Source organism: Gadus macrocephalus, chromosome 19, assembly GCF_031168955.1.
Source record: "Gadus macrocephalus chromosome 19, ASM3116895v1".
Classification (NCBI taxonomy): Eukaryota; Metazoa; Chordata; class Actinopteri; order Gadiformes; family Gadidae; genus Gadus; species Gadus macrocephalus.
The window spans coordinates 14,252,375-14,317,231 of NC_082400.1; the positions used below are offsets into that span (position 1 = coordinate 14,252,375).

The window sequence follows — 64,857 nt, forward strand, 5'->3', positions numbered from 1 at the left end:
TTGTTCCACAAAAGAACACTTACCTAAGCTAAGACATATACAAACACAGGTACATAAGTCATCTGACAATGTGAATAGCACACCAGGTGTGACACAAAGGCTAGTCATTTGCACTAAAACACATTTAACTGTAATTCTCCGTGCAGAATCAGTGCAAATACCTGAACTCATCTCGACCGTTGGACTGCTTTAATTGCGACACATTCTTCTGCATAGGCAGAGGTTTGGTTGTTTTTTCCCCCGACGACAAAAGGCCTGTGATGTCTGAGCCAATCGCTGTGGTTTGCTCGTTAATCACCGAAGAAACCGCAGAAACAGGCAAAAGAGACGAGCCTCACCACCCAACGCGGTAGCGCGGGAAGAAGAGAACGAGATAGATAGAAAAAAGAAATAAGAGGGAGGGTAAGGGTGAGGGAGAGCCCCAATTTCGAAAATGCAATTCTCAGCAGGCCAGTCGACCAGAAGAGGAGACAGATTCACAAACACAAAGACAGCTGACGAACACACACCACAATGAAGGGGAAGAAAGAAAAAACAACTCATTAAAGACCAAGTAATTTTATGCGACAGCCTGTTATTATTCTTAAAAACATAATAATTAATCAGGAGGAGTAATCGGTGACGGTTATAATACATGTTTATTTTTTTTGCAGTAAGGTTTTTACAGTTTTACAAGAAACATTAGCCGGCCTAACGCTTTAGCAATACGCTTGTTCTAACGAGACAGTGGAAAAATCCACGGTGACCTCGCACAGCAGGGTCGCAGAGCTGTGAAATTCCAGACCCTCTAAACGTCTATTAATAGGCACGCCTCACGAAAGCTTTGATAAAGAAAGAGCCTGCTCGTTACCACAACACAAAACAGCCCGTCGCCAACCGTGCTGGTGGCAAACCACTCCAGTCTTTGGCCAGGGCCTTGGGTTTCTAAAATCTAGCATCTTTCTAGTGGGCCAGGTTCAAGCAAGATAACCCTAACATGTTATTTATTTTGTTTTGTAACATTTACATTTAGGGCATTTAGGGTATAATCCAAAGCGATTTACAATATATCTCTGTCGGTACAGTACGGATGTTCATAGAACCAAGTGTTAAACACTAACTGTTGTTAGGTTAACTCATTCCCGGTATACAACAAAGATAGCTAGGATAAGATGCTACACAAGTTGTAGCTTTATATGTATTATTGTGTTTTTTCCTTCTTGCTTCATAATATGACATGTGCTTGAATTTCCAGGTGCAAGTGCCACAAAGATCTGCAATAATCGATTGAAGAAGATGGATACGGATATATGACTTTTTGAATACAAGAACGCGTAAAGTACAGGTAACCATGAAGGATAAAAACACCAAGTCACTGCAATCGATCTATTAATGATTAAAAAATGTTACTGGATTTCTGCACTGGAATATTATTAATACACTTCAACAATGTATTTGTATTTTCTCGGACGCCCATTTAGAATTTTTACTTGATTTTATGTCAAACCAATGTTTTGGACTATATTGGCTGTTTTTTATAAAGGACTACATTCTTGTAATAATGTATATATGTGGTTGAATTGTACACTCATAAATAGGCAGACTGTATTAGCTAAATGTATACAACGGTAATCATCACATGTTGCAGTTGAATCCGCTGCCCAGGTAATTCAATAGGGTATAGTACACTCCTCCTTACAGAGAAATCATAAAGGGTTTGTTTTATTCAGTTCTATACAAGTAAAGCATATGTGAAATGGCACGATAAAGTGCATGTGAATAAGTCAGTAAATAAAGTGAATAAAATGCGTTATACAATAGCGGCTTTGTTTGGGATCCTCATACTAACTTGCCTGTAACGAAAACCAAACACTAGTTAACATAAACTAAACAGGAACCCATCGGGTAGGAGGACCAAAGCCACCAGGAAGAGGGAACACTGGCTCCCTTCCCTGATAGGCTATTCTAGACAGAGGATTAGTTCCCCTGGAGCAGGACCAAGCCCAAAAGGTTGGGTCCCAGATGGGGAGATCCAGAATATATATCATGGTAGTGGTGTGTGTGTGTGTGTGGGGGGGGGAGATAGAGAATCTGAGGTCAACATTATCACACTCATAAATCCCATTATAATCCTGTTTGTGTGTCTTGGAAAGTTTCCCTCGGCTTACAAGAGCCGCAGCTGTCCAGAGACAAGTTCCCAGTGCCAGCGTACTCATTCTCTACACCAGGGGTCCCTCTCTTATGGACTTAGTTAATCTTTTTGAGGCACCCAGCCCACTGAAAATGTGGTGTTTTGGGACTCATCCATAACCCAATTATCAAAAGAAGCCATACCATGAAGCATTAGTAACTAAAGCTATTGAAGTAACTATACATTTTTACAGATCAATTAAAATGACCATGAACATTGTATTTATTACCAAAAATACTGGTTGATGGATCATTTGGTAGATTACCTTCAGTGTCCTCGCGAGCCGCTCGAGGAGACGAGACACTCGCTGGTGTTGCTAGGGCGCCATCTTCAGTTTGGACCTGGAACTGCTAGTCGAGTCATCTCACTATTGGGTGTTCTATTCTAAAGACAATTATACAGGAGTTAATTCCGACCAAGTTATTAGGTGAGTGCTGCATTCAGCGCTCAACTATTGTTCTTCACAAGTTTTATTCTTTCTTTCTTTCTTATTCTATACAACCTATGGGACCTATCCAGTGGCGTAAATATCGACGGTGCAACCGGTGCACTGCACCGGGGCCCAGACGCCGTCATGTCATCTGAGACATGCTTTTATCCAAAGTGTCGAGACCCTGACCTCTGAACTTAGCATGGGCCGATACCAACACAGTACTCCACCATACGAGCTAGAAAGGACAACTGTCTGTTGAACTCACTCATTCAGTCCACCTTTTCAATTCTGTTGGCCCCTTCATCTTTAACGACAGCATCGACCTCCCTTTAAAAAAAAAAAAGAAGAAAAAAAAAAGAAGTGAACTGGGAGTTAAAGTGGTTTAAATCTACATGGAATAGGCCCTGGTCTGACTTCAGTTGCAGTTCTCCTGGAAGTAGAAGTAGAAGTAACTTTGATCCACTACTTAACCATAGTGTTATATTGCCTCACTGAAGGGTCCTATGAAAAGAATCGACTTTGGACCATCACTGCTTGTGCCAGACTCTCTGAAGTATAGTATATAGTTAGACTAGCATAATACCTGTACAATACTTACAATACATGGAGTTTGTTACAATTAAAAAATATAATCACATACTTTTCTGATAATTTCTGAGGGGCAGGTCAGGTTGGACATCTTGCTCAGGGATCCCTAAAATGTCCACAATACAAATAATTAACTCAAAGAATGATGAGTCAAATCAGCTCCAATTATTATTGCCAATTATGAAAAGTTTCCCTCAGCTTACCCCACAGAGCCACTGCTGTCCAGAGATGAGTTCACAGTGAAATGCGTACTCATTCTCTACATCAGGGGTCCCTCTCTTATGGACTTGTTCGTTAATCTTCAACATCTCAAAGGTTTTTGAGGCACCCAGGCCAGCCCACGGAAAATGTGGAGTTTGGGACTCGGCCATAACCCAATTATCAAAAGAAGCCATACCATTATGCATTAGTACTTAAAGATATTGAAGTAACTATACATTTTGTCAGATAAATTAAAATGACCACGGACATTGTGTTTATTACCAAAAATAATAAAAGTTTGGTTGATGAATCATTTGGTTAAACCACTAAGTATCCATCGGGGGGCGTGCGAGGAGACTAGGAGACACTCGCTGGTGTTGCTAGGTCACAACCTTCAGTTTGGACATGGAACTGCTAGTCAAGTCATCTCATTCTTTAATGGGTCCATGATCTCACTATTATGTGCTATATATTCTAAACAGAATTATACAGGAGCTAATTCCGACCAAGTTATTTGACATTTGGCATTCTAGAAGTTCTAAAAGCAATGGCAATCCAAACCATACAGTTGTTAACAATTCATTTAATATGCCGGCTTATAAATTCTGAATTTTCTAGGTAAACCTACTTTTAATTCAATGGAACTAACCGCCACTCTGACTGATGGTGAACTTGTTGGTCTGGTTGTTCGTCTTCTCTACCCTGAGGCAGATGACTCAGCTGTTTTATGAGGTTATAGTCTGAGAGGTAAGCCGTATATAACTACCAATGTTAATCAATATCAAATAACAACCATAATAGCCCATATAACCTGAGCACACAGGGAGAGGGTTGTTCTTAATCCTGATCAGTTAGTCAAAAAACACGTCTAAATCACAAGCATTTCTTTTTTTCCCGAGCTCTCCGTCTCTGCCTCTTAAAGGTTGACTTATTTTAAAGCCGCAAAGAAGAGAACACACAGCGAATATGATGTAGCCGACACAGTACCTGAATGCGCCAACATTCCAGGTGTGGAAGGAGGAAGGAGTTAGGGGAGGAGCGGAGAGAAGGTCCTGTTCAGGAAACGAAACTTAAGGTTCAAAGAAACTAAAGCCACCCGACGTGGAAGCAGTTCTCTCTTTCAGGAGAAAAATATCAATATTTGGAAGAATAGTTTGACAGACATAAACCACAACAAGGTGAGTAAAACAGCACAACTTTGAGATTAGTTAAAACCTCTCTTCCCGTTATGGAATTAGAAATATATAATTGCTCAAGACATAAACCTTGTCGTCTGTGTCTAGGAATGGCCTCTGCCAACACTTCCTGTTTGGAGAACTTCTCATGTTCCATCTGTCTGGATGTGTTCAACAGCCCCGTTACCACCGCATGTGGACACAACTTCTGCAGAACCTGTATTACTAACTTCTGGGATCTACACGTTCAGTACAAATGTCCGGTTTGCAATGAGCTTTTTCACACAAGACCTGATTTACGGGTCAATATCCTTTTATCAGAGACGGTTGAACAGTTAAGAAGCTCTGTTCGAGTAAAAGAGCAGCCATGTGTTCGACCAGGAGAAGTTCCCTGTGACATCTGTACCGGGACCCAGCTGAAGGCCGTGAGGTCCTGCCTTGTGTGTCTTATCTCTTATTGCCAAACCCACCTGGAGCCACATCAGAGAGTCGCAGGCCTGAAGAAACATCGGCTGGTCGAGCCTATGGACCGCCTGGAAGACAGGATGTGCAAGAAACACAATCAACTACTGGAGCTCTTCTGCAGGACTGAACAGGTGTCCGTCTGTCAGTTCTGCACAGAGACAGACCACAAGTCCCATCCTATTGTTCCTCTAAAGGAGGAATATGAAGTGAAGACAGCACAGCTGGGGAAGATAGAGGCTAAAGTTCCACGGATGATCCAGGAGAGAAAACTAAAGATTGAGGAGATCGAAGAGGTAGACAGACAGATAGCTGATGTTGGGCAGGTCCTCACTGTTCTGATAAGCTTTGTTGAAAAGTGGCGGGATGATTTCAACAAAACAGGAGAGAATCGGAAATCTACAAAGAAACAGGACCTCGTCCATGAGCTGGAGAGGGAAATAGAAGATCTGACCAATAGAAGCTCAGAGGTGAAGCAGCTCTCACAAACTAAAGACCACCTCAACTTCCTTCAGGCCTTCAGATCCCTGAAGGATCCTCCACCCACCAGGGACTGGACGACGGTGGAGGTCTGTCCTCCGTCATCCATAGGGACCTTTTGGAGATCCCTGGATCAGCTGAAGGTGACACTGAACATGGACACTGAACATGTGACTCGGGATCCTTATACAGCTCATCCCGAGATCATCCCGTCTGAGGATGGGAAACAAGAACATCATGGAATAGGTATGAAACTCTGAAACAACTCTAAGAGATTTACACATAATCTATGATTGATTGATTGATTGATTTATTGATGATGTTTATTTTGTGTAATGTCACACAAGTGGCCCATCCCACAGAGGATTACAAGACATATACCGATATAACTGCACGAAGACTGTAGTACATACACAATACACTATACAAGACAATGCAATACTTCCGGCACCGGATGTACACACTAAATATAAATCTACACATTCCTTCTAGCCCATGCCTTTTCAATAAAGTCAGCAATCACAAATGTTGTATATGTGAATAGCCAAGCTAACATATCTGTGTCACGCATATAATGAATTTCTTTTAGATGGACTTTATTGAATAACCTAAGTCGCAAATCATGATAAAACAGACAATACAAAATAAAATGAATTTCATTTTCAATTCCATTAAGCTCACAAAAGTTACACAGTCTATTCTCCTCGCTGGTGCCCACCCACTGGCCTTATTCAATGTGTAGAGGGAGTATTCCTGACCGAATCTGAGCACATAGAGACCCCTTTCTCTTCTCAGTTGTAAAGAATGTCGTTTTCTATACCAAACATGTTTAATTTAGAAAACCAACTCTCCTTTTTAAAGGACACTAGTTCTTTAGACATTGTAAAATCCATTTAAACGTTGTCAGTAAAAACTAAAAACATTCTCACAACCACGTCCCACACATAGATCATGCACCTCACTTGCCCCTGCTCCAATTGTATGCATGTCACAATCAAACACCTTTTTGGACAATCTATTGTCATCCATCCTCAAGAGTCTGTTACACAACCTCATCACACAGACACTCCGGCGCTCCCTACAAGAGTCCCAACCCATGTGTCCAGTAGTCAGTGCCGCTGCTAGCTATTTTGGGGCCCTAAGCATAACTCCTTTATGCCCCCCCCCCCGAAAAAAAGAATTGGTTTCTGCCAGTTTAACATTTTATTAAAACGCAAAAGTTAAATCTACTTTGTAAACACAGTTCACAGAACAGCCAAAACATACATACAGTACACACAAGTATTGGAATGTCCAAAATCTTTTAAATTAAATAGTTATCCATAAATACAAACTTAAAACCAGAAGTATACAGAATTATTTTTATTTTTTTGGGGCCCCCCTCAGGACTTGAGGCCCTACGCGCAGCGCGTAGTGCGCGTTATGGGAGCGGCGGCACTGCCAGTAGTAGCTGGTATCGCAGCGAATTTAGGAACACCCATAAAATATCTGATGGCCCTCTTTTGGATTTTTTCACTCCCGGGATAGTTTTTATAACCCCAGACCCCCGCCACATGGTCAAACACAGGACACACACAAATCTGGGAAAGTTTAGTGTATGTTGAAAAACCCCTCAGCATCTTCGTTTTGCCTACAACTCCACCAAGAGCTCTATTGGCTGACTCAGAGAGAAGTGTACTACCCTTTGTGAAATGCATATATTCATCCAGATATAATCCTAGGTATTTGTAACATTTTGTGTAGTTCAGCTTTTTCTCTCCAACTGAAATTGAAATTTGCTAGTAGCTGAACAAGAATTTCTAAAATGCATTATTTCTGTTTTAATTTATAGTAATTCTCCATTTTATGCACCAAGCTTCTGCACATGAGCCTTCTTTGCAGATCTTGTTCTGAGTCAGCCATCAAAATAATTTCATCGACATATAAACGTATACTAATGTTTGCCTCTCCAAACTGTACCCCACATCCAAATGATTTAATTGTTCTGGCTAGATAATTTTTATATACAGCGAAGAGAGTATAGGCGATGAAGCATCTCCCTGCTTGACACCTGAGGAAGTGAAAAAACAGTTTGTAAGGAATGCATAAACCCTATCACATGACTCAGTTGCATGACCGGTTTTGATGAGCATGTAATCAAGAAAGTTTTCTCATCCATGTTGACTCATCCTAAAGTTATTTAATAGGTGCTGTTTATCTGCTCTATTCCCCTTACATTTTAAAAATAGTTGCTCAGAAGTTTGCATGTCATACCAAAGATCTTGTAACTCTTTATTCCAGTAAGGTTTACTTATTTTGTGAGCTTTCTTTGATTTGGAGAAGAATATTTATCCTGTGTGTATTTTCCCATTTCGTTACAAAGTACATAAGTACATTAATAAAATAAACTGCACTAGAGGTAGACACATTAGATGCAATAGGCCTACAAATAGCATGTGTACTTGGCTGAGCACTGGGTGATGGTGTTGAAAACATTTGAATAGGTAAACTACCCGACTGATCCGCAATGAAGCTTGTGTTTCTCGCTTTTCGTGTGGGAATTTAGGGCTGTTTGACCCATTGTCGTTGATGTTGTAGAAAGTGTGTTGGTTCACCTTGGTTCGGTCCTTGTGTTTTGAATGGCCCCGTTAGTAGTTTGACCAAACCTTTTATTCAAACAGGTTGTAAAACGTTGAATGTTTCCTTTTATTTAGGTGTTATGTTTGTGATGGGATTCACAAACATAAATTCATAAATCCTGTTTCAATTGACAGCTTTGGGCAGTGGCGTAACTATCGTTTTTTTGGGGCCAATTAGGGCCCCCAAAAAAATAAATAAAAAAATCGCTCCAACCATGCATAGAACGTCGCCGGTCATTTTCGAAAATAAGCCCCTTCAGGGCGAAGCAAGACGCCTTCGCTGCGCGTCGGTGTAGGCCTACTGTTCGCCCTGTCGGAGCTTATTTTCCCGATAATGACCGGCGTTCTATACATTATCCCTTACATACATATTTAGCTGAGTCGGCCTAGTAACAAATGTGTACAAAGTTACATATGTGTTAAAATAAATGTCGGGTTGAAATCGGGCTAGGGCTCATAATTAATGTGTCGGGTCGGGCCGGGCTCGGACAGAACGTGCACGGGCTTGATTTTCTGAGCCCGATCTAAGCTCTTCCGTGCGCATGCGCATCCAATGTTTCGACGCGACGACAAGGGCTTTGATTGGTCCCCTAACAAAGTCATTTCCGGAATCACTTTTCTTTACTTCGAAGGCACGGGGGGTCTCAGTCAGTCAGATTACGGAATATTGACACCTGTACTGTACGCGCGCACCGATCGACGCACCCCTCCCCCCCCCCCCCCCAAAAAAAAACTCTTCGGATCTGCACGAACCACACAGGTCCCCAAAATGTATGATAAAAAAGCGACTCGCGCCAAAAAGCGCGCCGTTTGCATGTCTGAGACAAAATCAATTATTCTTCCCAAAGGGCTCCATTTGAGTAGATTACAAATTAAAAAATTAAGTTGTACTTATATTCTCGCCCACCTCAACCTAACCACCACATCCTCCGTCCATCTGTCCGTCTGTCTGAATATTAAAGGCCCGGCGTTGCCGATGGCGACCACGGACATCGAGTACCCCGAGATCCACAATGCCCCGGGGGAGGACCGTTACCATAACAACTCCCAGATGAACAACATTGTGCACTCGCCCAAGAGGGAGAAGGGCGGGAAGAGGAAGACGCTGACCAAGGCGCACATCGGCACGCCCAGGAACTTGCAGTAAGCATCCATACATAGTAACGGGGACGCTGGCTGCCTGCTCAAGCCGCTCCGTCTGACCTGTTTTTGTTAGATGTTTGTAGATATACTATTTTAACCACTTAATTATGGCGACACATTAGTGCCATAATTCACTAATGTGATAAAAGATGCATTCGGGCGTATTATATTATTCCACACGCGTAGATATTAACTGCGAGCGCGCAAATGATCTCTGCGCGCGCGCAAATTACCTCAGCGCGCGCGCAAAACAGCCTCTCGCGCGTAGCAGCCTCTCGCGAAAGATGTTTTTACGCTCGCTCGAATTTAATTTTGGCACTATGGGGGAGGGAACCAAGGCAGGGCGGGCTTTCCTATGATTGGCCGTTTCTGAAGCGCGATATTTGATTGACAGCCCTCCTCAGCCTTCCTCTCATTCAATTCTGAATTGGCTGAAACGATAGTTACGTATTGTAACTCTAGATTCTATGAGTATAGGCACAGCCTTTTAAGGCTATTGCTATTGGGTTATCCCTAGGCGTGAGCCGTAGCACTGAAAAATGTGTAATCCCCGACCACCAACAGCGTGGGCCTCAATTACGTCCGCGTGCGGCGTGCCTCAACGACGTCCGCATTTCACAGATATAGTCGGGCGCCGGCGGACGTTCTGCTCCCAATAAACAGCTTTTCTTCTGCTATTTAAAGGACAATGAGGCCGACACTTAAAAGGCTGCGCCTATACTCATAGAATCTGGAGTTACAATACGTAACTATCGTTTCAGCCGTATACTGAACAATTCAGAATTGAATGAGAGGAGGGCTGTCAATCAAATATCGCGCTTCAGAAACGGCCAATCATAGGAAAGCCCGCCCTGCCTTGGTTCCCTCCCCCATAGTGCCAAAATTAAATTCGAGCGAGCGTAAAAACATATTTCGCAAGAGGCTGTTACGCGTGAGAGGCTGTTTTGCGCGCGCTGAGGTAATTTGCGCGCTCGAGAGGCTGTTTTGCGCGCGCAGAGGTAATTTGCGCGCGCGCAGAGATCATTTGCGCACTCGCAGTTAATATCTACGCGCGTGGAATAATATAATACGCCCGAATGCATCTTTTAGCACATTAGTGAATTATGGTTCACTAATGTATTGTAAAAAGTCATTTCATTTCTAGATACTACATTTTTGAGGTATTCCAAACAGGCACCAAAACTCTTCACAGCACAGAAACAGCATTGCTAAGGGTTTTTTATGATATCCTATTAGCTACTGATGCTGGTGATTATGTCATCCTTATTATGCTAGATCTCTCAGCTGCATTTGAACTTTAAATCCACCTCATCACCTCTATCATGTGGTGTTCCCCAGGGCTCTATTCTTGCACCCATCCTATTTGCCCTATACATGGTTCCGCTAGGCTCCATTTTCAGAAAATATGGCATCTCATTCCATTGCTATGCTGATGACACACAAATTTACATATCTCTGAAAGGACAAGATTCCACCACTATTAAATGTCTCTTAAACTTTCTGGAGGATGTCAAAGCTTGGATGTCCTTACATTTTTTGAGCTTCAATGACAGCAAAATTGGTGTTACAGGTACTACCTGTAACACCAATGGTATCGACTTAAGCACCCTCAACCCATATGTCAAGTCCCATGTAAGAAGCTTGGGTGTAATACAGGATACTAATCTTACTTTTGACAAACAGGTTAAGTCTGTTGTAAAATCAAGTTTCTTTCAGTTGAGAAATATTTCTAAAGTAAAGCCATTTCTGACCGTCCCTGACTTTGAAAAAGTAATCCATGCATTTGTAACTACCAGGCTGGACTACTGTAATTCCCTATATGTTGGTCTCAACAAAGCCACCCTCTCTCGCTTACAGTTGGTACAAAATGCTGCAGCTCGCCTAGCAACGGGCACCCGTACGGGTGAACGTATTTCCCCCATCTTAGACACCCTCGACTGGATCCCTGTCCACGAAGAATACATTTTAAGATCTTGCTACTCACATTTAAATGCCTAAATGGAAAAGCCCCCATGTACCTATCTGACTTACTAGTCAAATACACTCCTATAATAAGTCTCAGATCCTCTGACCTGCACTTACTGGCTGTTCCCAAAATTAAACACAAATGTAGAGGAGATAGGGCACTTGCTGCTGTTGCCCCTAAACTATGGAACAGCTTGCCACTGCATATTAAGTTTTCCCCCTCTGTAGCTATTTTTAAATCAAATCTTAAAACTAATCTCTACTCAACTGCCTTTAATTCAGTATAACCTTTCTTTTACCTCATCTTTATCAAAAAAAATTGTCTTTTGATCCTGATTGTACATTGATTTATTGCATTGTGGCAATGTCTAGTCAACATTATCATCGTTATTACTGTCATTATTATTAACACTATTGTTACTGTTATTATCGTCGTCTCCAATGTATGATTGTTACTGTTTTATTGTTGTTTGTTTTATCTTTGTTTTTTGTTTTTTTAGCACTTTGGTCAACTGTTGTTTTTAAATGTGCTTTACAAATAAATGTACATTACATTTTACATTACATTACATACTTGATACTTTCCCCATAAAATACAGATTGCAAGGTAGTCGATAAAAAAATGAATATTTCCGATAAAATGGATAGAAAAACTTACGATTCCGATAAAATAGGCCGGCTTCCGATTCGACACCATCACACTATTTGTTGCTCAGCACATATTTCACTTCAATGGCCCCGGTGGTCGGTTTTTGTAACTCGTGGCAACTAACATGGCATTTGATCAAAGTGTCTCCCTTTGATGCCCTCTTTCCCTTTCTCTGTATTGTCTTACAAACTTGCTCATGCTCTCTCTCTCCCCCTCACTCCTCTCTCTCAGTCTGTATTGTCTTGCACCCTCTCTCTCTACATGTATTGATTTACACTCTCCCTCTCCCTCCCTTTTAGGCACATTGGACATGTTGGCTGGGATCCCAACCTGGGCTTTGAAGTAAGTCAACTGTTACACGTTCTCCCGAACATTTGCATCCAAGATGACTCACAAGATGGGCAGCGACGCTATGCTGCGAAGCTAAGCTCACAGCCATGTTTAAACAAGAACATATTCTGGGGTGAATCCCTGAATCTGAATAATCCACAAACTTGGATAAGTGAAATGTGGCGTCAGGTTGAAAGATTACGAGGACTAATAAAATGCATGGTTTAATAAAGTCATGGTTTTAAGTACTGGTCTGTAAACCCTTAAAGTGTTATTCCTGCGAAAATTTAACCCAGGGTCTTTTTCGGCATAAAGCTCCATAAAATAAGCCCTCCAGACACTGCGAAAGCTTCCAAAATCTGCATTTTTTATTAATATTGCTCAAAATAGCACCAAGGCTCTGCAGTAGCATGACTAGGGACTCTACACATAAGACAAATCATCCACAACTTAGTAAGCGTACCGTTCATACAGCACTGTATTGTGCTGTATGAAATCAGACTGGCAGGGGATGTGATTGCAATACATCCAGGCATCTGGGTTATTCATACCAGCTGTATTAATGGGAATAGTAATGAAAAATATGTTTTCATGTCTGGGTGCCGTTGGAGTAGATTAGTGCATATGTCAACTTGATTTATTAATCATTAGAAAATCAGATGTTTTTTTAAATTTAGAATCATGGACATTTTTCAAAAGTTATTTGAAGGTATTAGTATATAAACAAATGTAAAAATAATTGGTTTGCTTAGTTTTTTTGCTTAGCCCTCTTGATGTTCCTAGTTTGAGTGAAGTTAGTTGAATGTTTATGAACGCACAAGAAGTCATATAGACAGGGGTGCATATAACTGGTAAGTACGCATGCGCGGCCATAACCGGAGATGCGTAACATCACTTGTGTCACTACAGCGCTTTTGCGTAACTTACGGGAGATCGAAAAAAACAAACCGAAACAACAAAATACATTGAGCAGCTTCTTGTGCGTTCGCCACCTGCAAAGAAAAGGCAAATGGAGCCGGAGCAGAAGAAAAATATTTTTTTCGAAATAGTGGCACCAAGATGTGCCGTGGCTCGAAACGAATGATAAGCGCAATGAAATGTGCGCTCATGTGCGCTGTGCACCGCACACACATTGGAGAACTGCGCAAAATCAGCTGATCGCAACGTTACTTTTGTCAGATAATCAAACACTCCGTGGTCGAGCTGCTGCAGTTTGATAAAAAAAAAGTGACGCAAAAAACCTCTGTGAAACTGGGTTAGTTTCATAAGATCCGATGTTACGTGTGGAGCTATGTCCGGGGTGCGTACCAAACACCATCTCATGGTACTCAACTGAGTAACTCTATAAAGAAGTTAGGTGCACCCCTGCATATAGATGACTTGGTAAGATAGTGGTTATGGAATTTAAAAAGCACTCGGATTGGCTTGGCATATAGCTGAGACAGTGAATCAGCAGAGAGGAGAGTAATGTTAGAAATCACAATTTGGCCTAAGTATGTGACTTGTGCAACTATGCTATGAGGCCAACGGTTTGGACTTATACTGCCCTCTATAGGTCAAACGCATGTATTGCTTGCAAGGTCTGTCGTTGGCCGTTTTGGGGTCAGCAGGTCACCTCAACCAAAATTTCTTAACTGACACCCAGAACCTCAAACAACGAATGATATCCCCCTCCCCCCCCCCCCCCCCAGCTGAACAACATAGACCCCGAGCTCAAGCACCTGTTCAACATGTGCGGCATCTCGGAGGCCCAGCTGAAGGACAAGGAGACGTCCAAGGTCATGGACGAGTTCATCGAGAAGAAGGGAGGCGTGGAGGCGGTGAAGAACGAGCTCAGGAGACAAGGTGAGCGGGCCGCTTGGTGAGGAAGGATCTACCGAAAGGGTCTCCCCTCTGGTCCATGTGAGGCTGGAAGACTTCGCTTTGTGTAACAGCATTGATTGTTGACCAGATTGTATTGGTTATTTTCCAAAAAAAAAAAATATGTTAACGTTAATGTTATTCGTCATTTGAAAGGGATCTATTATGCCACCAGGTCTGATTGTGGTTAGACATTTTTGACATCACAAGTAGGCGTGTCCACCTAGATGTGTGCTGGATAGATCGGTCCAACAGCCTATCCAGTGGACTGCAGTAAACGTCGCTCATCTATCCATCGTGCATCTAGGTCAGGGATGGGCAACTTTCATGATAAAGAGGGCCACATTTTTCATCATAACCATCGGAGGGCCACATGACTGCACACTTCAACTAAACGTGAGCTGAGAGAAGCTACACAATTTTGAATTTGGTAGATATGATTTCCTGTATTCTGGTGCATTTTGGGGATGGCCACTACCTAAAAAATCATCCAGAATCATAACCTATGTGCGGCATGTTAATTGAACCAACATACATTCATTTCATGTTTTCCATGCTCAAACAGCCACATGAATGGTCAGTATTTTTATCAGTGCAAAGGGCTCACATACATCATCATTCAATGAAGTCAAAAAACTGAAAAACAGTGGCCCAACATTAAGTGCAACAACTCAATGAACTCAAACCCAACAAGCAGTTGTAGTAGTTGTAGTGGCGACTTAAGTGGATATCTTTAATGACTGATATCGCTTCTAAGCAAACTAGACGCATGGGTTTGCCTTCGAATTCTATGAATTCTTCTCATCTTTCTTGACCGAGTTTTCTGTAACTCGATCAATTATTATTATTATTATTATTTATTTTTTTAATTATGTGCGGGCGGCCCGCGGGCCGCCAGTTGCCCATCCCTGATCTAGGTGGACACGCCTCCTTGTGATGTCACTAAAACACAGGGAAAGGCAGATTTCCAAGCGTCTTTTAAGGGCTGATCACACCCACACCTGGTGGCATAATATCACCCATTTTTAAGGTTCAAATGTTGAAACTGGCGGGTGTTGGGTCCAGTGGCCTTTCCTTAGTGTTTTTCTGTTTAGATCATGGGTTTGGATCAATTCGATGTAATGTTCCTTTTGACCCTACTGCACTCATAGTGTGTATTGATCAGGCTGTATTCATTCATAATGTAGGGATGTAAGGGGTTTTGTATGGCCGGTCTATCAGACGTGGTTTGACCGGTGTGGTTGTGCCCTCAGGTCCTCCCCGCTGGAACGGTAGGTGTCAATGCATGGGACTCTTTTGCCGCTTTTCCACTGCAGGTTTACGCGACATGTTAATTGTAAAGAATAATACCTCGAGGCTACTGTTTGTTTGTTTTTATCCCCGCGTCACCCGGAAGTGACGATTCTGTCGACCAATCAACGGAGGGGGGGTGTAGCTAGAATTTCACGGGACCCTTTCAGGCGTCTGGTCTCGTTTTGGGTACCGCAACGGAGGAGTCCCGAGAATGGGGCCGGAACGGGTACGGCAAAGTCCGGGTCACGCCCACTTTTGGCGGTCGAAACGCGACCCGACCCGCACCTTTGCGATCCGATCCGTTCCGCACCCTGCAGTGGAAATGCGCCATTTGTGTCTTTTAGTCTCTTGCTGTCATTTCACAGGCCGCCCTGACCTTGAACATGACCTCACAACTTACGTAGTCGTATCTTGTGGGTGTGTGGTTATTTTTTGCCCTCCGATTTATTTTTCAAGAAACGTGTGAAGCTCGTTTTTGTCCGCTTCATTTCTCCTAACTTTTCGAATACAGATCTGCTCCCCCTTTGCCCAGCTGTGTTTGGCTGTTTTTAAAGCTCTGTTAGATTCTGTTCTGGTTGAAGACTTGAAGTGGTGACTTGCATGGTGTGGAACCAGCAACCCGACTAGACGCAGAGGCTTGAGCGTGTTCGCATCTCCTCCGACCACCCAGATCTCACAAGCCACCGTCTAACTCTGTCATTTCAGACGAGAGCCTCCTGACTTCTGAATGGTCTTCCACAAGCGCAAAACTAGCTTCCGACACACTATACCCTTTTTTTCCGAATTACTTATCGTTTTTTTTTGTCTTCATTTTCCAGCCCCCCCACCCCATCCCTCGAGGGGCGACCCCCCTCAACCCCCGCCCTCCCACCCCGGCTCGGCCCCTCCCCCTCCACCCCCTCCCCCCCCTCCACCCCGCGTCCGCAGCGCCCCCCCCTCCCGCTGCCCCATCCCGGGGGCCAAGCTCAGCTCCGCCTCTCCCGCCCCCCTAGCGCGGCATGGGCGGGCCCCCTCCCCCCCACCCGTGTCTCCCTCATTCCCTCCGTCGGCGGTGGAGGCGGAGTTCCGGAGCTCAGGCGGTGAAGAAAGAGCTTAGGAGACAAGGTGAACGGGCGGCTTGGTGCTGAGGGATCTACCGAAAGGATCTCCACTCTGGGCCATGTGAGGCTTGAAGAGATTGCTTTGTGTAAACGCAATGAATCTTGACTACATGTATTTGTTAGTTTATAAGAAATTTATTTTATGTTAACCTTATGTTATATTCGTCATTTAAAGGGGTGATATTTGAACCTTAAAGGGGTGATATTATGAGTGAGTGTGATTAGCCATTACAAGCCTTTTCCTGTGTTTTATCACAAGTAGGCGTGTCCACCTAGATGTGTGCTGGATAGATCAGTCTAACAGCCTATCCAGTGGACTGCAGCAAATGTTGCTTATCTATCCATCATACACTTAGGTGTACCTGGATGGACCTTAAGGAGATCCCTGCATCCGCTGGAGAAGACACTGAAAATGGAGATGAGTTAAGGGAGGAGGAGAGAACATCCTGTTCAGGAAACGAAACTTAGGGTTCATAGAAATTAAAGCCTAATAAGATTACACTACATATGTGTTTTCTCTAACACGTTTAAGGCTATACCATTGTTGCAGTTATGTAAAACATGTTTAGAAGATACATTTTCATAAAGACATGTTTTTTCAAATTTCTATCAGTTATTATCTTCTCACTAGTGAATTACAAAACAATCCAATGTTCTTAAATTAGTGATTTTAATAAAAGGAAAAAATTTAACTGTGGGCCTACATTATCATTGCAATAGATAATTTCAGGGGAATAGATATGTACATTACAGGCCAATAGTATTCAGTAGGCATACTGTCCCAGTGGAAGACAAAAAAAATATTTGTTGCCTAAAACCGTTATTTTGATAATTTCGAGATTGATGGAACGTTTTATATCACTGAAGAATTGCAAAAGTTAGTACTTGATGAACCGGTAAATAACTTGATCTCCATCAGACCCTTTATGTGTTACAAACTGACACAAAGCTCAAAGTGACTACATGGTAAGATTCTTACCAAGTAGGCCTACCATGACTTTGTCTTTTCAGCCCTCCTCTCTCCTTCCCGTCTCTTCTCCTCCTCACTCTTACCTTTTGTTATGGGGAAGTAAAGCGAGTGGACCCAAATGCTCGACACAACAGTAAATTGACATGTCCGGGCAATTAACATTGCCCGGACATGCCCTCTTTTTGAGACACAAAAAAATGTGTCCGGGTGGAATTTCAAAATCGTCCGGGATTTTATTACAAAGCCTCATACATGTTAACATTGAATTTGCATTGCGTTTCTCTGGGTCGTTCACAAACTAGTTAGGCTACACCCTCCCCTACTCAGCTCTGTTCGCTTTCCATTGGTGGTAGTTATAGGGGAGAGGTTAAGTAGAGCATTCAGATTGGACGGTTTGACTTTAGAGTTACCGTCATGTTTTGTATAGATATATATTTTTTTTACCATTATTGTTTTGTAGGGACAAACATTAAAAAATGTATCCTACAGGGGATTGATGAAGTTTTATCTATTGAACAGAAAGAAACACTCGGTCATACTTTACACACTTTACCACAGCATTGGCCTACTGAATGCAACAGATATATTCGAAGCATTGGACTGAACGCCACATAAATATAAATGTAGGTCTTTGCACGTTTACAACGTTAAAAATTTCAGGGAAAAATATGCCTCTACTGGTGTTGCTTAGGCCGATAGACTTTTGAGGCAGTGTTGTTTCTGAATATAAGTGTTAAGGGCCAATGATGCTTACTATCATACATTAGTCACCATGTCTCTGGACACATTTCTATGCAGTCACATGTTAATATACAACCCCCCGACAATATATGGACTCTGTTCAAAACTTTGAGAGCCCTGTACATAGATACATGCATATGGCTACATACATACATTGTATGCATGTATGCATGTATGTATTGCATGCATGCATGTATTGCATGCATGCATGCATGCATGTATGTATTACATGCACACATGTCATGCAGACATGCAGACATACATGATACGTGCATGCATAGATTTCGTTGGAAATTTTATCAGATAAACATTGTATTTATTAACAAAAATACATAACAAGTTTGGTTGATGAATCATTTGGTTAGATTACCTTCAGTATCCTCGCGGACCGCTGGAGGAGACGAGACACTCGCTGGTGTTGCTCGGGCGCCATCTTCAGTTTGGACATGGAACTGCTAGTCGAGTCATTTCATTATTGTGTGCTATATTCTAAACAACATTATACAGGAGTGAATTCTGACAAAGTTCAGACTGGACAAGAAGCATTCCATGAGTTCTAAAAGCAATGGCGATCCCCACATACAGTTATGAACAATTCAGTAAACTGCCGTCTTATGTTATAAATTGTTAATATTCTAGGTAAACCTTGTTGTCTCTGACCGATGGAGAACTCGTTGCATGTGACGTTTTCCCGGGCTCTCTGTGTCTTTTAAAGGTTGACATATTTGAATGACGCAATGAAGAGAACACACAGCCAATATGATGCAGCCGACACATGAAGGCGCCAAAATTCAGGGTGTGGAAGGAGGCAGTAGTTACAGTAGTTAGGGTAGGAGAGGAGTTAACGTCCTGTTCAGAAAACGAAACTTAAGGTTCATAATTAGAAACTAAAGCCACCCGACGTGGAAGCAGTTCTCTTTTTCAGGAGAAAGAATTATCAATATTTGGAAGAATAGTCTGCAGGCATAAACCACAACAAGGCGAGTAAAACAGAACAACTTTGAGAGAAGTTAAAACCTTTCTTGCCGTTGTGAAATTAGAAATATATAATTGCTCAAGACATAAACTTTGTCGTCTGTGTCTAGGAATGGCCTCTGCTACTTCCTGGTCTGAAGAGAACTTTTCATGTTCCATCTGTCTGGATGTATTCGACAGCCCAGTTACCACTGCATGTGGACACAACTTCTGCAGAACCTGTATTACTAAGGTCTGGGATGAACAAGTCCAGTTCAAATGTCCTCTTTGCAATGAGCTTTTCCGCACAAGACCTGATTTACGGATCAATACCTTCTTATCAGAGTTGTCTACTCAGTTTAGAACGTCTGAACGAGTAAACAAGCAGCATTGTGTTAAACCAGGCGAAGTTCCCTGTGACTTCTGTACTGGGACCCAGCTGAAGGCCGTGAAGTCCTGCCTGATGTGTCTTATCTCTTACTGTCAAACCCACCTGGAGCCACATCATAGAGTCGCAGGCCTGAAGAAACATCGGCTTGTCGAGCCTATGGACCGTCTGGAAGAAAGGATGTGTAAGAAACACAATCAACTACTGGAGCTCTTCTGCCAGACTGAACAGGTGTCTGTATGCCAGTTCTGCACAGAGGATGACCACAAGTCCCATCCTGTTGTTCCTCTAAAGGAGGAATATGAAGTGAAGACGGCCCAGCTTGGGAAGATAGAGGCTGAAGTTCCACGGATGATCCAGGGGAGAAAACTAAAGATTAAGGAGATCAAAGAGGCAGACAGACAGATCAATGCTCTGATAAGCCGTGTTGAAAAGTGGCGGGATGATTTCAACAAAACGATTAAAGAGAGACGGAAATCCACAAAGAAACAAACTGAAGACCTCGTCAAAGAGCTGGAGCAGGAGATAGAAGATCTGACTAATAGAAGCTCAGAAGTGAAGCAGCTCTCACACACCAAAGACCACCTTCACTTCCTCCAGGCCTTCAGATCCCTGAAGGATCCTCCACCCACCAGGGACTGGACGACGGTGGAGGTCCGTTCTCAGTCATACATACGTACCATAAGGAGTTCCCTGGATCAGCTGGAGGAGACACTGAACATGGAGATGAAGAAGCTGCCTCATGATGCTGAACTGAAGAGGGTCCAGCAGTATGCAGTAGATTTGACTCTGGATCCTGATACAGCTCATCCCGAGCTCATCCTGGATGGGAAAGGAGTACATGATGGAGGTTTAAAGAAGACACTCCGACACAGCTTAAAGAGATTTGTAAATTGTTTATGTGTTGTCACAAGGCAGCGCTTCTCCTCAGGGAGATTTTACTTTGAGGTCCAGGTTAAAGACAAGACTGCATGGTGTTTAGGAGTGGTCAGAGCTTCGCTCAGCAGAAGTGGTTGGATCATATTGACCCCTGAGACGGGTTGTTGGACTCTCTTCTACGACAAGGATGGGTTGGCATTTAGAGACAACCCTAATGTCCGTCTCCCTCTGAGAGCTGAGCTCCAGAAGGTGGGGGTGTTTGTTGATTATGATGAGGGTCTGGTCTCCTTCTATGATGTGAAAGCCAGGGTTCTTATATATTCTGCTACTGGTTGCACCTTCAGTGAGCCTCTCTATCCATACCTCCGTCCCTGTTCAGGTTATGGAGGTACAAACTCTGCCCCCCTGATAATCTCACCTGTCAATAAAACAGTCTTTTGATAATAAAATATTAAAACGATCAAAACGCCAGAATTCCTGAATTTAGAATCTATGCAAGATCTGACATATCTGCATTAGAAGATCTTGAAGAATAGCACCCATTATAAGGATAAGAATACACTAAAGTAGATATGTGTCTGTTTTTGCTTTCACGTTTAAAGCTATACGATTGTTGCAGTTATGTAGAACATGTTTAGAGGATACATTTTTATAAATAACCTCAGTTTTTTAAATTTCTATTGGTTTTAACTTCTGACTAGTGAATAACACAACAATCCATTGTTCTTACCTTTGTGATTTTAATAAAAACGAAAAGTCAAAAAATGTAATGTATGCGCCTACATTGTCATTGTAATGGATAATTTCTGTGGAATAGATACATTGCAGTCCAATAGTGTTTTTTCCATTTGTTTGTTTCCTAAAACCCTTATTTTGACCATTTCGAGATTGATGGAACGTTTTAGATCACTGAAGAAAAAGTTAGTATTTGATGAACCGGTAAATAACTCGATCCCCATCATAAAACCTTTCATGTACACACTTACACAAAGCTCAAAGTGACTACATGTTAAGATTCTTACCAAGTACCGTGACTTTGTCTCTTCAGCCCTCCTCTCCTCTCTCCTTCCTCTCTCTTCTTCTCCTCTTCCTCTTATCTTTTGTTATGGGGTAGTAGAGCGAGTGAACTCAGGACCCAAATGCTCGACCCAGACAGTAAATTGAAGGGTCTTTACTGAGGATCAACAAATAGGTAAAGGAGGGACTTGAAGGCCGGAGGGTAGTTGGACAGGGGAGGGTTCGGCAACAGAAGGGTAGTACATGCATACAAACACAGACTTGTGTGTGTGTGTATATATATATATATATATATATATATACATATACTTACGTCATCTGACGTCCATCTTTCATGTCTGCGACAATTCACTGTGGTTATATGCTTGCATTAAATAAAGCAGCAAATAAATGCATGCCATCTGGGAGATGCTTTTATCCAAAGCGTTGAGACCCTGAACTCTGACCTTAGCATGGGCCGATGCAAACACTGTGCTCCACCGAACAAGTTAGACGGGAGGACCACTGTGTGTTGAACTCACTCAATCCACCTCTTGAAATTCCGTTGACCCCTTCATCTTCAACGATAGTTTCGACATCCCTTTAGAAAAAAAATAAAGAAAAAAAGTGAACTGGTAGTTAAAGTGGTTTTAATCTACTTGAATTAAGCCCTGGTCAGACTTCAATAGCAGTTATCCTGGAAGTAGAAGCAACTTTGATCCACTACTTAACCAGTGTTATATTGCCTCACTGAAAGGTTGTACGAAAGAAATTGAATTTCTCTGCTTGTGCCAGGCTCAGTATCGCATAAACGTTTTTATCTGGATAGACTACCGTCACACCTGTTAAATACTTACAATACATGGAGTTTGTCACAATTAAAAAATAAAGCACATACTTTTCTGATAATATTTTCGGGGCAAGTCAGGTTGGACATCTTGCTCAGTTATCCATACAATTCCCACAATACAACTCATTAACTCAAACAATGAGCCTTAACAGCTCCAATAACTGATTCCAAATGATCAATTATTATTGCCAATTATGAAAGGTGAGCTGGGTTTAGACTGCCGTGAGATGGTTTGTTTGCTCAGTACTAGACCTGCTCAGTACTGTTTCTATAGTTCCTGAAGTTCGTATCTAAACCAACACAAATGCGGTTCAAACCGGTTTCGTTACAACGCCATGAAAGGTGTACCATTTCAAATGTACAGTTGCTAAAACAAAATGCAACTACAAGTTGACTACAACAGAATGACTACAAGTTCATTTTTTTGTATTTTTTAATTTTTTGAAAATATATTGGTGCCAACAGCGCAGAAAATGGAAGAATGGAAAATCAATCAATCACTTGGGACTCATTACAGAGCTAGTCATTGGGCCGAAAACAAAGAAACAAAAAAAAAAAAAGAAGAAAATAATGACAGTGAGAAACTGTGCGTTCATCGCTGAACACCGTAGCCATGATGATATAAAATGTTGAATTATGACACAGTATGGTTACATTAAGTTTTATCAAGACAGTTCATAACAAACCCTGATAAAGTCTCGACAGCGGAATCATAGAAAAATAAAGGAGCTGTAATAGTTCCTTTAAAAAAGTTTTAGGGATTTGAAGCAGTCGTTTTTTTTGTCGTATGCTGTCCACTTTTCATGATACACTTGAAACCCCAGAAAGTATGCATATAATCTAGGTATCTTTATGATGTTTGCATACTTACTATGGTTTAAGTACAAGCGTTCAACAAGATCGCTGATACTTTTGTTTCTAGTCATAAACCGTCAAAAATATTGTATCTCTTAAATTAAAATGTATTTATTTCTTTTAGTTTTTCACAATGTACTGAACCTCTAGATTAAAACCAAAAAATACTTTAAACTGAAGGAAGTTTAGAAAAGAAAAGTATCTGTAGTGTGTGACAAAAGAAAAAGTACAATCCCATAAAATTCACAGACAGCCACCGGTTATGTTGCGGCACACCTTGTGTATACGTGTTAATGCATAGTTGGATGTGTATTGGTTAAATGCTTGATGAGGTGTGGTTTACCTTGATAGTAAAGTGTAGGTACGATCCGCTGCGATATGGACATGAAACTATCCCATAGTCATGCAGAGTCTTCCTCTTTCCATTTGTGCAAAAATATAACAAGACTCAGAACTCTGGAGCAAAATTTACAATTGATAAACGGATAAAGCTAAATATTTAGGAGAAGAAGAGACATTTTTTTTCCTTCTTCCTGTGTTTTAAGAAAATAAGAGCGCTAAACTAGGATAATTTTTCGAATAAGTAAAAATAAACTACAGAGCAATTGGATATGAAAATAGTCTTGTTGAATATCATTTCCCCCCCCCCCCTGATTAACAACAATTGATTCTTTACTAACCCCACCATTAAATCGCTTATCTAAACCAGAAAAATAAACTCTAGCTCGAGAGACCCTATGATGTCATGATTGCACGCGTCAATCGGGGGAATGGAGGGAGGATTTTGCAAAAGCATGATAGAGTAAGAGTGGGGGCAGAGGACAATACCCGTCAGTATCCATCACCAGGAAGAGGAAAGGCAACAAAATAAATCAGGAAAGAGAGTAAGAAAAGATGAGAATAGAAAAAGAAGAAAAAAGGTTGTTACATTAGGATACCAGATAGACATATTTACAGATTAAACAGCATATTGCACGGATTAATAATAAAAAAAAAAAAAGCTTAAAGGCAACAAAAATATACAGCAAATCATTGGAACATTTACATTTATAATCCGAATGTGAAAGATTTTTCTTTTCCTGTTATTAGTGTTGTAATAATCATCTGGGAAGGGGTGGGGGGGGATAAGGAGCACTAATCTTCCCATTCGTCATCGTCCTCAAAGTCCTCATCTTCGTCATCATCATCGTCCTCATCTAGATCACACGGATCAAAACAGCAAGATGGTGAAACCTTCTTCACATGCTGGTTACCGTCGCAGCATGTACTGTATTTTATCGAGACTCAACGTGAAAGGCATTAGGACTTAGTGCAAGGAATTATATATTGTGTATGTAAGAAAAAGTGTTAGAAAGGGCAATCTGTTAACTGAAAAGAAATATATATATATTTTTAATAATATTAAAATGGAGGGTAAATATACATCTATTCGTCTTGTGTCGTTGTCTTGTTTCTTGTTTACATATACATACATACATATATGAAGCTCTTGGCTTGAGTGGGAGTGAGTGAGTAAGTGAGAGAGGGTGAGTGAGAGGGTGAGAGGCTGAGTGAGTGAGTGAGTGAGTGAGTGAGTGAGTGAGTGAGTGAGTGAGTGAGTGAGTGAGTGAGTGAGTGAGTGAGTGAGTGAGTGAGTGAGTGAGTGAGTGAGTGAGAGGGTGAGAGAGAGGGTGGGTGAGTGAGTGAGTAAGACAGAGAGAGAGAGTGAGTGAGTGAGCGTACCTGAGGAGTGGATGGCCTTGCTCCTCTTCTGCATCACCTCCATCAGGGCCCCTACGATGCCCGCAGAGGGGGTGGCGGCGTTGGGGGCTGGCCCTTCGCCCTCCACCTTCTGCACCGACACAACACAAGCACAGAGGTGAACGAGTGAACCAGAGCGCTGAACGAGTGAACCAGAGCGCTGAACGAGTGAACCAGAGCGCTGAACGAGTGAACCACGGAGGTGAGCGAGGGAACCATGTCACGTGGCTTGGGAGTAACAGGAAGCGACAGACACGGGACAGGAAGTTGTTGCTTTGATATCGAACAGTTAACATCTCGATACCGAAATTAGGGTTAAAATAAAGAGAACGCTAAATCAAATAACTAGAAAGATGAGCCGGAACACCGGACCAACGGGTCGCAACGGTTTTGAAGTGGTGCCGTCGAGTGACGCCAGTGACTTATAGATTCACCGTACTGAATATCCAGGACGGCTATTCACACGGAGGCAGAAGTCAGCCTTTAGTTAGAGTCTCACATGAGGGGGAATCAAATGTCGTATTTACCGAATGCACAGTACAGGACAGTGAAGTTCTTGAAAAGGCCAAGACATGTGCCAATTACGTAAAATAAGAACTAGAAAAAAAAAATAGTAGGGGTTGCAGCTATACTACAGCTGACCCTAGAAACACCTTAACACATAAACACCATGCCTCTGAGAAATGTACTTATTGCTAGTCGCTTTAAAGTGGATAAAAGCGTCTGCTAAGTGCCCTAAATGTAAACGCGAGGGTTAATGCTGAGTGTAAATTCTGAGTGAAGATGCTAAGCGTAAACACGCAGAGTGTAACCACGCAGAGTGTAACCACGCAGAGTGTAACCACGCAGAGTGTAACCACGCAGAGTGTAACCACGCAGAGTGTAACCACGCAGAGTGTAACCACGCAGAGTGTAGACGCAGAGTGTAGACGCAGAGTGTAGACGCAGAGTGTAGACGCAGAGTGTAGACGCAGAGTGTAGACGCAGAGTGTAAACGCTGAGTGTAAACGCTGAGTGTAAACGCTTACGGCCTTGAGCTGGATGCCCTGGCGGATCTGTTCCAGCAGCGAGTCGCGCCCCGTGTTGGACGACACCGGCCGCTCCTTCTGGCTGTCCACCTTCTTGAGCTGCCGGCCCTCTCGGATCTGGTTGAGCAGGGCCGACTTACCCCCGCCCTCGCCGTCCCCGCTGTCCACGCTCTCCGACATGGGGGGAGGAGCCGGGGGAGGGGGGCCGGGCGGAGGCGGCGGCGGGGGAGGAGGGGCCGGGGCTCCGCCCCCACCGCCGGCGGCGGAGGAGATGGGAGGGGGAGGGGGGGGAGCCGGCGGCATGCAGGCGTGGGAGGGCGGCGGGGGAGGCGGGAGGGACACGCGGCTGGGGGGGGGAGGTGGGGGAGGGGGGGGCCCGCCCGTGCCGCGGGAGGGGGGCGGGGGAGGCGGAGCCGAGGTGGGCGCCCGGGACGGGGGAGGGGGTGGGGGGGCGCCGCGTCCGCGGGCCGGGGGGGGAGGGGGAGGGGCCGAGCCGTGGTGGGGGGGGGGCGGGGGTGGAGGGGGGCCGCCTCTCGAGGGAGGGGGAGGGGGGGCTGGAGAATAAACACAAAACACAAAACGATAAGTCATTCGGAAAAAAAATGATAAAAGCGTGATAATGTCGGAAGCTAGTTTTGCGCTTGCGGAAGACCATTCAGAAGTCAGGAGGCTCTCGTCTGAAATGACAAGAGTTAGACGGTGGCTTGTGAGATCTGGGGGGTCGGAGGAGATGCGAACACGCTCAAGCCTCTGCGTTTAGTCGGGTTGCTGGTTCCACGCCATGCAAGTCACCACTTCCAAGTCTTCAACCAGAACAGAATCTAACAGAACTTTAAAAAACAGCCAAACACAGCTGGGCAAAGGGGGAGCAGATCTGTATTCGAAAAGTTAGGAGAAATGAAGCGGACAAAAACGAGCTTCACACGTTCCTTGAAAAATAAATCGGGAGGGCAAAAAATAACCACACACCCACAAGATACGACTACGTAAGTTGTGAGGTCATGTTCAAGGTCAGGGCGGCCTGTGAAATGACAGCAAGAGACTAAAGGACACAAAGAGTCCCATGCATTGACACCTACCGTTCCAGCGTGGAGGACCTGCGGGCACAACCACACCGGTCAAACCACGTCTGATAGACCGGCCATACAAAACCCCTTACATCCCTACATTATGAATGATTACAGCCTGATCAATACACACTAACGCCCACTCCCATTTCTACCCCTTACCCCTTCCCCTTACTCCTCCCCCTTGTTTTGAAGGGGTAAGGGGAAGGGGTAAGGGGTATAAATGGGATTGGGCCTATGAGTGCAGTAGGGTCATAAGGAACATTACATCGAATTGATCCAAACCCATGGAAGGTACCTGCATGATCTAAACAGAAAAACACTAAGGAAAGGCCACTCTACCCAACAACCGCCAGTTTCAACATTTGAACCTAAAAATGGGTGATATTATGCCACCAGGGGTGGGTGTGATCAGCCCTCAAAAGACGCTTGAAAATCTGCCTTTCCCTGTGTTTTAGTGACATCACAAGGAGGCGTGTCCACCTAGATGCACGATGGATAGATGACCAACGTTTGCTGCAGTCCACGGGGTAGGCTGTTGGACCGATCTATCCAGCACACATCTAGGTGGACACGCCTACTTGTGATGTCACAAAAACACAGGGAAAGGCAAAAATGTCTAACCGCAATCGCACCTGGTCGAATAATAGATCCCTTTAAATTACATAACATAACGTTAACATAAAAAACATTTGTTATAAAATAGCCAACACAATCTGGTCAAGATTCAATGCTGTTACACAAAGCGAAGTCTTCCAGCCTCACATGGACCAGAGGGGAGACTCTTTCGGTAGATCCTTCCTCAACAAGCGGCCCGCTCACCTTGTCTCCTGAGCTCGTTCTTCACCGCCTCCACGCCGCCCTTCTTCTCGATGAACTCGTAGATGACCTTGGACGTCTCTTTGTCCTTCAGCTGGGCCTCCGAGATACCGCACATGTCAAACAGGTGCTTGAGCTCGGGGTCCAGATTGTTCAGCTGGGGAGGGGAATCATGCGTTTCATGAGGTTCTGGGTGTTTGTCAGTTAAGAAAGTTTGGTTGAAGTTACCCAGTGACCCAAAAACAGCCAGCAACAGACCTTGCATGCAATACTAGCGTTTGACCTAAAGGGGGCAGTGTAAGTCCATACCGCGCTGGCCTCGTGGCATAATTGCCCATGTCGTATTTTGCCAAATTGTGATAGCTAACACAACTCTACTCTCTGCTGATTCAGTGTGTTTCATTGGCTATATCCTAAGCCAAACAGAGCGCTTTTTACATTCCATAATAACCATCTTCCCAAGTCAACTATTTTACTTTTCTGATGCTAAATAGAAGTTGAACCTTAGAATATGACTATTTTGCCATGAGGCCAATGATATGTACATTATATTGCACACTTTTATAAATGTGTGCGTTTAGGTCTAGAATATAAACTTGGATCCCTACCAGAACTACTATGTAGCTGACTGCTGACATCAATTTTCATCTAAAGCTAGTAGTTGGATTTCCTTTAATATACACTTCCTAAGGTTTGAAATAATATGTCACTAAATAATCTTCTTATAGCTTTTTCATGTGGTGTAGAAGGGCCACGACAGGCAAAATGGCCCACTGCTCAGGTGGCTGTAGCCCCTGCCTACACCTTCTTTAATAGGTCCATGGCCTACACCCATCTGCACGGGGAGGTAAACAACAGTGTACTGCCCCCTAGCGGTACTTAAGCAGAACTGCCCTGCATTATGTCGCAGTTGCTATAGGTTCATAAGTTTACTACTTAGGACTACATGAACACCTAAACAATTGCACTCTAACTACAGATATCAAGAAGGGCTAGCAAAAAAAGCTAAGCAAACCAATATTTTTTGACCTGAAGTTATTAAACGTGCAGTTCTAATACCTCCAAATAAATTTGAAAAAAGGTTAAATATTTTTTTGGGATTCCTAACGATTAATAAGCAAAATTCAGCATATGCACTCATCTAAACGGCACCCAAACAAACACGTATTTACACTACAATTCCCATTAATACAACTAGAATGAATAACCCAGATGCCTGGATAGAATGCATTCACATCCCCCCAGCCACCCACACCCCAGAACATGCGTTCACACATATCCACCCACCCAGGCCGTGTTGATAATCCTCCCTCTGATAACACTAGCCTGACTTCATACAGCACAATACAGTGTGTGCATGCTTCCACCGTCACCCGTCCCTCTGTGGAGCGCAGCATGGCGGCTTTCACAGGCCTCCGTGTGTGCGACTCCTCTCAAGGCCGTGACACAGGGCGAGGCACGACTTACACAGGGATCGGGCTCAGTCATTCATGTGTTCGACAATGAGTTTGTTTGCGTTTTTATATCCATTTGATTTAATTTGTTCCCCCGTGCATTAAGAGACCCACCGGCTCAGCCGTTCAGCCATTTATGCTTTCATATGATATTTAATTCTCGAATCTTTCCGTAGCATCCATCTACCCATTTGATAATTCATCCATCCATTCATTTATTTGTTCATCCATCTACCCATTCATCCATCCATACAGCCAGCGATTGAGTCAACGGACCCCCAATTCATGCATAAAACCACCCATTCTTTCGTCCTATTATTTGCCATTTCATCCATCCATCCACCCTTCAGCCTCATCTCAAAAAGGTGACCAAGAGCCGTGACAAAAATATCCCTTAGGGGATTTCAGACCAGTATTTAAAACCATGACTTTATTAAAAAAAATAATATTAATCCTCAATCTGCCAACCTGACGCCACATTTCTCTAATCCGTCGTAATTACTTTCGCCCTTTTTTACGGGGCGTAGAGTCTGGATTATTCAGATTCACAGTTTCACCCCAGAATATGTTCTTGCTTAAACACGGCTGTGAGTTTAGCTTCACAGTGTCGCGTCGCTGCCCGTTTTGTGAGTCGATTTGTATGCAAATGTGCAAGAGTTGACTTACATCAAAGCCTGTGTTGGGATCCCAGCCCACGTGTCCAATGTGCCTAAAAGGGAGGGAGAGGGAGAGTGTAAGTCAATACAGGTAGAGAGAAGTTGTAAGACAATACAGAGAGAGAGAGAGAGAGGAGAGGGAGAGAGGAAGAGCAAGAGCGAGAGAGAGCAAGAATGAGAGCAAGTGAGGGAGAGAGAGAGAGGGTGTAAGACAATACAGAGAGAGAAGAGACAGAGAGGAGAGGGAGGGAGGGGAAGAGAGAGCGAGAGAGTGAGGGAGGGGGAGAGAGAGAGGGGAGAGAGAGCATGAGCAAGTTTGTAAGACAATACATACAGAGGGAGGGAGGGCATCAAAGGGAGACACTTTGATCAAATGCCACATTAATATTGAACGAGTTAGAAAAACAGACCTTCGGGTCCATAGAAGTGAAATATGTGCTGAGCAACAAACAGTGTGATGGTGTTCGATCCAGGGAAACATGGTTAATTGAGCCGCTTCTTTGCAAAGAAAAATCTCGACTCCAGTCTACACTGACAAAACGGTGATGGACAGCTGTCTTCATAGGAGCCTACACCGACATCTTGGACTGTGTTCATCTAAATCCAGTCGATATTAACGCCATTGACCCCGTTCCACCATCCACATATCATACCGACCATGCTATGCTAGGCTGTGCATCATCTTAGATAATGTGGATTAATAATGCTTAATCAAAACCAGTGCGCATTAGCGTGCGTGACGGAATGATGGGACGGGGATAGGCCTCAGACTAGTGGACCAGTCAAATGCTGTATGAACGTCTATGGTGGACCCGCCAGGCACCGACATGCAGACACAAATCAGACCATCGAGTCGGGCTTAGAAATACAATTATGTGGAAGTCTGATCCCCTACTCTATAGTTATTTGCACAGTGTACTCCCCCACCCTACTCGCCTCTAATGTCCATTTCTATAACTATAAACGACCCTGTTGTGCACTGACGTATTGAAGCCCATAGACGACGTACACAGGCATTTATGTATTGCTGGATGTCATGTTTGCATGCACACATCTAAAACCTTCTTGTACATGTAATACATTAGCGTCATTTATTGGAAGTTTAAAACTATATTAGAAAGTATGCGCTGACAAACAATAACCCTACGATTCAGATACAATTCTGTGTAGTGACTGAAAAATCCCCCCCCATAGCAGCAGCAGTAGATAAAATCAAAGATTCCGATAAAATCGACCGGCATCCAAACAGAACATGGCTTTGGTGACTACTCGCTAACGATATGTAGGCTAGATCGGAAGCCGGTCAATTTTATCCTATTTATTTTGATCTAGCCTACATATCACGATTGTACGGAGTAAGTATGGATGCTCACTGGAAGTTGCTGGGCGTGCCGATGTCCGCCTTGGTCAGCCTCTTCTTCTTCCCGCCCTTCACCTTCTTCTCCTTCTTGGGGAAGGAGGAGAGCACGATGTTGTTCACCTGGGAGTTGTTATGGTAACGGTGCCCGCCCCCTGGGGCGTTGTGGATCTCGGGGTTCTTTATGTCCACGGTCGCCATCGGCAATGCCGGACCTTTAGTATTCAGACAAGACGGACAGACGGAGGGTAAGGAGGATGTGGTTGTTAGGATGAGGTGGGGGAGAGTAGAAGTACAGCTTTAAAAAGGTGACATATTATACCACCAGGTGTTCGAGTGATCAGCCGTGACAGGCCGTTTTGAAAATCTGCCACTTCTGACATCACAAGCGGGCGGGTCCACCTATATGTATGATGGATAGATGAGCGACGTTTGCTTCAGTCCACTGGGTAGGCTGGTAGACCGATCCATCCAGCGCACATCTAGGTGGACACGCCTACGTGTGATGTCAGAAGAGGCCGATTTTCCAAATGGTGGTATAATATGTCACCTTTAATTTTAATTTTATTGATTTGTCATCTACCCAAATACAACCCTTTGGTAGGAATGGTCGTTGGTTTGTCTAACGACGTAGCCCGGCTGCATTACAATTAGCGGACCCTTAATTAGTGTAAGCGACACCTGTGTTGGTCCTAAAGTGTCACCTCTGCGGAAAGGAATAAATGATCAACGAGTCTTGAACCTGACTTAAGTTTGTTGTACAGGAAACGGATTCAAAAACAGACGGGTCTGATTAATCATCTCAAATCCAGTAGGAGCTAGACTGATTAATCAATAGCCGAGGAACAAAGAGATTGCAGGAACTTCAGGTCAACGGATATTCTGTTATGTAAACCTTTGCATAATGGTTTTATACAAATGTTGTTGTTTGAAGAACAGGCCGCTGACCTATATTACTTTTTAAGAGGATGAATAGCGTTACGTTAGCATTAGGTCATAGTCATAGCGACTTAAATTATGTCACAGAAAATGTGATGATACGTTTAAGATTATTAGAAGATAAGAGATTTTGAGCCGGTTTTAATGGAGAATTTACCAGAAGATCTGTCCAAGATTTAACCCGTGAACTAATTGATAAATCACAAAACAATCAACTCCCATCGATATTTATATTTCAGCAAAATGTAGGTGCCATTAATGTGAAATCTTCCAATTTTTCTGCTTAGTATTTGTTAACAAATTGACCCATTTATGTTTACCACAAAGCTTAACAAAGACGATGAAAAAACGTCAAGATAGAATTGGATTATTCTATTATGAAGACCCTGTGTGTATACTATATAATGTGTTATTTCAATGTTGTCCACCTGAAAGAAAAAGACAAAGAATCTTGCCCTCAAATAGACGATGTTAAGACCAATTGAATATTTAAAAATGGTCAACACCCAAAACTGTCAATTGAAACAAGGAACCCAAAAAGGGTGAATCCCATCACAAACAAAGAACGTCAATAAAGGAAATATTCAAGATTTTTCTACCTTTGAGGTTTGGTCAAACTACTAAACGGAGCCATACAAAACACACAAGTCGTAAACCAAGGTGCACCAACACAATTTCTACAACATAAACGGAACTTCAATTAATGAATCAGACAACAGTACCCGCTGATGGTTTCAAGCTAGCCTGGCACTCTCCCCTTTTCTGGATCTACCAACAACCTCACCACACAAAGAACCTCCCCACCTCCACTCTCTACCCCGCGCATGCCACTGATCGTCGCAACCCACTCAATAAATGTCTCATCGTAAAATCCAGTTCAATAATTCCTCCAGACTCCCCTTTCTCTTTACTGGCCACGGTGCAAGAGCCGGGTGTTGGACTCTCTCACTCACAGAGCCATCGCACAGTGCCGACAGTCCTACAGGTCCGCCTCTACGACCCCAGGGGTGGCCATGCAGAAGGTAGGGTGTAGCGTCCACGTACCTCTGGCCACCATCCCTTTAAACCAATCTCTCGCGGGGCTCGCCGGCCGTCGACCCATCGCCGGCGAGACCGAGCGACTCCGGTGTTTCCTGGCGCCACATCCCGCCCCCCCCCCCTCTGTTGTCCCCCCCCCGCCGAAGGAAGTGGCCCTGTTGACCTCCAGCAGCATCCTCTTCCCCAACGCGCTGCTGCCACGGGGACCGTCGCCGTGGCAATAGGCGAGAGACTGGCAGAGCTCCTCTTGGGGGAGGACCAGGCAACGCAAGGTGGACAGGCAGCCCCCCGGCCCCAGGGCCTGCCCGGGTACCATCCCCGTCGGGGACGACCTCCCCCCACCCTTAGCCCTCTCGACTCCACCCTCGCACACCAGCTCGTCCGCCGGCGTGGAGAGGAAGGTGGTGCAGAACATCATGGTCGCTGATGGAGATCGGGCATCAGCCAAAAGGGATAAATACTCTAATCCGTCCGGAGTGAGAACGAGAGAAGGCGTCGATTCTGGCTCCTGTTCTCCTGATTTGAATGCAGGGTGAGGATGTTGGCTGCTGGTTCTAATGTAGGAGTAAGAACAGGAGTCCACATGCAAGATATCCTTTAGATTTGGTTGAGGTTGTGTCCAGTTTGATGTTGTAGACAGCTGGCCTGCAGAAGCAGATAAAAAAAAAAAAAAAAGCCCTATGGTACGACTCCAAACTTGTTATGCAAACACCGTCAGCTCTCGTTGCTTCAGAGATACGAGATCCAGGAGTGATTGGGCCAGGGTGTGCGAGACACAAGTCAGGAGACCGATCTCTGATGGGGCAACACACCCAAAGGCATCTTCTCACATGGTGACTCGGTGAGGTGTCTCGGTTATCCCTGACCTCGCGGGAAGTGTGACGATCCTGACCCCATCTAAAACAAGAAAGCGTTGCTGGGAGATGTCTCGGCCATCTCGGTACCGACTAGGTCTCCTGACCTCCGTTGGTTCCTTCCGTTGGCGTGTGGTTCTCCAGGTGACTTAATCTTCTTACTTCTGATTGATGAGCTGAATCTTCTCCCCTCGATCTCCTACTCTGTTCGGGTATCTCCGTTTGGTTGGGTGTATTTCAGCGGAGAGCTTGTCCAGATTAATGTGATTGGGTCCCAGCCCTTCGATTCCCCGCCCACAATATGTCACTCCCCCTTTTCTCCCTCTCTTCACACACATACACACATACAGAAAATAAATCTAATCCAAGCAAATTATTCTGTGGCTGGAGTTTACGTAACCATTTAAACCGGTCCGCGTGTAATCCCATGTTAATCTGTGAGGTTTCTACATCATCAAGTATCTATCTCTCCTTTATATGGATATGGGAGAGCGAGATCGAGAATAGATGAGATTAGGGGAAGAGAATACGAAAGGGACAAAAGAGAACACTGACAACACAATCATAGTTCGGGCTAACAGGAAAGGGTAAACTCCCCTTTTCAGCACAAATTCGAACAAATACAAAAGGAGGGTGGGGGGGCGCGCGTTAATACCACGGTTACGACTACTGTGAGATACTCAACGCTGTCGTTGAGTATTGATATTGTGAGCGATGATGCATATGAACCGAGTCACACACACCGTATCCAAGAGGTTTAACCCTCTTTGAACACGGATATCGAACGAAGCCTTTCCCAGACGGAGATGCGCGTAAAGCTCACCGCCGGTGTCCCATCGTCGTGACGTAGGAGTATGTACTTAAGTAAGTCACAAAACGAACGCCGAGAGGAAGGTTTATAACTAGAGGGCAGAGACTGGCAAACAGATAGGACTTGCTGCAGTTTTTGACTTATAATAATGACATATTTTAGTAAGGGTTTCCCCATGTCGATGTTCATACAAGAGATATAAACAGTTAAAAAGAAAAAGACCAAAAAACACGAGTTTGGGTCGACTGCCCCTTTAAGAGAAGCCGAGGATCCTGCATGAGAGGATTTGTGCACAGAGAAATCGGAGGTGGGAAAGCAAGTTTGCTGAAGGCAGAACCACAGTGTGTGGTAAGGGGAATACCGGAATGCAAATGCCAACCCTTATTCAACCCAAACAAAGTTTCATGCCATGATAAAAAAAAAATAGTCGGGCCACGGTGATATAACTCAACAATGAATTACCCTCTGCGACCAACCAGCAAGATACCAAATACACTGACGCATTGTAACGACAGAGTTGTTTGGCGCCATTTGAAAACACGCCAAGAGACTATTTGAATGCAGTCTAGCAGTAGGTAGATGTTGTTTAATGAGTGCTGAGAGATATATATATCTATCTATATAGTAATGGCATTACTATTCATAGTCGGTTAAGTATTTTTATCATTCTCTATACTTACCATTTCGCCTTCACACCTCTTTAGCTCTGCTTTTCTTAATTCCCGACCATCTTTAATAAGGCTACTTTACATAACACCTCTTTCATGCAGAGAAAAGTATGAGCTTATTAAAACCACCATGTGTGACAATTATATCATCAACTCCAATAATCCCCAATTATAGCCACCCATATATGGGAGAGAGACAGAGAGAGAGACAGAGACTGAGACAGAGACATAGACAGAGAGAGAGGTTCAGGAAGACACTGAAAGCTTGGGGTAGGTTAAGTAAAACCGGTTACCGTTAAACTCACTATACCACACTTAAATGCTTAATCCACACAAGCCAGCAAACAGGATTATGAGCATTTGGCAGACATACAGGCAGTTGACACCAGGGACATGCTACCTGATGCGATCATGTGACACTGTCTGAAATCGCAACATTCTACGGATTTTGAAAAGGTACGATGTTGAGATTATAGGTGGATGCCTGATGACTGTTAAACAAGGATTGCCTAATTGAAAAAATGACTGACTTTGACCTTGAACAGCCTATTGAAATATTGAATCGATGTTCAATCTACTCCATCAACACTGCCATTAATTTAAATTAAGTTTAACAGGTGATTAAAAAAAAAGTAACACAAAAGGAGATTCACGCTGGTCCAACATGTCACATTGCTGATTGCGTTGCCTGAAAAGAAACTTGTGCGATTGAGAAGCTTAACTTTCCTTTAACACTTCTCATATCGGTGAGCAGAAATTGTAATAATAATGATTCATTCCAATCATTGGCCCGAATTCAAATCTAACTATGCATAGTATTGAATCTATTTAATCATCAATCATTCAAATCATTAACCCAAGATAAAAATATATGTAAAGATAAGGCGTAGAATAAACATTTCGTGAAAGAAACTGCTTATTTCACTTATCCCCCAATCTTGTACCATTAAATGCATACGAACGCCCTGCGGCCCCAGAAAAACCACCGTAGACTCTGAGTACGAGAACTTTGCAGTGAGCCAGTGAAGGAACCCCAGGGAGTGAAGGTGATAGATTTTGAACAACGTACCATTTGGAGGGTCGCGTCTTTTCTCTGTGAACACAGGACAAAATAGTTTTATTGCATCACCGGCGTGGTTACAGGAGAGGAGTGGCGGTGTTAATGGAGAGGAGGTGAGCGGGGGGGGGGGGTATTAGCTTGAAGCTTTAGTATTACATGAGCATCACAGGAGGACATTTGGTTATGCTGAAGGAGGAAGTAGATTGGTTCATCATTGATGCGTTGTCGGTTCGTGAAAAGACACGCATCGAGACGGTTTGCGTGAAGAGGCGAGCAAGCAGAGGGAGGATTAATGAGAGTACACGGAAACTGACGAGCGTCGGTAAAAGGTTTCTACCCACAGTCAGACGAGAGGTCCGGCCGCCGACTAATTTCTAACCCAGTAAGTAACAATTCATGTCGACGATGCAGGGCACATAGTAAGCAAAAAGGTTGGTCGATCTGAGAGGGCAGACAGTCAGACAGAGTAAATAACCGGGGTTTGTCCTCTACGGCAGACGGGGGGGGGGGCGACACAAGCACACACATCGTTTTAGTGTAGCTGTGCGCCGTACCCCCGGTGGCCGAGCAGATGTGTAGGAGGAGGGACAACGATGCGATCAGCCGTTGAGGAAGTGAGTAACAGAAGTGGAAGAGTAGGCAGCAACGTTTTGAATCAGGCACGAAGAACTGAGATTTGTGGAGACACCTTTTTTTGCACAACGTGCACTTTGATATCACATGGAGCCTAGAGAGCTGACCGCACACACACACAGTACTATATTAAAATAAAGATCTATCGATCAGAATCGACTACAGATGTATCCAGGCAGTATTAAGCTGTTTGGCCTTAGAAAAATGCTACACAATTCAACTTTAACTTAATCAAAATATTAAATGGTCCAAGATTATTCAGAGATATTAAACTAGAACCAATAGAGGGCTTCCCGTTTTCAACTTCAGGGTTTGGCGTAATGACAAGTATGAACCGCAAATAAGAAAGATTAGATTCAGAAATGTGATTAGGCAGGAATGTTTTTGGAGACGTTAGATTAGTAAACCGAGGCAGATTGTGGAAGGTTTAAGGTTGGCTGGAAAAGGTTGTTGTTGTTGGCATAAGCAATGGAGCCGGGCAATAAATAATGTTATTAATAACAACTGTGGATTCAAAATGATTATCACTGATATACAGGGACATAGCTTGTGTGTAACGCTGTCACTTACAATTTAATAGTTTGATCAAGTAAAAAATAAAAAAAAAAGACTCATATCACAGCTACTAATTATCAGTAATTATTGTAAATGAGTGTAGTGCCTCATTTACATTGAATGAGTCAGGTTAAAACCAATGACATATTTCTTAATCTCATAATATAAACTAAAACATAAAGTGTGAGTTTTGGGCGTTATTTGATGTGTGTCTGAGCATAGTCTAAGGTTAAGACGTTATTTGATGTGTGTCTGAGTACAGTGTGAGGTTTAGACTCGTGATCAGGCGAAGGGCAAGCGTTGGCTAGCGGACGTGAAGGATAAAATGTTCTCAGCACTCACCAGACTTCCTCTGTCTCCTCCCCACCAGGTCGGTCACCCCGGCCCGGAACCGCTTGGCCTCCTCTTCGCTGGCAAAGTTCAGGCCCACCTGACAGGTCTAGGGAGACACACAAACACACACACGAATCACCTTGGGTCTCTGATTCCAAGGGCTGCTTTGCACGACGGTATTCAAACAAGGTTATAGCTTTGATTTGTTTGTCACACACTTTTCTGTCTCTTTGGAAAAAAAAAATCTAAATGCAGTTGCCACAAACACACACTTTATTATTTTTGTAATTATTATATTTTATTTCCCCTACAGACAGTAAGTAGTGCGTTATCAACCGCCCTCATGAAATAAATGTCTAAATGTAGAGAGGACATCATGTACTTGACTGTACTGAATGACCACTACTGTAATGACTGAGCACTGCAGTACACACACACACACACACACACACACACACACACACACACACACACACACACACACGTTTCAAATATAAAGTCTTCTTGGTTCTCCTTTCTCTCCTAAACAAGCAGCCTTACCAAGAGGCCATTGGAACAGTCAGGAGCAAAAAAAGATTTAAAATTAAAAAAAGAAATGTACACCACGGCCTCACTACACTTAAACACATCATTGATGTGAAGCACAAAATTACAACTGTAAAGTACAGGGCTGGAGTCACTGAAATAAATCTTGGACGATGCAAATTCAACCAACTCTACGACGAGCAGTCGATTGATCGGCGCAAGTCATCTCTAGATAAACCTAACCGGACTCAGGGCAATCGGCTCCACCTGCTAGCCCAAAGATCACGTAACTGCCGGTTTAGAGGAAGTCAGTGGGTTTCAGATCCACTCTTAGTCCCGGTCTGACTCGGAGTCTGGTTACTTTAAAGCTTCAATGTAAAGCAGGTCGCATCCCAGACCAGCCATGTCGCGCTGCCTAGTCCTAAAAAAAAAAAAAGTTTGGTTCCTGTTGGTTGTCAGTTGAGGTCATGGGTAGGTAGGGAATTTTTTATTTTATTTTTTTTCAGCGGCAGCGAATGATAGGTAGGTTGTTTTCATTTAAAAACGAGAAAATTCGCTCATCCTTGTACAGAATGAAGAGGTGCTGTACCAAAACGTAATTATAGTTTGCATAAAAAGTTTTCATTTTTTTTTTTATAAAGCTCATAAAATAATTTGGGTCGCACATAAATCGACAGGGTCGGTCGGAAACCGGAACCAAACCAAAAAAAATGTAGACCCTAGGACAGCGTCACGTAGCGGAAAGACAAATTAATACGATGGGGCTGCGATCTGTGCCAAGGTGGCAATTCTGGTATGATCATCCTCAAAGCCTATTGAGTGTTAAACACGAAGGTTGACGGAGAATCGCAGACGACATGAAAACCAATAACCAATGACAACGTGGTCGAACAAGTGCATATCGACCCTTCAATCGACCACAACATGACAGCCCTAATATAGCATGACCTTATTAATATAAAAAACGACATCAATACTGTGAAACACTAAATCAATACTGTAAAGCATGACCTCATTAATGAAAAACACTACATCATTACTGTGAAACAATCATTACTGAAGGTCAATCTGAACTAAACATGAGAAATTTCCCAACGAGCGAGTGGGCATGTTGTTCCCATCGTGTGACTGGTAAGAAACCAGGACCATGGAGTTGAGCTGCTTCGTATTTTTCTTTTCACTGTATTTTGCGCCCCAACTTCTTTCTACTTCCTACTCTTTTGTTGATATTGAGGATACATCTACATAAAAGGCAGTATATTGACATCACCACAAAAAGAGTCAGCTTTAGGGTGTTGGTATCCTCAGCTGCCATCTTTGATGAGTTGTGACCAAAACACTGCTACTACAGCTGCATACCTTTTGCGTCACGTCCTGCTTCATACACGCTCTACCCAGGCGCCACCCCGCACCGAACGTACACAGAGTATCTCCGATACGTGTGAACATGTCTGATGCGGCTTATCTCCTGCTGTGTGTCATGTGTGAAAGGGCGACCCCATATCATCCGAGTTAATCCGGAGATTGTGTGTGAATGGCCTGTAGGAGAGTTAGAGACAAACGAGGAAACACGCCACTTACGTCCCCGGGAAACGTGATAAAGTAGGACTTAGATGTGTTGATGTTGAAATTGTTGTACAGCTCCTGTTCGAAGGTCATCTTGGCCTCCTGTGGACGGAAGAATGACACGATGAATGGCCAATCGACCGACAAAACGTGCTCTCCCCTAATAACAAAAATTTGTTCATTCACGTTTTATTTAGAACGTTCATATGGTTGTCGAACAAGAATTTATATTGCGAAATTTAAGAATTACATTGGCATCTGAGATTTTATTCTTTGACCCATGAACTGGTCCTGCCTAGCTCAACTGGTACAGGGTGGAATTGTCACTGCCATTGGTAGAGCATCCCTATGCTAGTGTAGTGGCTAACCAGGAATAGTACTTTAGCACCATCACTGCTGGACACATGTTATACGACAGTATGCCAAAGGGGTACTTTGGCATACTGCAAGGATGCAAAAGTACCCTTTCCTGTTTGTTTTTTTAAATAACACAAAAAAGACACCCTGAGCAAGTTTCAATTCTGAAAGCTAGACAATAGAAAAACAAGAACAAGGAAATATGGTTGAAACGTAAAACAAGGAGAAATTAAACCAAGGGGAAAGGAGAATCCGTGAAAAAGAAAGTGCATCCAGAAACACCAAAATGTCAGTTTCAGGAAGAATACTTCTTAGACGTACACTAGTAGAAAAAGTTAGAGAACCACTGTCTTATGGCTGGTTCAGACTACAAGATTCTCAGATATTCCTCCACGATTTAACATGTCACACTATGCGATCACAGAGCCAGGAAATCGGGCCTTGTCTCGTCAGAAGACTGGCCACACTACAAGATTCAAGGGTGCGATGCTCTAGAATCTTTAGGCTCTGTCCACACTAACCCGAGTAAATATAAAAACGCACATTCGCAATGAAAACGATCTCCGTCCATACTATCGTTTTCGGAATGTTTTGCATCCACGTTCCATACTGAAATGATTTTGATAAACGGTTGTTGTCATGGTTTCGTGACAAAGATCCCATTTGTCCACCTAGATGTGTGACGGATAGAATAGCAACGTTTACTACAGTCCACTGGGTAGGCTGGTAGACTGATCTATCCGGCACACATCTAGGTGGACACGACCACTTGTGATGTCATAAGGGGCCGATTTTCAAAACGGCTTGTAAGGCTAATCACACTCACACCTGGTGGCATGTCATGGGACCTTTAAAGCATCCACCAATAGTCATAAACATTCGGTTCGTCCCAAACCGCTGAAGGTGACGGTGGTCTCAGCCACCTGGAGGTTCACCGGGAGAAGGACCCACCTTGAGGTCAAAGACCCTGATGAAGTAGGACCTCATGGGGTTGTCCTTCACCAGACAGGCCACCCCACAACTCCTCTTGGTCCAGCTGGAGCCCCGTTCCGCGGTGTAGACCTGGACCACCGCAGAGGCCAGCGCCTGGAGAAACATTAAACACATGGAGGTTCAAAGGTCAACGTCTACAGTACCATCAATGAAAGAGCAGGCTGGTACACCGCTGGTTAGTGACGATGGACTCCCGGCCTGGATTTGAACCCAACGTCTGCACTCGCACCTGGAGGCGTCCTTGGGCAAGAAGCCCCAAATCACACCTGCTCATTCATGACTAAGCGCCTTTATTACATTATGCAATGGCCACTTAAGGACAGTAAACATTAGGGGTGGGAAAAATATTAAATTTTTCGATGCATCGCGATTCTCTCTAGAACGATTCCGTCTCTTAATAATCTGAAGTTTTTATCTTTTATTTTTTTATTCGTTCGCCTGCTACAACATTCTGTTCGTCAGAGGGATATTTTTTTAATTATTTAATTTATCTTCAGTGTATATTGGCCAATCTGATTTGTCTTGACACGATTGCGATTCAGTTTACACATAGCATCCCCTCAAACTCACAGCCAGACACAAGAACTCCTAATTCAAGAGCAGCTTTTTCTTTAATGACATAGAAAAGAAAGATTAGAAAGAAAAGAAAACTGAAACCTATTTTTTTTTACATACTTCCGTATTGTGTTGTAATGAAAGCTGCATTGATTATTGCATTGTTCATAGAAAGTCATATTTGTGACTAAGCTTTTTCTCTAATAAAATATTAGATAAGTTAATTCATCTGTTGATGTCTTTAGTGATCATCACAAAAGTAGGAAGTGATTAGCAAACCCTGAGTAGCAAACTCAGAGGTATGCATATTTTTTTGAAAATCACGCATGGAAATGTACATAAAAAAATTTGTTGCATCGATAATTGTTTTAGAATAGAATCGTGGACCTCATAATCGGAATCGAATCGTGAGGTGCCAGGAAATTCCCACCCCTAGTAAACATGAGTATCTGAAAAAATTGTACTTGATATTTTTGGATTTATTCTCTAATATACTTCATAGGATATAAATAAACCAATGGTCTTAAAGTTGTTACCATAGCATTTAGCAGTGGTTGGGGTTGCAATGGGTCGCATTAGCAATCAAACATGCAGCCAATGTGGATGCGTTCTTGTGAGGCATAATAATAACAACCTGGCTGTAGGAAACACTGGTTGTGCTTCCAATATGCAAACACCATTGGTAGCTTTGTTTGAGCCACATACAACGGCTAGCTGTTTTAGACACGGTGGAGTTGACAACACAATTACATTTCAATGAAACAAATATTTGCGGTTACGAAATATTCATGGGTGCCGCCAAATGCACGTTAAAACTAGAACAAATGTGTTGACAACTGCAGCTGAACCTGATGAGGCACTTGTTTAAAGTACAAAGGGTGTTCCGTCCTCATCACAGCACAGGTGAGTCACATGTCTGAGAAAATACCTGCTTGAGCAAGTGACCACAGTCAGTCAGCTGGTGAAAAATAACTCTGACCGACTGTTGAGATCAATGAAAGGCAAGCCCGGGACATTGAACCAATCGTGATCGTTTAATCTGGCGGCATGTGGCTCAGAAGGGAGAGCTGGTTGGCTGGTAACCGGAAGGTTGCTAGTTTGATTCCGGGCTCCTCCTAGTGTCGAGTGAGTGTCGAGGTGTCCCTGAGCAAGACGCCTCACCGTGAATGCTCTCGACGAGCGGCCTGTCGCCTTGCATGATGGACACCGCAGTCGGTGTGTGAACGCGTGTGTGCAATGAATGGTTGAATGTTAGCCAATGTTGTAAAAGCGCTTTGAGTGGTCACTGGTTAGGAAAGCGTGATATAAATACAGTCCATTTATCATATGCAAGCCGCCCTCGCCGACTTCTTGCCTCTTGTGCCAGCACCAAGACACCCCGTTACCCTTCAGTGATTCAGCCGATGCTTCCCTGAGAGCCGCATACAGTGGACTCAGATACGGGTCATTTAAGGAGCACGTTCGGGTTCGGCATCATGCCAGGTAGCCACTCCAATCTCCTGCCCTACTAATCAAGGTATAATTAATACTACTTTACAGAACACATTGACTCATCGTGTCTAGACCACGAGTTGTAGAAACGCACAGGATTCCCGTTGCTCCAGATAATGGTCGACCTCGCCCACCCCCAGTCCATCTGTCTCTGGCCACAGGCGGTTGTGAATCATTGATGAGGCAACATGTCATTTCAGGGATACTAACAAGCGAGGAGAGCAAGAGGTCTGTGCACCAGCCTGTACGTCGGTACATCAGTTACAACCCTTTTGTCTGCAGCCGTGTCCAATGCAGAAGTGGTACTCCTTCTCAGGGACAGCGTTCAGTCAATGCGCTATCAGCTGACAAAATCCACACATGCCATGTTACTATGGTCGCACATGCCAAGAATGAAGCTTCAGTCCTGGCACGGACCTGAATATAATCGTCAATGAGGTCGCCTGCATTCAGAGGTGTTCAGAGTGGTGATTGCCCGAGTGTGCTGAAGTGAGAGAAACATCACCCCCTATGACATTGCAAAACGGTGGCTGATGGTGAAGAAAATGAGACCTGTCCGTCCTTAATGTCTAAATGTAAAGAGTTCACACCACCAAAAAGCTGAAAAATGTGGTAGAGGCAAGGCCGTCCAAATTAGTCACAAGGAAATAAAAAAGGGAGAAGACACTATGACGCGCATAGTTAAAATATTCCAGATCCACTTCTTAGAATGCATTCCAATTCCATGATCAATTATTATTTCACTTCATAAACACATAAAGATACAAACTGGTACCAGTGACCCGAATCTTAAATTGCCGTGCGCGAGTGCGGTCAACAGAGAGTAGTAGCCTCGGTGAACAAGCCCACCATGTAAAGTGAGAGCACAGTGAGCAACAAGAGTATAACAAATGGAGTACAGGAAACTAACGTATTTGGCTCCCACAGGGTCTAACTGGAAGGGGAACTGGTGCGATGGGGTCTACTATGTCACTGGGGGAAATAGTCAAGAAATAAAAAAACATAGAAGATGAGTTGGACTTTTTGCCTGGGCTATTTGTGGTTCAATAGCATTGACATTTAGATGGCACATCTCAGCTTAGTAGAACAACCCTATAGCTTTAAAAATATCCACATCTAAATGGATCGACCCCCACTTTGTTGACTCTCTCCCTTTGAGTCACACTTTTAGCAAACCCCTCACGTAATCTATGGGCCTACCAAGCGGATGAGTGGGACACCATTGAGTCCTGCTCCGACAGTCACTTAGTTGACTGACGGGAGGAAGGAAGGCCAGGAATGTCATGACAATGACATCATCTCTTCGGGGGTGTAGCCTGTAGACTGCACCATTCATTACATTTGTGTTCGTTGGCATGACTAGAGCCTTTCTGCAATATATCAGTTTGGAGCATGAATGCTTCACTCAACCAAAATATAAGTTGGAGAAAGCAGAAGTAATTATTAATATTAAGTCATTTGATTATGGTGACCAATGAATGGAAAAGTCGAATAAACTCAGTATGAATGCATGATATACTTGCCTAGAGTAATGTCCCGAGCAAAGAAAAAAATGTAAAACAAATTTGCCCTTCCCGACTGGCCTATGGAGTACAATAACACACATTTTTAGCATACCTCTATTGTACAATAACACTAGTGCGCCAATATATCAGTGCATTCCACATTGTAATAATAATAATAAATGAAATTTATATAGCGCTTGTAAGGACACCACATCATGTGTGAAGCCAATTTTGCTGCTCTTGATGTGAGCATCTCAAAAATCAGCATCCCTATGACAGACACTTTCATGCCTTTCATCACCCTACTCTTAACCAGTCAACCGTCAACTGAAAATAATTTTCCTAGCATTAACCGATGACTCAGCGTTCTCCATGAAACCTCAAGGCACCACACCTTATGGGAGGTGGAGAGGAGCTAGGTTAGCCAAACAGCTATGATGTGTGAAGAATGTCTTTGGAATCTACTAGTGCTGCAGTGTATGCTGATGAGTAGTGGGAGCAGTTTGGGCGTCGCTTTCTCCCCCCTCACGGATGAGTGAATCATCGTTCTGTGAAGCACACTCCGTTTTACAAGTGCAATACAAAGTATTTCGATTTTTAGATATTGCTACGGTTTCAATCACGATCTCTGAAATACAGTCTCAAAGAGGAACACAACTAAACATGCTAAATAATTCCTAGGAACATTTCAAAATGTTTAGAAAAGGTCATTTAAATCACCGTAAACTAGCTATGAATGCTCAACCATCTTTCACTTGCATCTCGAATGACTTTCTGGAGAATGGGTGCCTTGAAAGGAGCCTCTAAATTAAATGTATTATTATTATCATTGATGGCAGGGAACCTTCTTACAACCTCCTCTTTGATACGGTCCAACACGGTTCACAGGCAAAAGTACAGTGATGAGAGGCCAAAAGATCTGAGTCGCGCTGGTTTATAAGACCATCATACTGAGAGTCTTGCTTCCAACGCCTTTTACCTCTCAATTAGTAACTCGTTAACCCCAGATGAAAGGCAGAGTGAGCGCACAACACTACTAGTCACAAGGCTGCAGAGACTGGGAAGTATTCGGCCCGCATCCGTACCCCAAGGGGGTTTGCTCTTTTGATTGGCCAGATGCTTTTAGGACATCATGCTGGGATTCTCTAGGGGACACTTCTGTGGCTAACAACATAGACTGGAGGGCCAGTCTATGTTTATAAGGCCTAAAAAAAAAAAAATTTGGTTCCTGTTGGTTGTCAGTTGAGGTCATGGGTAGGTAGGGAATTTATTTTATTTTTTTATTTTATTTTTTCCAGCGGCAGCGAATGATAGGTAGGTTGTTTTCATTTAAAAACGAGAAAATTCGCTCATCCTTGTACAGAATGAAGCGGTGCTGTACCAAAACGTAATTATAGAGGTGCTGTACCAAAACGTAATTACATAATTTTTTTTTATTTTTTTTTATAAAACTCATAAAATAATTTGGGTCGCACATAAATTGACAGGGTCGGTCGGAACCAAACAAAATTTTTTTTTAGGCCTAAGTAGCTATGAAAAGAAAAGGCCTGGAATATGTCAAGTCTAATAGAATGACACCAAGATTTGTAATCTAAATGACATTAAATAAAGTTTTAGAATATAGACAAAAAAAAATCCTTAGCCAATTTGGTAGACACTGTATGAATCACAAAATGGTGAGACTTGAGCAGATTCATGTTGCCCCATAACCATTCAAGTCGGCCCGGCTACATTTCTTGCGATGATGATGCGGCTCTTAAGAGCTGTGCGTTTCCCCTTTAAGAGACGGCTCCCTGTTTCTGCTGCCTGGGGCCGCCCCATCTACACTCCGAGCTCTGATTGCTCCCGACAGGACCAAAGGCCGCGGGGTGAAGAGCGCCTGCTTATGAGGTCATCAAAGCCCGACACGCGGCGCGCCGGCCCCGACCCGACTAGTCCTAGCGATCCGGGCCTCGTTACGACCACTCCCTCTTGATGAATCTCTGTCCATACACCTTAATCCCTGTCCGTGGACATCGCTGATCCCTCATACAATAACCCACTTGTTTTTCCCCCCCCAGAAAATGTACATCCCAAAACCTCTTAATACCCAGTCCAGCTCGACAAAGACAATACCCCTCGCAGACAACGTTGCCTGTTCAATTATTAAACTAACCAACTCCACAGTGTGTTCCGCCCAAAATAAACGACTCCTGGTTTCCCCTTTATATTTGCCAAAAAGGCAACCTTGAGCATGAGTATATGAGCATTATGTACTGTAAACAGAAGGTGAGGAGAGAAAAAAAAGGCAAGAGAAGGATAGAAAAAAGCTCAGGAGTGATTACGTCAGTGACTTGGCAAGATCCTCAACAACAGAAGCAATCTGTTCCCCTCCCACAGCTCCATGGGGGGATTACATCTTTGACGAATCAGGCTGGTTATATTTAAGGGCCGAACTTGGGAGAATAATGAGGGGCAGGATAGTGTTAATGGGTAACGCATCAACCTTGATCCCAAATGTTTAACGCTTGATGCCTCTACTAACCTGCTCCCTAATGGCTTCTAAATCTAAATGTTCCTGAAAGTCACTTTGGAAAAAAAGCAGCTGCTAAACGGCTAAATTGTAGGCCACAGTAGAAATGGGAGAAAAGAACAACAGCCGGGCAAGCAAGAAAAAGAAAAAAGGGTATCTGGAAGGTGAAAAGAAGAGTCATGTTCCACCACTCCAGCAGAATTCACCCAAGGAGTTCGGCCAGGGAACTTCCTGTATGAGGGGACTGCTGATCAGGCAGTAGACACACACACACACACACACACACACACACACACACACACACACACACACACACACACACACACACACACACACACACACACACACACACACACACACACACACACGCTTCCAAATTGTGCCCAGTCAGTGAGCGTTTGCTGATGGCAAAAACAGCACAAGGAATAGCAATGAGAATCCCTCCATCGCCTGCTCCCTTTTGGCTACAAAATCACATAAAAACAAAACCCCAATGTCTCTGTGAAGTTGAATCCATTAGCTACAGAACCTAGACTTCTACTCTAGGTTAGAGGGCACGCCTATGCCCATGTCATGAGTATTTAACATTTATCTGATGTGTTGATTTTTATACCCAATCATGACTGGTCTGATTCCTAAAGTCCAAAAGCTGCATTTATGTGTTGAGGAAAATGAATACTTTGAAAATCAACTATTAAAATACTCAAGGTTTAGACATCAGATTTTTGTCGAGAGAGAAAAATGGTGTATTGCAACGACAATGTAATTCAAAGCAGCCTGACTTGGCGTCCAAGCAGGTGTCCGCTGTGGGGATGCCACGCTAGGCTATAATCACCAGCAGAATTGACTATCAACACGATCATTAGCAGGCTGCCCTGTGGGCAATAGACGGGCATCGATCCTGTGACAACAACAAAGACAGACAACAACTCACAAAACCCTATGGGTATCTTTAGGTAAGCAGGAGCCCTTAAGGTAAAGCTAGGAAAATATTACAGTGCATCCACATGAAGGACAAGGGAACGTTTTCCTAGGTTGCATCGGTGCCAGCTCAAATATAAATAAGAAAATAAAATCTATTGTGGTGACATTTCAAAAGGGGTGTGACACCACCCCTTTTGACATTAGTTGACGTTTTTTTTTTATCCCATTTACATTCCCGGTTCAATGGTGCAAACACGTGTTTTATTTGAATAAGGCTTTAAAAGGTGAAATCTATAGTACCACAAGTAAGTGCCGACTGGAGGAACTCAAAGGCTTTCGCATCCACTTTTGGTGGATCTGAAAGCGCTTTACATTCAGGGCAGAGCTTCAGCGTGAAGCGGGGTCGCACACCAGACTAGTGCCAGACCACATAGTAGAAGATAGTACCTAGCATTGTGGGCATCTTATCAAAGCTATCCTGTTGTATGCAGGGAATGGGTTAACCTGGCAATTGAAAATGCTTAGCACTTGTTTCTATGAATATCTTCACCGTACCGACAGCGATATATTGTTTCTCTTTCTTCTGACAAATGTATTTATTGTAAGTCTCTTTGGATAAACTAGAGTAGTACTAGGGTAGAGCGAACGCATTGGAAGGTTCTAGTTTAGGTCTTGTTCTTTGTTTAAAATACAATAAATACATTGCACTTTCTATTTTACTCATTTCTTTGCATACGTTTTCTTTTACTTTTCTATTATTTTATTTTATTGTATGACAATGTTTATATGTGAAGCACTTTGAGTCTGCCTTGTGTATGAAAAGTGCTACATAAATAAAGTTGCATTGCCTGGCCTTGCCTTGCCTTTAATAAGGTGCCTGGTGATAAAACAGGCCTATCATCAACTGTATTGCAATAATAACCCTTCTAAAGTAAATACGCAGCACCAACCAAACACAGTTGGTGAAGTGCATCCTGCAAATGTACACCGTTGACTCTCACAAATGGTCCCGTCTCCTAACTCTCACACACATGCACACAAACACACACATGCATTCATGCGTGCAGTTACACAGTCAAGTCAAGGATTGTCAGGAATTTTTCTGGCTATAGCCGGCCTGGGTCACATGGTGTACGACTTGTCAGCCGAGTACCTGAGTGATAACGTCACCAGGAAGTGTAACACAGACACACCTTCCTGCCTTTGGGGCCACAGTGGAAGTCTATGCAATGGCCTTGCAGCATAGCTAGTTAAGACGCTTACATTGACGTTAAACAATTAGGTTAAGTCATGTATTCATTACATGCTGCAGCACAACCCCAGACGTTATGATTAAGTCAAGACACTTGATTCATTTGACTGTGTTGTCTGCTTCTTTTTCTTCTTGATCCCATCCTGCTAAACTAGCACATGGAAGTAACAGGGTAAGGGGTTTGATTCCTACTTTGGCCACCCATGCCAAGAACGCACACACTCACGGCATTGCAGGACAAATCCGAGAAAAGCATTCACAAAATGGCATCTATTTAACTTCAGCCTCCATGTCAACGGAAATGTCAGTACAGCACACCACGTTTTTCCTTACTAAACCTCTCGCCAGTCAGCTGCTAGGACACACCACAGTGGCTGGGTTTTATTCACCCACGAAGCAGGAGAAAGATTATAGAAAGTCAAAGATTATGGACTTTGCATTTCCCTCCATGACTTCATGTGATTGAAAAAAGTGAGGCCGATGTGGTCCATGAGGAAGGGGCTATCGCACATCCTTGATGCATATCTGCTTTTCAGAGTCCACCATCATGATGACTAAGAGGAAGTGGGACCTGAAGCAGTAAAAGGGAAAGCCTTGCACTGTGCATCATTGTATGAACGCAGGTAGAAACAAATGAGTCATCACCCTCCCGGTACCTCGTAACAAGTGATATGTGTATCGCGCTCATACCGAACGTGATACCATTTATAGAATTTGTGACCGATTTATTCCCAACCAAAACAGAAGCACTCCACACTGTCGGCCATTACCATTAAAATGTTGAGATTGATTTTGTCAGCAGCATAACAGAACTTGATAAAGTGTTTACTAGTATACTATAGAAACGTTTATCCAAAGCATGTACAGAATACAGTTAGACGTCTTGCTGAGGGATTCCTCCACTTTACACTGCGAACACGGAGGAACTAATCGAACAAGGAGACTACCGTACTAGACACTACCCAATGTACTATAGCCCACCTTCAGAAGCTGGAGGGGGAAGAGGGGCAGCGAGCAAGAGGACTGATGCATCTTTTTAATAAAGATGGCAAGCCATCTTTTTAATAAAGATGGCTGCTCCACGTTAGAGTATTTGTATGAATTGCGACACACGGCTAACTTTGGAATCAAATGCAAACATGAAACCAAGAGAAAACATAAACCTTGGCAGCTTGATAGCTCAACTAGCTAGGTGCGCTTAACACGTAGCCATAGCGCCATGCAGCAACACAGGTTTGATTCCCACCTGTGGACCTATGCTACAGCCTCCACTTCTACCAGGATTCCGGTCTCTCTTCATTGTCCAGTCCATAAAAAAGGCACAAAATTAGCCCTAGAATCATTAAACTCATTGGCTAATGCCAGTCATAATGACAACATTATGAATTGAAGTCTTCATGTCTGTAGGGATAGTAATAGTTTGATTGATCAGCATGGTATGCATCAGCAAAAGCTGTTTTGCAACTGCAGCGTTTACAGACGACTAGTTAGAACGATTCCCCCAAGAGGCATGTCGTTATGCACAAAATAAAACCTCAACAAGCAATTCTAAACACCTTACAGAGTGTCAGCTATATTATCCAAGGCATGGTGTTCAATCGTGACAGAGAAGCTGGTCCTGGTGGAGTTCCGGGATTCCTAGTTGACATGGAATGTCCAAAACACAAGACATTCTGCATGTACACACAATCCGCCAATGGTTGGTCCTATGTTGTTTTCAACATGCAAACATGCAAAAATAAAGCTACATTGTTTATGGGGTTTAGGTCTTTAATCCTAAATCTCAAGTGTCAAAACCATCAGATTGGTGAGAGCCCAGAACAGGGAATTCCTGACTTGTTTCAGGTATGTCCAGCTTCCCAGACATACAAACATGTCCCATGCATTCCTTGCCGCCACACATAGTCAATGTCCGAGCCGGGATTCGAACCCAGTTTCTCGCTCTTCCTGAGTAACCCTGACCCAGTGCTATTAAATGATCAGACTTCATATACCTCAAAAATACACCCCAGGACGAATCAAAGCTTCACCTCACGTACGGCGACTACCGCACCTGGGGACTGGGGAGCCCCACTCTACTGGGCCGGACAACAGGGGGACAGGAGCCTCTACTGGGCCGGAGCACCAGGGGACTGGAGACTCTACTGGACTGGAGCACCCAGGACTGGGCCGGAGCAGGCGGCGATGTGGTGCATAAAGACCCGGGGACGGGAGCCTCTACCGGGCCAGAATTGGTGGCGGTGCGGTGCGGTCCATTTGGGATCACTTACCATGCATTTCCTGCCGAGGTGGTTGAAGAGACATTCGTTCTCCTGTGGTGTCAGGAGAATGGACCCCGCGCTGGGCTGCCGCCGTTGCGACGGGTGTCCGCTCATGGTGGATGGGGTGATTAATGCAAGTTTTCAATCCGACGTGGAAGTCAATAGACCAAACCCCCAGATAAAAGATAAATAAACAAGCCTCCTGTTCCGGTCATTCGGGCCTTCCGACAGGACTCCTCGCACTGACGGGACTCGGGTCGGGTTCGTGGTTTCCCCCCCCCCCGCCGCGGTTCTGCAGGATCCTCGGTGTCGAAATGAACGTGCGGTTAGGTGAAAGCAGTACTATGTCCCGTTTGTCTCTGAAATGCTGGGGAAAACTGCGGTGTCAGTCTCCTGAAGACGGAAAACAGGTAACTTTTCCTTGGAAGTCCGGCCGCCTCAGAGCCGAGCTACTTCCATTCAACATGGCAGTGCATGGATGATACCACTGTGTCTGGAAAGGATAGGGGGGGGTCGGTCCTCGGTGGTGTCCTAGATTATCAGAAATCCTGTTTCCTGAGACCCTTTGAACAAATAAAAGCATTTAATTATCTAATGAGATATTCTGAAAATTAATGTATAACCATTTGTGGTGGAAAATAATGATGTGGGTTATGTCGAGTTTTTTTTACACATACCCCAAGTATGGGTTGGATGGTACGTTCTTAAACGGCCCGTAGTTTTGTCCATGACTGGAATGTGTGTGTGTGTGTGTGTGTGTGTGTGTGTGTGTGTGTGTGTGTGTGTGTGTGTGTGTGTGTGTGTGTGTGTGTGTGTGTGTGTGTGTGTGTGTGCGTGCGTGCGTGCGTGCGTGCATGCGTGCGCGCGTGCGTGTTTGTGTACGCGCACAGAGTGGAAAGATAAGGGGGGGGGGGGGGGGGGTATAACAGAGTTTTTTTTGTCGTGGGAGAAAATTATGTTAAGTGTCTTGCAGCTGGAAGCTTCTCAAGACGCTTTAAGGCGATGTCACCAGTAGCCCCTAAAAGTCAAATCTATCCCTACTTATAACTTTCAGTGGCATTATTTACATGGCGTTTTCATTTCATGTAGGGTTGTCCATCAGGTTGGTTCCTTGGCAGCCCACATCTAGGAGATGATGTAAGGTTAATTTTGGGTCGGGCAGTGAACTATAAATACTCTAAACAAATGAAACAGTTCTCCCTCTCTGCTCCACTTATGACATTTCACCTCAGGCCAACAAGATTGCAAATACACCTGCAATTAGCGTAAGCCTATGTCGCAGAATGTCTTAACTTGGTAGTTTAGCGCACACCATTGTGTGTACAAGTACGTGTAACATATTTTCATTGGAAATTACAATCTAAGACCATTTGAATGCAGCCTGTGATCCAAATAGGCTCTGGTTTCAGAGTTCAAGCTTCCCCAACCTGAGAAAGTCAGACATTACATCATAGCAACAAAAACATTGCAGCATAGTGGTCACATTAATTATTTATTCATTTTAGGCTTTTATCCAGGGAACGCAGAGACAGATGATGAAGGATTAGACTGTGAATACAGAGACGGATCATTAAGGAGCAGGTTGGGGGTTAGACGGTGAATACATAGACAGATGATGAAGGGTTTTAAAGTGAATACAGAGAGACAGATCATTGAGGAGCAGGTGGGGGTTGACAGTGAGAGACAGATCATTGAGGAGCAGGTGGGGGTTGACAGTGAGAGACAGATCATTGAGGAGCAGGTGGGGGTTGACAGTGAATACAGAGACAGATCATTAAGGAGCAGGTGGGGTTTGACAGTGAATACAGAGACAGATCATTAAGGACCAGGTGGGGTTTGACAGTGAATACAGGGACAGATCATTAAGGAGCAGGTGGGGTTTGACAGTGAATACAGAGACAGATCATTAAGGACCAGGTGGGGTTTGACAGTGAATACAGGGACAGATCATTGAGGAGCAGGTGGGGTTTGACAGTGAATACAGAGACAGATCATTGAGGAGCAGGTGGGGTTTGACAGTGAAAACAGAGAAGGATCATTAAGGAGCAGGTAGGTTGGCAGTGAGAGACAGATCATTTAAGGAGCAGGTGGGGTTTGACAGTGAGGGACAGAGACTGGATTAATACATTAATAACTCATATTCTGTGTTTGTAGTTTGTAGTTTGTAGTCTTTTGAAGGTTCAGGGCCTCATGGACAACAACAACAGCTTAAAAAAATCGTTATAGACCTATAGAATCACCATATCACCTACCCTTATCATGATTCATTTGAATGTTATTCTAATGTGTACAGAACAGACCCGCAGACATTCTTCTCCAGAAAAGCCTTAAGGGGAAATTCTCAACCGGTCAGACCTGAACGAGACGCTCAGATCGCTCAAAGTTGGTCCCTTCGCATTGAATTGAAGCTGTGACGTTGGAGAGAAATATGTTTGTTCGCCACTAGGTGGCGGCATTGTACCATTTAGTTCTATATCGGCCATTAATGGTCGATATAATGTTCAATAAATATCAAATTGAAGTATATAGGCCAACAGAACAGCAGCCTACATATTTTAAAAGTATAAGTAAAACTGTAGCCTACAGAGGTGAGACGAAAAAATATACAGGGATGATTATTATTTAGTTATTTAGTCATTCCAGTGAACTTTAACAATTCTAAACAAATATTATTTCACTGCCCCAGTTCATGCATTTAGCCCAAAGACAATCATAACGCAAATATACATAAACATTGTGTTGTTTAGTATGGACGTATAGGCCACATTTTTTGTCCTGGTAAGATGTAATGTAAGAACGCACTACATTTTAACACATAAAATTTGAGTCGCCCTACAAATTGAACTCGAATATATGGTAAGGTTTAGATGACAGAAAACAATAAATCCTCATACTGACAATAAGTTGCAGTCATTCACAGTAAAGGGAAAAAAAAAACTTCCTGGCAGGCCACCACTTGGTGGCAGCAGAGAGCTTCGTTAGGACACCGTGTTCTGCTGAAGCAAGACTCCTCCGCATCAACAACTCTGTACCGCACTCTTCGGACTTCAATTCTCGGACAGGGCGGGAACACAATGTTCCTCTGCTCCTTCCTCTGGCTTCCTCTATTTTGTACTTCTGGTCACGTTTGAGTGGACTTCTTGACACTTGCAATGACTTGGAGTAACCTCAACGGTTCCATTCAAAACAAAACAAAAAACACGCAATATATTTGTAAGCAGGAACAGCATGCACCCCTTAAATACTGGTAAATGATTAACTTTCATTGGTTGGCCGGTTCGCACTTTGTAAGGCACCCTGAATGGACTTTGTGTTTGAAGGGTGCCATATAAATAAACCTGCATTTCCATTGCCTCAATTTATTTATGCTGCTTATGCAACGTGTTGTTGATTATTTAATCCACTGACAATCGTCCTTAATGTTTCAATGTCCCATTTTCAAGGTGCATCACGAGATGTCCCAGCTGACAGTGAATCAAATCGGGATCGGGATTACATTTACATACATTTGTATTTTCAATAGAACAGACTACAAGGCGCCACCATCAGCTCCCACTTTGAATATCAGAACCATGGCTCTGGTGTTGTCCCGATGAGGCAGTCTGGTGCCCGTTTTAGATCCATGCAAATCGCTAACGTCCTTATCAACCCGAACAGACTATCATACAGAAACAGGCATGTAGGCCTACAAGGTGAGACGTCATCTCACGTCGGTGCGCAGGTATAGCGTCTGACTGCCTAAATATGTTCCTTTGTGCGTGATACTGTTTGACACACTCGGCGATGTTGTTAGGTAAAAGTGTTACTTTTAGTAGTCCCATTTGTAGTAATCGATGGATGTTCCTTAGCTGGTTCTTTAACCTCTTTAAAAAGTCCACCTCCACTACCCTAAAGGAGTGTTTGTTCCTTCGAAACCACGGACAAACTGGAAACAATTTGGTTGAATACATCAGGGTGAGCTTGGGTTACTCTGATCCAGCAGGGAGAGGTTTTCGGGAAACTAAGTAGAGTTTGGTTTCTAAAGTGTAAAGAATCCCCTACAGGGATCCCCTTACATCACCTTCTGTCATGTGTGTGTGTGTGTGTGTGTGTGTGTGTGTGTGTGTGTGTGTGTGTGTGTGTGTGTGTGTGTGTGTGTGTGTGTGTGCGCGTGTGTGTCGAGGGAGGGGGCTTGACAGTGTAGAATGCATGGGGGGTCGATTGAGGTTAATTACATTAAATGAGGATCTCCGCCGACCGTACAGACATTACAACAATCCACAAGTTATTGTGAATAAACGTGATATGACCGGTTTTGCAAGCGCTGAAGCCCCACGCCCAACCACTGAATCGCTGTTTGGATTTGCTTCAAATATTCGGCCACGTCATCGTGGTGTTATGACTGAGAGCTTCTTGCTCTCCATGCTCAATAAATCATAGGTTGCTCAAATGTGTCACATTCCTGAAACTTAATCGCTCTCATCTGAAGAGGATGATGATCAATTTGCAAACAAATACATTTGCCTCTAGGTATACGTCTGTATGTGTATGCACATTCCAAGCTCAACGGCTAGAGCAAGGGTCGGTGGTTCAACTCCCACTTGGGTTAATGTATGAACCAAGTGCTTGGCAAATTGGTTCTATGAACATTCTTACTTTATTGTTTATCTTTCTTCAGACAAATATACGTATCATAAGTCTCTTTGGGTAAAAGCGTCTGCTAAATGCCCTAAATGTATACATAAATGTTAATGCATGATTTGTAAACACACTTGTAAACACTCCGTTGTCGTCTCAGCCACGTGAAGCATTGCCACTCTCCAGATGACTATTTTTGCTGCCCTGGCCGTGCAGACTGCCTCTCCTTTGCCTAGGTGTGGTACTGGGAAGGTAACCCCACACCACAGACCTCCGAAAAGGCCCGCCGACAGACACAGCCTTCTGGCCGGACAAAAGGGGGTTTGTCAAAGAAGTCCTCGGGGCCGGCGGCCTCTCTCTGTAGGCCGGGTTTGACGGCCTGACAATGACTTTAGTGACAGACGGAGCGAACCAAAGGGACTGTGTGGCTTGCCTCGTCTCCTCCTGTCTGAGTCCACCTGTCCCGGTTTCGGTGATGGCTCAGTGCATTGTTGACCATCCGTGGGGAAGGGAATAGACGGTTTGCGCAATGCATTTGATATGCCTGGTCTTTGTGTGTTGAGTTTATCGCAACGATCGGTTCTCTGCCTACCTATACAACCACACACGTTCGGCCGTCGACCTCCCCCTTCCCCCCACAGTGTCTATATGTTTGCCTTTAGTTTCTCCTGTATTCACTTCGTTTCATTCCCTCTTATCTGCCACATCCTGAGTCCTTGTCAGTGCAACTCCTGTGTTTGAGACTGAACCTGTACTTGTTGCAGGTTCAATAATGGCTCTCAAATGGTGTGATGCCTACGTTTTATTGGCCTATTCTGGAATGTTAGCCTGCGTCCGGTGACTGACAATTTTCTGTTTGTCAAGATTGCTGAATGTTTTGTAAAAATGTTATATTTTATAGTTTTTCCATTAACTTAACAATACATTTTATATCAACGTTTCTAGACGTGTATATCAACGTGTGTTTTATCTGTTTGTTTGGTGTTCAGAGGGGGGGGGGGGGGTTACAGTTCTCGTATACATGCATGTATGTGCTTGTTTACGGTCTATGGCCTATTACCATTTTCTGTGACATATTGTTTTCCGTATTTTATACATGAACATGTTAGATGAGGGCAATATCCTGAACCACCCCTGAAATGATTGCTTCTTGGCTGCTGTAACGGGATGCTGTGACCATAACCCTAACCCTACCTCTAACACATTATCACACATTGTAAAGAGCCCCTTTTGTGTCCACAAGGCGACCCTAATAATCACCTTATTAGAAAGATCTACTCGCCAAATTCCTATCGCATTCTTTGGAATTTGCATTCCAAACAAAACATTTCTTTCCAATGCGTTTCGATGGCGCATTTCATGTTGCTTCATGATCACTTCCTGTAGGGCTAGAGCCCCATCATTGATGATCATGTATGCCCTGGAGGCCGTCTTTGATATAAAAGAGACCCTAGCCCTCTAGCTCGCTGCGAAGTGTACTTGACCGCTAGGTAACCCACTAACTGTATCACTTCCTTCAGGGCTTCGGCCCCTAAAGTGATATGTTTAGTATACCTCAATGCCCTTATGGGGCTCACTAGGGGAACATCGGGCCCCCGCCTACAATTTCCGACCATGGGGATCCTGCATGTTCCCCCCAGGTGCCACGGTAACGAGGCCTAGGGGAACACCCATACCCCCACACACCCACACAGACACACACGCACACACGCACATGCACACGCACACACACACACACACACACACACACACACACACACACACACACAGATGAATTTGACAGAGTGCTGCTCTCCATTAGCAACCTATCAATAACATTGGATGGAGATTAAAACGTTTTTTACGACCTAGTTTTGCTAGGCAGTCATGCACATTTTTCAGTGTTAATACAGTGTTCATTTTCTAGGAAGCCTACTTTGAGAACGTAGCCTAATTTAAGGCTTGTAGACACTTCTGTCTCGTCACACACTCACATAGGAAGTGGTAAGCAACTTGATTACTTTCTGTTCCTCATCACCGCTTCCTCTTCTTATCAAAGGAACAAAGAACCTCAATCATTTCGGTTGTACAGAATAATGTGTTCATATACTCTAACATGTTCAAGCATGCATGCATGTCACAGAAAATGTGAAAATGTAATTATGTCCATCCGTCGTAAACAAGTGCCTACGCATTGGAAGAAAAAATAGAGATACTTTTTCTGCTGAGGACAACAACAATGCAGACATCTTTTTTTGTTTTCCCAAACAAAGTCATGTTGCGTGGATGTCGACCAATAGAAAATAATGGGCCAATAAATCATAAACAGATTATAATTTTAGAGTCATTATCGTGAAACGACTACGGTTTGTGCCGTGGACCAACGGAGCTATCCAACATTTTGGCATTAGACAGGGTTGACAGGCAAGAACTTGTTTGTTCTGCTCCTATTGGCGTCTCATGAGTTGAATATTGAATGGGAGGAGGAAGTTTGAAGTTTGAAACCACAATGGAAAGGGTTTGGCAGAGATAACCTCCTGGATTACGTGTGCATCGGAAAGTCTGTGGGTGGGGTTAGGGGACCAATTTAAGGTGTTACCTTTATTATGAGAAACAACATGCCCACGGACACACCCACACACACACACACCCACACCCACACCCACACCCACACACACACACACACACACAATTTCTAAACAAATAGCATGGGGCTATGCTCCCAAAAGCCCCATCAGAGTGAAAATACAGCCCTTATGCCTGCTTTATCGTAGCATGTAAGGAATACAACTGTTGGTCCAGCCTAGATTGAACATTGAGTGGTGGTTGTAGGCTTGCTGTGAAACCTATTATCCAAAGCAAACTGACATCACACCCAGAGGGCGTTTGGTCTAACCCTTATTCAAAGTGTGGCTGAACAGAAGTCAGTTGTGAAGTGGATTAAAATACTCAAATCGCGTCGGTTGTAGACATGGTGGGGCATGTTAGTTCCCTCCTTCTGTTGGCTGTAGTTTGTCAATGACAGTTGAAATCCAAAGCTACAGTCCTTCTACACGTATTATTCGTTCTACTTTTATTTCAATATCTTTATTTACTTTCTGTCCTTACTATATCCATTGTATTGCGTTGGGTGTTACTGTGTTGAATTTCTTTCGCCCTGTTAAGCACACAAAATACATTAGTGCTATCATCGACTATCTGTGGAATAGTCAGCACCTGCAATCAGGGAAGCGGCTGAGAAATTCAAACCCAAACTTAAAACCTCTCTCTCTCTAATTGGTCTCCTAGGACTGTCCCTTCGCTCTCATTATAGCTAAACCAACCTGTTAGCCGGCACTTGCCTGTCCCTGCTGCTGATAGGTGCTAGATAAGAGGTTCTCTACATGTGTCAGGTCCACCCTACCTGTCTACCCATAATCCTCTCTGTTTAAGTGTGTTGCTGTGATCGTGACTGGACGCCTGGACACACCCCCTGACTGCTCCCCGCCTTCTCACCGGCTGCTGCCCCCCCCCCCCCCACCCCCATCGCATGGACCATACTGATTTTAAAATATAGATTTTTGCTTGTCATATTGCCATGCATGTCCACTCATGGCACCCATTGCACTCCAGATCCTCCCTGGGAGAAAGGATCCCCCACTCTGTGTCCTTCGCAAGAGTTCTTCCTGTGTTATAAACATATGGCCCTGTGCATAAATATATGGCCATATATATATATATATGCATATATATTTCTTTATATGTATATACTTATTCACTAAAATATTAGTATGTAAATAAGTGTTATAACCATTATCATTATTTATTGTTATGGTCATCATGTACAAATCCTGCTGAATATTAGTCACTATACAATCAAAACATGTTTACATACATGGGATTATTTATCTATTCTATTATTTCTACAATTATATACTGGCTGTTATCACCGTTGACACAACAGAAGGTCTTCCTATAAGGTATTCTCCTGTTGCCTCATGGTAATGAGCCTTATGGAGGCTGTTCGATCGCACAGACTCAGGGATTCCCCTTGGTGCGTTGCCACTGCTGTAAGTCCTTCAGGTCTGTGTCCCCTGTGTGCGTTTGTGTGCATCCCCTGTGTGTGCGTATGTGTTTGCGTGTCCTCTGTATGTGCGTGACCCATATGTGTGCGTGTGTGTGTTTGTGATTCCCCTTTGATTGTGTGTATGTCCCCTGTTTGTGTGTGTGTGTCCCCTGGATGTGTGTGTGTGTGTGTGTGTGTGTGTGTGTGTGTGTGTGTGTGTGTGTGTGTGTGTGTGTGTGTGTGTGTGTGTGTGTGTGTGTGTGTGTGGGGCCAGGGTTGTAGACGTTGTCTGCAAACACATACATACACACAGATGCATTGTATTGGCAACTGAATTAGAAAAGTTTTGTTTCACAATTGAAAAAAAGATAGTGTATAACGTACCTTGTGCGTTTGGGATTATTACAAAGATTTACACTGTGTTATGCAATCCATGCTGCTGTTGGTGTGATCCACAAACAGTTCCAAGGCACATAGTCCTAAAGGTCAAGTTGTACGACAACTGTTAATAAATCCTCTTCCATAATGTGATTTCAACCTGAATCCTGGTATTCTGCATTCACATACAGCACCGGAACTAGTAAACTAGAATATTTAATTTTGTATTTAACATTAACCGTATCCTAGAAAAAAAATGTTTCATATAAATTCATGAAGAGGTTTCAATGATTAATCACACAGCAGGGACATCGTTAATCAAAGAGAATAGCACCTTCATTCAACCGAGAATTCATTCAACCGGCAAAGGGTCAGCCGATAAAGAAAAACAAGAGCACAAGCAATGTACGTGTTTCACCAGAGGGGGTGCTGTTCTGTGTGTTCCTTCTGGGTCACTTTTTAACTCGGGCTCTGGCCATGGGTTGCTCTTCAATTTAGACTGTCCCCTGAATCATTTTTGTTATGTTTTCAACTATCCCAAAACAGAGTTATATATTACGCAAATAATAAAACAAGACTGTCATCAATGCTGACTCAGCATTGAATCAGCAATGTCTTGTTGTTTGTGGTTTGTGTACACAATACCAGCACCTTCTAGATGTACGAAAGGAGAAGTGGAGCGTGACAACGTTTTGCTGTTGCAACTTGATGCATGTCTCCGGTTTTCTCTGGAGCCCTTCAGTTGTTTTTCAAACTGATGTGTTTTCCATCAGCAAACAATAATGGCCATGCAGCAAGCCACAGGCCGTCACGTGTGAGCATTCATGAAGAGACGGTGCATAAAACATACTTGACAGCTCTTGCCAAATAGAAATCAATTATGCACTAATGGGCGCATTTAACTGCCTTTTAACAACAACAAAGTAGCCTAGAACAAACATATTCTGGAAAGGCATTATTTCAATCGTGGCTTGTTGGAAAATAAAGAAAAGAACATTGTAAACAATAATGATTGCCTGACAAAGACACACAATTATTTTGCAATTTAATCAAACAATCTCCTCACATGAAAATAAACCATATGTCAGGCGATAACAATGGCTGCCAGCGGGCCGTCATAAAAGTGTGTTTCCAGTTTCGCTAGCGAGACAGATGCCCCATAGTAAACACAGGGCTATTGTCTCTCCAGTCCAGCTGCCTCATTGGATATCGAGGCAAGGCACTCCAGCATAGGGGACGGGGGGAGATTCATTGGATCCATTGAATGATTCACAGTATATTCAGTCCCATCGCTGCAGGTCAAATCCACTCGGTTACACTCCGCTTCCTCTGGCTTCATGTGACTGCGAGTGTTATCCGTTCAACTCTTTCATGTGTCAATAGGTTTCATTCAAGGACGTGGCTGATGTGGACACAAACGCGAAAATAGGGGGAAAGTGGTATGTCCTTCAGAGAGAAAGAAAACAAGTAGGCCTAGTCTATATATTTGTTACTGACACAATAAACAAGGAACAATTTGGGATTGAATTTAAGGCGTCTTTAAAATATTTGTCTTCTTATATTTTCGTTATTTTATGCTTAACAGCAAATATTGACGTATCGGTCTGGCCTTGTTCTTCCTGGAGGCTATGTTCCATTTTGCACAACATGCAATAAGAACAAATTGTAAAGGCATGCTAGTGAATGGTTTTAACGCACTTCCAACACCAAAGAGGGGTGTTGAGTTTACTTACAAATTACAAAAAATGGTGATACTGTTTGTCTGAAGGAGGCCTATAGGACCCAATGTGAATAACATTCCCAAAGGTGAAATCACAATCATTAGAAATGGCAGTGTAGGACCGACCAATGAGAGTAAAACCTAAACAACATACTCATACCCAGACAAGATAACAACAAATATCCTCCCAAATCCCGACGCATAAATATCCTCCCAACTTTCAATTCTTAACAACCCGGTTTCACAAGAGATTTCCGTCACACCTTCACCAGGAAGTTGCTATTCGTGTTTGGCACCGGGAACAGGTCAGGCCGGTTTCCACTCTGTAATGGAACACCCACATGCTAAGGAAAGGTCCCTGACACAAGGCCCTGGCCGGGAGCCACACAGTCGACGACAACAGGTCTAAGCCAGGAGAGGCCGAGACCCTAACACCAAAAAAACACGACTCTGTCAGGAATGTAAATAATTAAATGAAAACGTCAATCAACTTGATCCACAATAATGAAAGGGCGTTGCTTACACTGGAATTGTTTTTATTCTAACTTGGGACCGTGTGTAAATAAATATAGTTAAAAACACCAGAAAGAATAAACAATAACAATCCCACATAAATAAAACGCCTCGTTTGCAAATTCCAGTGCCTGGGGGTGCCTTATTCATCGTTCATTAAACGACTCTTTACACAACTTAAAGCAACTTTTTACTTAGATCCATCTTCCCACTCTCCCCCTCCTCCTCCTCTCCCCCCCCATCCTCAACCTCCCCCGACCCCCCCAACCACTGGACACGGAACAGCACGTTGGACAGGACGTCCTGGTACAGACTCAGTCCCATCCAGCCGGGCAGGTACACGATGGTCACCAGCCCCATGAAGTTACCCGGGTAGTGGGAGTAATCCCACGAGCACGCGTCCACCTGCCTCAGCGCGAGTCCCGACGTGAGCTCCCAGGCGTAGATAAAGGCCACGTAGAGGGGCAGCCGCCGCCACGTGCCCCAGCCCCACGCGTAGCGCAGGCGCACGTACAGCTTCTCAACCACGAAGCTGCACGTGCCGTACATCAGGAAGGACCACAGGGACGTGTGGCCGCCGAGCGCGCGCCGCTCCATCAGGTTGAAGGCGGCGGTGAACACCACCTCGTCCAGGAAGCCGTGCATGCCGTAGAACACCAAGTGGGCCATGTCCGGGAGACCGTTGAGTCCGTGTTCCGGGATACCCTTGAGGCCCCCATGCTCGGCCACCTGAACCCCGTTTTTGTGCTCCGTGAAGCCGGGGTGGGGGCGGGGGTGGTGGTACCGTAGGCGGGACAGCCACGGGTGGAAGACGCGGGAGAAGTATAGCGCCACGAGGTACTGCACCGCGATCTGCAAGGGGGTCACCCCAGCCAGCGCGAGCCCCGGTCCCGCCCGCGAGCCTATGTTTACACTCTCGAGGAGGAGGATGTGCAGGCCAATGTACACGCAAGGGTAGAGCACGAGCGAGAACACTGCGGGACCACCGGGGAACAGCTTCCTCCGCGCGTGGAGCCGCTCCAGCGCCCAGTGGGTGAGGCAGTGAGCGAGGCACAGGTACGGCGAGGAGTAGCCTACCAATTTGGGGTCCCGCTCGAAAACGATCCCCCAGAATGAAGACAGCAGGACGTCCACGGCCACCCCGTGCATGCCATAGAAATAAAGCCGCATCCAGCGCGGGAGAGCCGTGGTGTTCTTCGTGGTCTTCGTCGCATCATCATCACCAGTCGCACCGGAGGCGTCTCGTCGGTTGGTGGTCGTGTTTAGTGCGGTGTTTGCGTCTCCGCACCGGCTGGCCATCATCTCCCGAGGATGAGGAGGTTGAGGAGGGTTACTGCGAAAGCTCGCCGCTGCGGGTCTTTCTTTGACGCATGTTGTTTTGTGTGTGTGTGTGTGTGTGTGTGTGTGTGTGTGTGTGTGTGTGTGTGTGTGTGTGTGTGTGTGTGTGTGTGTGCGCTTGTGCGTGTGTGTCTATGTCTGTGTGTTTGTATGTGTTCGTCGAGGCGTTGTGTGGAATAGTCTCTGCTGCCAGGAGGCTGGCCGTCTGATAACT

At 43.9% G+C, this 64,857-nt stretch overlaps 4 protein-coding genes across 6 annotated transcripts; 2 read left to right on the forward strand and 2 right to left on the reverse strand.

Moving 5' to 3' along the window:
- Window positions 1-4,341: 4,341 nt before the first annotated feature.
- On the forward strand, window positions 4,342-5,769 carry LOC132448045 (E3 ubiquitin-protein ligase TRIM47-like). Its single transcript, XM_060039105.1, has 2 exons — window positions 4,342-4,570; window positions 4,676-5,769. The coding sequence occupies exon 2, from the start codon at window positions 4,678-4,680 to the stop codon at window positions 5,767-5,769; it is 1,092 nt and encodes a 363-aa protein (XP_059895088.1). The 5' UTR covers window positions 4,342-4,570; window positions 4,676-4,677.
- Window positions 5,770-18,496: 12,727 nt separating this feature from the next.
- Window positions 18,497-21,143, forward strand: LOC132447310 (E3 ubiquitin-protein ligase TRIM39-like). The gene is made up of 2 exons (XM_060037914.1): window positions 18,497-19,158; window positions 19,264-21,143. The coding sequence occupies exon 2, from the start codon at window positions 19,266-19,268 to the stop codon at window positions 20,838-20,840; it is 1,575 nt and encodes a 524-aa protein (XP_059893897.1). The 5' UTR covers window positions 18,497-19,158; window positions 19,264-19,265; the 3' UTR covers window positions 20,841-21,143.
- Window positions 21,144-22,660: 1,517 nt separating this feature from the next.
- LOC132447311 (actin nucleation-promoting factor WASL-like) lies at window positions 22,661-52,545 on the reverse strand. 3 transcript variants are annotated; one of them, XM_060037915.1, is made up of 11 exons: window positions 52,063-52,544; window positions 41,512-41,646; window positions 40,219-40,305; window positions 38,122-38,218; window positions 36,601-36,624; window positions 31,238-31,436; window positions 29,875-29,917; window positions 27,758-27,911; window positions 25,869-26,422; window positions 24,823-24,931; window positions 22,661-24,296 (listed from the first exon to the last, which is right to left on the reverse strand). In XM_060037915.1, the coding sequence occupies exons 1-11, from the start codon at window positions 52,165-52,167 to the stop codon at window positions 24,235-24,237; spliced, it is 1,569 nt and encodes a 522-aa protein (XP_059893898.1). In that variant the 5' UTR covers window positions 52,168-52,544; the 3' UTR covers window positions 22,661-24,234. The 3 variants fall into 3 exon arrangements, with proteins under 3 accessions (XP_059893898.1, XP_059893899.1, XP_059893900.1); XM_060037916.1 differs by lacking the exon at window positions 36,601-36,624 and having other exon boundaries at window positions 52,063-52,545; XM_060037917.1 differs by lacking the exons at window positions 36,601-36,624; window positions 38,122-38,218; window positions 40,219-40,305; window positions 41,512-41,646; window positions 52,063-52,544 and adding exons at window positions 33,205-33,918; window positions 33,974-34,358.
- Window positions 52,546-62,100: 9,555 nt separating this feature from the next.
- Window positions 62,101-64,851, reverse strand: tmem229a (transmembrane protein 229A). The gene has a single exon (XM_060038104.1). The coding sequence runs from the start codon at window positions 64,605-64,607 to the stop codon at window positions 63,483-63,485; it is 1,125 nt and encodes a 374-aa protein (XP_059894087.1). The 5' UTR covers window positions 64,608-64,851; the 3' UTR covers window positions 62,101-63,482.
- Window positions 64,852-64,857: the final 6 nt, after the last annotated feature.

Coding starts and splice junctions, on each gene's coding strand:
- tmem229a (XM_060038104.1), bottom strand. CDS start 64,607: ATGATGGCCAGCCGGTGCGGAGACGCAAACACCGCACTAAACACGACC.
- LOC132447311 (XM_060037915.1), bottom strand. CDS start 52,167: ATGAGCGGACACCCGTCGCAACGGCGGCAGCCCAGCGCGGGGTCCATT. Junction 38,219..40,218: donor TTATCACGTTTCCCGGGGAC/GTAAGTGGCGTG, acceptor GTGTCTCCCTAG/ACCTGTCAGGTGGGCCTGAA. Junction 24,932..25,868: donor AGGGCATCCAGCTCAAGGCC/GTAAGCGTTTAC, acceptor GTGTCGGTGCAG/AAGGTGGAGGGCGAAGGGCC.
- LOC132447310 (XM_060037914.1), top strand. CDS start 19,266: ATGGCCTCTGCTACTTCCTGGTCTGAAGAGAACTTTTCATGTTCCATC.
- LOC132448045 (XM_060039105.1), top strand. CDS start 4,678: ATGGCCTCTGCCAACACTTCCTGTTTGGAGAACTTCTCATGTTCCATC.